The sequence below is a fragment of the Lissotriton helveticus genome, chromosome 3_1, assembly GCF_964261635.1.
Source record: "Lissotriton helveticus chromosome 3_1, aLisHel1.1, whole genome shotgun sequence".
Taxonomy (NCBI): domain Eukaryota; kingdom Metazoa; phylum Chordata; class Amphibia; order Caudata; family Salamandridae; genus Lissotriton; species Lissotriton helveticus.
This window is the reverse complement of record NC_136061.1, coordinates 1,633,353,293-1,633,425,381: the sequence shown is the minus strand read 5'-3', so window position 1 is coordinate 1,633,425,381 and position 72,089 is coordinate 1,633,353,293. Positions and strand designations below refer to the sequence as shown.

The following is a 72,089-nucleotide window of genomic DNA, read 5'->3' as shown; positions in this document are numbered from 1 at the left end:
TTGTTAGAGGAAATCCAAATGAATGGCCTAATTCTATCGCTCCATCCTACAGGTTCGCCCTACAATTTTCTGACTCAACCAAGTCCTAACTATTTGCTTTGTATCACACATAACCAGATGAACTTGCCTATTCAATAATCAGCTAATTCCTTCTGTGGTCTCGCGTCTTTCACTCTCTGACCCTAAAACCACTATACTTGATCACATTTCCCTATGTTGCTCAAACAACGGAGCTTTAATTTCTGGTATCTCCCCTCTATGTTTGAAAACTGCTGTGGTCATTTCGGAATCGAAAAATGCTTTCTTGACCCCCACAACCTCCAAATCCTCTTCTTCTCTAAAGTCCTTGTCTTTTTTTTCTTGACACCATGCTTCCAACAAAAGCTCTTCAACAAGGAAGGAGTCCTGCATTGCTATATTTCACCTTTTGCCCACCTAGAGCCACATATCCTCCACCCTCATCCTTGATTTCTCTGCCACCTTTAATACTGTTGGTCATAATGACACACAGTTGTTACTATCCATATATTAAGCTTGGTATTACTTGTGCTGCTCACTACTGACTCTTCTACCACCTGTTGGACTAATTCTACTTAGTTGCCTGGTGATCCTAAAGCTGCACTGCTATTTAACATGAGTGGTATTACCCCATTGCTATGGTATATCCACGTCTGTTCTTTCCATCCTTAACTTCTTTCAGAGATGTCATCTCAACGTTCAGGCTCTGCTACCATATCGCCATATCGTTTCTGATAAGGCCCATATCTTCTCCCCCTCCTATCAAGGTGCATTAAAAACTTGTGAGAGTGCATCATTCTAGTAAGAAGTGACTACATGTTAATTAATGCTCAAATCCATAAAACAATCTATTTTCCTTTAATCTGTGCACCCAAATTATTTCATATTGTCACTGCAACACCATACCCAAACCCCCCATTTCTGTTGGACTGCAACCTTATAATATTCAGCAGCACTATGTCACCTTCACTGCCACCAGCTCAATATCCCAGAAATCCCCAAAAATGACCCAACCTCACATTCTATTCTGCAAAGATCCTGATTAATACTCTAGTCTTCAGCCAAAAATACTGGGAAAGTCTCATCACCTACATCCCTGTTACTCCTACAAACCCCTTGAAAAGTCTTCAGATGCACCACCTTCACCCTGTACAACTTTCTTAGAAGCTCACTACCTCCTGCATAGACATCAGCAGTCTAGCAAAGGGTGTAGCACATGTTCTCGTGCAAGTTTCTAATTCCACTATTCACATCAATTCATGACTGTGCCCCACTACCACTTGTGCCATCCATCTCGCTCTACAACCCAAGCTTTTCTTTCCAATTGCAAATCTAACCTTGCCTTAACACCCTTAACTACTGCCCATTGTTTAAGATTACGTTTTTCTTCCTTCCCAGTTCCTCTCGACCTTCAAAAAGTCATTCCCTTCATTCAAGGAGTCTCATTTTCTCCAGAATTGCCATCGTTGATGTCTCTCCCACCCACTGAGTATATAATAAACATTCCCATCCAATGGCATACTTTGACATTAGACTCTCCTCTCACAAGACAGTGGCTAGACTTTTTTAAGCCTTTTTCATAAAGGTCATGTGATATACTCTATGCTGAAGCTACATGCCCTGCACTTGACCAATGCATTCCTTGGCTGTTGGTGAAATTTGTACAATGCCTTCTTCAAGGACCAGTGTCCTGAGTATATCCTCTGGCAAGGAAGGATTCAGCAGGCTGCAGGCACCTGTTTTAAGACTTCCAGTAGTCTTCAAATCTGAGTTTGTCCAAAGTGACCGCCAATTGTCAATGCTTAATGCACTATGAATGCAGCATTTACAGATACTTTTTGACAACAATCGTGGTGGGAGAACTCCCAAATCCCCTTGTAAATGTACAAATGTTACTGGTATACTGTGCTTACGAATGCACGGTTTGACTTTCCTAAATAAAATCATTAGTGTTTTTACTTTCTCAAGAGAGGCACTTTAGAAAGCTTTATTTCAAGAAGCCTAGGTACAGTTGCAAGTTAGGTCAATAGCATTGCCCTCCAGGGGGAGGTGTGTTGTCTCCAGTTTAGCCAATCTTAATCTGCGGTCTGTACAGTCAGTGTTGAACTATCACCACACACACACTTTCCACTAGCAAAGGGCTCACCGCAGAACAGTGACATAATTACAACAGGACAGCACACAAGACCAGAGGAGACAGAGCATGCGAAAACTAATGAAGGGGAATCTACGGGCCCTCCTTAAATAGTCCTTCAAATCCTCCAAGGTTTTTACCAATGTTAACATTCTAAAAAGCTTACATTGGCCATTTATCCAATCTGGAATTTTCTGTGGACCAGGGCCACCACTACCACTTCTGGCACTTTTCCAGTTTCCTGTAGTTTATTGTAGCAAGCCCAACAATAAAGGAGGTTGGCTTCAGAAGGGAGAGGAAGGGGGTGTGTGAGAGAGAGAGAAGGAGAGAGAGAGAGAGAGAGAACAGAATGAAATAAAGGAGTAGAAATAGGAAGGAAAGAGATGGAATGGATGGGTGGAAAGAGAGAAAGTGATGCGAAGAAGGAAGCAGGACCGGTTTGAACTTTTTTGTCGAAGGTGATCACGGTCTCCGGTCCGGCCCTGACCCATTGTCAACATCTTTGGCGCCCACTCATATTGCTATTGCCTTACAGAGGGCCGACCCACCCCATCCTGAATAACATCATGATTTTTAAATAATTTGCTCCCCCCACCACCCGTGTCTGTACACCCCCCGGCCCCATGGACTCCAATATATAAAACTTGACGTAGCATCTATTATATTATTTGTTAATTGTTTGTACACCATTTCACACTACCATAAGGTCACCTGAAAATAAAGAGGGGAGGCAGAAGAGATGAACTAAATAAGAAATGACATGAAAGAGGGTAGAAGGAAGACATGGAGTGGATTTCCTCAAAATGCTAATATCACATTGCACATAGCAATAGTGTTGTGCACTGCTCAGTGAAGTGCAATAGTGTTGTGCACAGTTTTCTGCCGCTAAAGCGGTGATAATTTTAACGCCGTTCTTGATTATATGCCCCCTAGTTTTCTGAAAACAAACTCTCAAAGTGCGACTCTGGAAAATAGATCAATTATGGCCCAAAGTGCAAGGTGGATTTCTCCCTGTGTGTGACAGGGCTGGACTTGGTACTGGGCATTTTGGTGGCTGGAAGGGTAGGGTCCGGATTTACTGCCGTGGGGGCCAGTTTTGTTGCTGGGGACCTGCCCGCCACGTTCCAATTTCCAGCACTCCAAAATACACTACGCTAAAACAAATGGTGTTAAACCGTACTTAAAGCATACTTTTGAAACCATTTGTCTTTGCATTGTTGATTTAGATTTAAACGCCTGGTTGCCAGTCCTGACCTGGTGTGTGCTGGCCACTCTGCTTTTTCCCTACCCATGATTGCCATACCTTATGACAGGGGCGATCGTCACTGTGGCGCCCTGCGGTGGATTAATAGCTTTACACTGGCTGAGCCAGCTGAGGCTACACCAATGTAAACTTAGCACTTCTTATACTGACTAAAAAGAATGAGGGTGGACTCGGATCACTTCAAATTTAGATGGGGGCTCATGCTCTGCAAAACTCTAAGGGCCTCATTTATTATGCCCCTTGCACTGCCGGATCAGCACTTTTTGTGACATTCCGTAGCGCAGGAGCCTGCTCCTTAGATTTACTAGGCAGCACTAAGCTACTTTTTTTGGCTTAATGCTACCTCGTAAATATTGTTCCCTTTAACGCAATTTTCTGCATTAAAGGGGTATGCAGTGTGAGTTGCTAGGGGCGTTCCCAACAACATCAATGGCTTTTTGACACTGCCCCAGATTTATGAGTAATCGTAACTCTGAGACAGCACCAAAAGTGTACGCCTCCCCAGGGGAGATGTAAGAGAGGCACAACGAGGAGAAATATCTTGATTTCTCCTTGCTTTCCTTTTTCTATGTGTACTGTATTCTCCAGCACACATAGAAAGTGGAAAAAGCCTCTTGTGATTGTTTTTGTGCAGGAAGGTTTCCCTTCCTGCACTATAACAATTATCCCGACAACGCAGGCACCCTTGCACTATGGTGCAAAGGTGCCTGTATTGGTGCACTGCAGTCCATTGTGCACCTACGCAAGGGAAAATGACAGGAATGCGCCGTATCCCATAGATAGTCCTGCCCTTTTCTTTTGAAGTAGGGCAGCACAGCAGGAAAGCTTGTGGCCTTGCCCTGCAGTCATAAATTAGGCCTATAAGGACTCTATTGTGAGACAACGTCACCCTCTTTGCTTAGCGGCTACTCCAGTCTGCAATATTTCCCTCCACAACACTCTCTCCCTTACAGAAGTAATGCCTAACCACATACAATGTAATGGAACCTCTTCAGAGTTTCTGTCACTGATACTTAGCAGATAAATAAAATATGAAATTAGGTTCAGATGAAGTTTTCCATTGAGTACATTTAAAGTGTCTCTTCATTTTTATTATTTCCAAGTGAAAAATGTTTCAAAATAGAGTTTTACCTTAATATTTAGCACCATAGTGGCCACCTACCAATTAAGCAGAGAGACAAGAGTGTGTGTGGGTGGAGTGTGTGGGTGCCGAAGAATCTTAGAAACAAGACAGGTTTTGGGATAATGCACAGTCAAAAAGTTCTCCCACGTTAAAAAAGTTCAAAACAAGTGACAGAAAAATATATATTTTGACAGCACATTGGGCCTCTGCAACTGTTCACAAATAGTTTACAGATAAAGATGATTATTCTCTTCTCACATTTTAGCATGGTCTCGAATTAGCCTGCAGCTTACACACATTCCTACAGTAATCATATTTACAATATCCAGAAACAAATGCTCTGGTTCTATTTAGCTTATATCGCACCAGTTATATACGAAATGATTGCTATTTTGATTTTGTACGGAGCTTAATCTGTCATTGACATTATGTCTGCAATAATCTACGATAAAACTCTAGATACGTTTATATTGCAAGGTTTGCTATATGTGCAAACTGATAATATTCAGATGTTCACTAAAAAGATACCTACGTATGTTAGTATGTTTGTCCTGGGAAGTCTATTTGTAGCTCACTGCTAAAGAGTAGGACAACGGAGGGTTGCACACGGTGGCGAGTACCCTACTTCAGTGGGATACAGGTAGTAAGGTTGCTCTTGTATCGTTGAAGGGAAAGCCCTAACTAAAGAAAGAATGTTCGCATTTTGCAAACAACGTGTGCCTGTGAAATAATGTTCAGTAGTACTCGTGCTGTATGGATAGGCACTACGTGGGTGAAGCACCTGGGTAGTGGGAAATCAGGGTTTTTAAACAAAGACGGTTGTCAAGTGGCACCTACTGCAGCGCTTAATTCGACCCAGTGGTTGCAGGTAGCCCCCATCAGCACTAATTTTTGGGTGGCCAGCACTTATTTTTTCCTCTAAATACTTTGACTCAGAGCAAGAGAGAGAAAAACACAGAAAGGGGAGAGAAGCAGGAAAATAGACAGAAAAACAGCGACAAAGGAATAAAGTTGGGATGAAAAAGAACCTGCAAAAATAAGAAAAAGAGGCTGAGAGCAGGGCTTTCAGTGGGCCGGGTCTCAAGGGGTCTGAGCACCGGCAGTTTTTTTAAGGGGGCTCGAAACGCACAGGCGGTCTGTTTTTTTTCCAGACTGCAGTGACAGCAGTTTGTTGTCACTGTAGTCCAGAAAAAAAGTGCCAGGGCGCAAAACAGCCCGATAGAGACCCGTTTCTAGACAGCAAGCACATCGATGTGCGCTGTCCACACTGCTCACTTCTCACTAGTGGAGAAGTTACTGCATGACATCATGCCAGGTGAGAGTTGTGTGGGAAGGGAAATCCTTTAAAGAGTAATTTTCTTTCTGGCCCAGAGTGCAAGGTGGATTTCTCCCTGTGTGTGGCAGGGCTGGACTGGCTACTAGGCATTTTGGTGGCTGGAAGGGTAGGGTCCGGTTTCACTGCCGTGGGGGCCAGTTTTGTTGCTGGGGACCTGCCCGCCACGTTCCAATTTCCAGCGCTCCTAAATACACTATGCTAAAACAAATGGTGTTAAACCGGACTTAAAGCACTCTTTTAAAACCATTTCTCTTTGCATTGTTGATTTAGATTGAAACGCCTGGTTGCCAGTCCTGACCTGGTGTGTGCTGGCCACTCTGCTTTTTCCCAACTCATGACTGCCATACCTTATGACAGGGGCGATCGTCACTGTGGCGCCCTGCGGTGGATTAAGAGCTTTACACTGGCTGAGCCAGCTGAGGCTACACAAATGTAAACTCAGCACTTCTTATACTGACTAAAAAGAATGAGGGTGGACCCGGACCACTTCAAATTTAGATGGGGGCTCGTGCTCTGCAAAACTCTAAGGGCCTCATTTATTAGGCCCCTTGCACTGCCGGATCAGCACTTTTTGTGACATTCCGTGGCGCAGGAGCCTGCTCCATAGATTTACTAGGCAGCGCTAAGCTACTTTTTTTGGCATAATGCTACCTCGTAAATATTGTTACCTTTAACGCAATTTTCTGCATTAAATGGGTATGCAGTGGGAGTTGCTAGGGGCGTTCCCAACAACATCAATGGCTTTTTGACACTGCCCCATATTTATGAGTAATCGTAACTCTGAGACAGCACCAAAAATGTACGCCTCCCCAGGGGAGATGTAAGAGAGGCACAACGAGGAGAAATATCTTGATTTCTCCTTGCTTTCCTTTTTCTATGTGTACTGCATTCTCCAGCACACATAGAAAGTGGAAAAAGCCTCTTGTGATTTTTTTGTGCAGGAAGGTTTCCCTTCCTGCACTAAAACAATCATCCCTACAACGCAGGCAACCTTGCACTATGGTGCAAAGGTGCCTGTGTTGGTGCACTGTAGTCCATTGTGTACCTACGCAGGGGAAAATGACAGGAATGCGCCGTATCCCACAGATAGTCCTGCCCTTTTCTTTTGAAGTAGGGCAGCACAGCAAGAAAGCTTGTGGCCCTGCCCTGCAGTCATAAATTAGGCCTATAAGGACTCTATTGTGAGACAACGTCACCCTCTTTGCTTAGCGGCTACTCCAGTCTGCAATATTTCCCTCCACAGCGCTCCCTCCCGTACAGAAGTAATGCCTAACCACATACAATGTAATGGAACCTCTTCAGAGTTTCTGTCACTGATTCTTAGCAAATAAATAAAATATGAAATTAGGTTCAGATGAAGTTTTCCATTGAGTACATTTAAAGTGTCTCTTCATTTTTATTATTTCCAAGTGAAATTATTTTCAAAATTGAGTTTTACCTTAATACCTAGCACAATAGTGGTCACCTGCCAATTAAGCAGAGAGACAAGAGTGTGTGTGGGTGGAGTGTGTGGGTGCCGAAGAATCTTAGAAACAAGACAGGTTTTGGGATAATACACAGTCAAAAAGTTCTCCCACGTTAAAAAAGTTCAAAACAAGCGACAGAAAATATATATTTTGACAGCACATTGGGCCTCTGCAACTGTTCACAAATAGTTGACAGATAAAGATGAATATTCTCTTCTCACATTTTAGCATGGTCTCGAATTAGCCTGCAGCTTACACACATTCCTACAGTAATTATTTTTACAATATCCAGAAACAAATGCTCTGGTTCTATTTAGCTTATATCGCACCAGTTATATACGAAATGATTGCTATTTTGATTTTGTACGGAGCTTAATCTGTCATTGACATTATGTCTGCAATAATCTACGATAAAACTCTAGATACGTTTAAATTGCAAGCTTTGCTATATGTGCAAACTGATAATATTCAGATGTTCACTAAAAAGATACCTACGTATGTTAGTATGTTTGTCCTGGGAAGTCTATTTGTAGCTCACTGCTAAAGAGTAGGACAACGGAGGGTTGCACACGGTGGCGAGTACCCTACTTCAGTGGGATACAGGTAGTAAGGTTGCTCTTGTATCGTTGAAGGGAAAGCCCTAACTAAAGAAAGAATGTTCGCATTTTGCAAACAACGTGTGCCTGTGAAATAATGTTCAGTAGTACTCGTGCTGTATGGATAGGCACTACGTGGGTGAAGCACCTGGGTAGTGGGAAATCAGGGTTTTTAAACAAAGACGGTTGTCAAGTGGCACCTACTGCAGCGCTTAATTCGACCCAGTGGTTGCAGGTAGCCCCCATCAGCACTAATTTTTGGGTGGCCAGCACTTATTTTTTCCTCTAAATACTTTGACTCAGAGCAAGAGAGAGAAAAACACAGAAAGGGGAGAGAAGCAGGAAAAGAGACAGAAAAACAGCGACAAAGGGATAAAGTTTGGGATGAAAAAGAACCTACAAAAATAAGAAAAAGAGGCTGAGAGCAGGGCTTTCAGTGGGCCGGGTCTCAAGGGGTCTGAGCACCGGCAGTTTTTTTAAGGGGGCTCGAAACGCACAGGCGGTGTGTTTTTTTCCAGACTGCAGTGACAGCAGTTTGCTGTCACTGTAGTCCAGAAAAAAAGTACCAAGGCGCAAAACAGCCCGATAGAGACCCGTTTCTAGACAGCAAGCACATCGATGTGCGCTGTCTACACTGCTCACTTCTCACTAGTGGAGAAGTTACTGCATGACGTCATGCCAGGTGAGAGTTGTGTGGGAAGGGAAATCCTTTAAAGAGTCATTTTCTTTCTGGCCCAAAGTGCAAGGTGGATTTCTCCCTGTGTGTGGCAGGGCTGGACTGGCTACTGGGCATTTTGGTGGCTGGAAGGGTAGGGTCCGGTTTCACTGCCGTGGGGGCCAGTTTTGTTGCTGGGGACCTGCCCGCCACGTTCCAATTTCCAGCGCTCCTAAATACACTATGCTAAAACAAATGGTGTTAAACCGGACTTAAAGCATACTTTTAAAACCATTTCTCTTTGCATTGTTGATTTAGATTGAAACGCCTGGTTGCCAGTCCCATGGGCGTCCGCAGACATTTTTCCAGGGGGGGGCAAAATATTAACGTCATCACCATCCTCCGACATAATGTATGCCAGGTATGGCACAAGAAACACTGGGGCGCAGAACTGGGATAGACTCAATTAAATGCCAGGAATCCAGGACATGTGACTAACCCTGCCACAGGCCCACAAACACCAGCTGTAGGAAAAATGCTAAACTTTCTGACAAGGTGCTTTATCTCTGTCTGCTAGGTGTGCAGACTTCCGGTTCCTCAATCCAACACCAATCAAGGCTGTCTTCAGCACGATTCGATTTTTATCAGAATACTTTAAAACAGCCCATGTTTAAAGCACAAGATTAAATATACTGTATGCACAGTGTATGTTAGGGATTATTTGTAGCACACATATTTACCAATATTGGCTTCTTGGTGCTAGAATTCATGATAACTTTTATCCAAAGGTAAAGCACAACGTCAAAGTTAGTAATAAATAATGCATCAATCACACACGCTAGTGATTCGCCAATGGGTGCTCCCTTTACTAGAATTCCCCGGGCATTGCTAAATTTTACACACATTCAATTAATTTATACAAAATAAAATGTATAGGTCCAAATGTTAGCTATATTTTTTAAAAGAAACTTAGAGTCCCTCTACGTGTAGTCAATGTCAAACTGACAACGTGCCCACGTTTAGGGATACAATAATGGCCAGCTCCCTTATGCGGAAGCCCCGCACCGTAAATGTGTGGCACATGCGGCGCCCGCAACGGCGGCACATCACAGGTTCACGGATGCTGAGTCTTACACAGTGGTCGAGGTGGGGGAAAAAAGTAGGGGAACAGTGGGCGGAGAATCAAAGGGCGGGAATAACCCAAGGATTGGATCTGTGGGTGGAGCCAGAGGTGTGGCCAGAATGCGCCAACATCCCAATTTTTTGTATTTGTTTGGCATTTCACTACCCAGTTTCATCAACCAATGGATACACATGATTATTTAAGGTTATAATGAGTTATTGACATTAAAATATATTTACAAAGTGGGATATGCTTCTAATCACAGAATGTACAAAATACGATAAAATGTGGAAACACAAGCCATTTGTCTCCGAGCCATGGAGTTTCTGTCATCAGCACTACTCCCTTTTTCCACAACAGCAGTTCAAACATGAATGGCAAAATATCCTAGTTTGCAAATGTTTTTTCTAAAATTATGGCTCTGCCATATTTGCCTCATAATGCAAGATCTGCTGCATGATCTGACCATTTAAACTAATACATTGTTTGTAGCTCAAACATATCAAAAGTTAATATAAAATGTGACTTGTGTTGCTGCGGAGTGGATGGCCTATTGTAAAGGTTGACTGGTCACCTTTCTCACTGCTGCGTTTGTATGTTACACTGGTACTAATAAGGCAAAATCTTTCCAGAGACTGTTAGCATGTGTACACATGTCAAAATAATAAATTATCTGAAAATATACTGAATTACGCTGCAGCCTTTTTTTTTATGCATATTTTAGTCAACACTACGGCATAATGTTGTCATCCTTTGCTGCATAATTAATTCCAGTGGCCCCACAGCAGGCAGCACATGTTAAAAGTGCTTGTGAATGAAGCCGGGTGACTGTAAGTTTGCGAACTTAGTTTGGTGTGCGTGCAAATCGTGCATTGCCAATCCCTGGTGAGTTGCAGCTACTACTGCTGAAACAAGGCCAATGGCGGTACCTATGGGTGAGGCAGAGTGGCCTCAAGGGCAGGGCCCGCCATAGCACTGGTGGTGTCCTGTGCATTAATGTTTGTTAGTGCCCCCCAATGACCACTCTGCCATGGATTCCCTCACTACCACCCTTTAACTGTGCCCCCCCCAGTTTCCATAACCACTCTCTCTCAGTTGTCTTTAATTTGATTTACAGCACCACTCATACCATTGTAGGATGTCAGGGCACTTTACATCACACACATTACGCAGAGACAATCAATATGTGTGTAAATCACTGTATAGAAAATTTAACATCAGACTAAGGACTACAAGGTGTAGGAGTCACATGACAACCATACTAGTAGCCCGTATAGTTTTATAGTGATTGGTCTGGAGAAACACAATACCCGGAATTTAAAACGTAATACCATGGTTAGGGGTTCTCCTTAATAATCAGAATTGATTTCTGTCCAAAAGAACACTTTTTGGGACATTAGGATAATCAAAGACTGGGGGTGGGCAAGAGGGGGGGGGGACATAACGCTCCAATTTATACCTTGCAGTTTGTATGCAGCTCTTAGATGTCAGTTAATAGCTCACTGTTCTAAGTTAGGATTTTTTTTTTTTTTTTTGAAAACCTTTATTTGCATCAATAGGATAGACATGCGTGGGCCCACAACCAATCCGGCCGGCCACAAGTCAAAAAATGATCAAAAGTCAAAATAAGCGACACAAGGCCAGCTGGCAGGCAGGCAAACATGTTTAAAACAGTGCTAAGGAAAAGACAAGCAACATTAACGGCCCAAAACCAGGATCAATGAGGTCCATTTTATAATAAGGGGACAAGGCTCATGGCAAACTCATAAAAATACGGGAAAAACCAATAAACAGAAATACACCCACGCCAAAATGGGAAGGGGGGGGGGAGGAGGATGTAAAGACACGAGTCGATCGTAGCACAAAACAAACGCAAATATAGTAGATAAGCATACAAGTACTACCAGCATCTCATGCCCCCCACCCAATAACACGCTAACAAAGGCAAGGGGAGCGGATAAACTGCACGATCGAAACCTACTCACCATACGAGCCTGGGGAAAAAAGGGAAGGGGAGGGAGGGAAGGGGAGGGGGGAGGGAAAGGGGGAAACATAGGGGGGAAACAGAGGGGAGGAAACCAATAAGGGCAAGAACAGGGAAAGGGGAAGAAGGAGGAACAAAGAAAAAGAAATATAAAAGGAGAAACACAATCGTGCAAGATGGGCGCCACCCCGGGCCAGGCATCCCGCGGCTAATAATACAGAAGAAAGTAGAGAGCTGGCGAGAAGAAGGGTATGGCAGTCGCGACGGAGCATCGAAACTGACAAAAGTGGCATAGCAACAGACCCCAACCCATTCATGCCAGAGAAGCGAGGACAGAAGGGCCATAGAACCAAAAAGGAAACATCTGAAAGACCCCGCCCACCCGTCCCACCCCGCACCACTGCAGAAGGCTACGGCCTACCCTCCAAACAGCGTGCCTGTCGCCCTAATCCGAAACCCGAAGTATAGTAAGGAAGAAAGTAGAATAAGGAGATAAAAGAAGGAGGAGAGGGCATATGAAACAAAAATAAGATGTGAGGGAGGAGCCAGAGGATATGAACAAACACACTCGGCTACGACCCTCCCCCGACCAGCAAATGAATAATTATCAAATCAGTACTACACCTTCACATACAGCAAAAACCCGCAGGGGGGGGGAGGGGGAAATTTTAACGTTTCACAATGTCGAGAATACAAGCATCAGTGCAACGGATAGGTAAACCAGCAGTCTATCAGTGTTGTGCAACTTACCCCCAGCCCTTCCTAACCACGAAACCAACCCAATAAAGGATAACATGTAGCGGACCACCCAGCATAGAATAATCGTAATGTTGACCAGGGTTACGGCAGTGATGTAGGTTAGGGAGAGCCACCATACTAATGGAATACAAAAAGTCAATGAAGCAAGTCAATTGTAGCAGCAACGACAGGGCAAGCAAAAGCAAGCCGGAGTCCAGTTTCGCAGTTCGACAATGCAAAGGTACCCCTCCAGGACAAAAGCTCGAATCCATCGAAGCGGGAGCAAACAGCGGTCCACCATAATTCCCAGTTGTCCGGGAAGGAGCAGATCTCCACGTCGTGTGCAAGTCCTCGAAGTCCGGGCGGTGAAAAGGCGGAGGTTCAAAAGCCACCGGCCCATCAAGCGGCCGAAGAACAACGGCAGCAACTCCTGGCGCAGCCGAAGGGGGCGAAGCAATGGAGGCATCAGGACGATAGGGGTGCATGAAAGAGCGGCGACCCAAAATGGCGGCGGGCCGCATGGGGTCGGTAGAAGCACCGGGGGCCAATACAGCGTACAAGGACATCAAGGCGTCCAGGACATCTCCGAGCGTGGGCGCTCGAGCACACGCCCAGGCCTCCGCGCAATCCGGCCAGCAAGGTTCGTCGGTGCAGAGCGGATCACCCCCCACGTTGTTGGTAGCCATTTTGTGAGTTTCGCCGCCCCGCACTCCACCGTGGGCCCCCAAACAGTTCCCAAATGTAGGACTTTACAGACCTCCGGAGGTTCCCAACAACGGCCTCACCGGCAAAGAACGGGCAAACGCTCGATGGGGGGGGGGCCCCCTCCGAACTGTGGCGGGCCCCACAAGCGAGAGCTAGGCGTGGGGTCCAGGGCTGCCGGACAGAACAAAGGCGAAGGGACCCCTTCACACAGTCAGCCCCCAACACATCTCGTCCCCCTCCAGCCGCACGGTCCACAAATCGGGGCCGGTTCAGGATCGCCGGGGCATATACACAACGGCTCCCACCAGTGGCTCACTCTCGCGGCCGGGGCCGGCAATCTCTGCACTGCCGGTCGGGTCCCACAGGCGAGGTCCCGGTCTCGAGCGCCCGGAGGCCCCAATCCTACCGAGGGCACAACCGCGGACCCACAGCACGCAGGAGCCTCCGGACCAGACAGTGAGTAAAAGTGGGTCGTTAAATTCCAAAATCTGTAGTGAAGTATCGTCGCAGTACAGGATATATTGCAGGATATTCGAGGTTGGCCGGAGGGCCGACGGAGCCGAGCTAAAAGGCGGCCATTACGCTCTCGAGCTAGGCTCCTCCCCCTAAGTTAGGATTTTAACTTATAAACTGCAAGTAACAAAAGGATCTCTCTGACAAAATCAGTAGCCCACTGACCTATTTACATTATGTGTACTTTGTGATCTGCATGGCGCATGTTCTTTGCAGCCGTTACATTAACCCTCTGAGCTACCTTTCCATGAGTCAAAACTTCCACTAGACAAAATTCTGATCTATCTCTAGGGAGAACATTAATCACCAGAGTCATCATGACATTTTTTATTGTTGCCGAAAATTGCTGGAGGCCAGGAAGGAGGCAGCAAGCGTTTTTAAAACAATAATATACTTGCAAACATGATGCCTCCTCCTAAAGTCAGCACTCGGTGCGGTAACACTTGTTGCACCGCTCTAGAGCTGGCCCTTCTCAAGGGTCCTGTGACCTCAGTGACTGTTGTTCTAGGGTGTGCTGCTTCATAGGCCTTCCCGCAAGACTGGAGGTGAACTTCAGTATGGATAGTGGTGGACAAGCCTTGAAGGTTAACCTACACTTGTCATGCTAGGGTCCACCTGCTGGTGCGAAGAAACCAGGACTTCTAAGGTGTTACGAAGCCTTCTAAGGTCTAGCATGTGATTGTGCTTTCGCAGGAGAGTGGTCTGGTGGACTGGTTATTAAGACTAAACCTGGTTCCCAATTCCAAATTCAGCAGCTCTCACCATAGTGCCATATCCTCTCCCCCACTGAACACCGTACTGCCCCACTGAGAAAAACTCCCACTGTCTTCAACTACAACCCAATTGTTGCCCGCTATAAACACCTGGATGCGGCTCAATTTAAATTACGCACTAGACAAGAGCAATATGCGGCCTACAAAAAAAAAAGTAACAACATCCTGGAAAAAGCAAACACTTATAGGGAATGCAAAATTTTGCAAACCATGGGAAATGTAAGCAGGAACAACATGGTTACCTTAATGCTTTTGCACTCACTATTCAGAAATCAGTGAGTGCTTTTGCCTGAAAAGTTAAGGACACGACTACAGGGCCCTGAATGGATCCATTTCAATGGCCATTGCTTATATCCTTACAAAACGTAAGCAGTATGGTAAAAAGACCACATCCCTGGAAGCAGAGCCGCAGCACACATTTTGTTTTCCAATCCACACATTGCAGTACCTCCAGGATTGGTGCACTAGTTCCAAGTCCAGGGAAAACAAAGACAAGAAAACAAAAATAGCGCTTCACTGGCAAACTCTGTAAAAGTGGCGCTAATGTGTTTCAGTGTGAATAAAATCAGTTTGGTCAGTTTGCTACCACTCTGTCTTACTTTATTTAGTTATTTATCTATTTTTCATATTTTTTGCCTTTTATTCCCAATACTGCACTTTGGAATTAACATTTCAGAAAAATAGGACATTTCCAGCAAAAGCGTCTTTCTTTTTTGGATCCATTTCACAGCGAACCAATAAAAGAAAGGAGAGAAAAGAGAGTGAGAACCCTGTCTTGAAGTCACGATTTATATGGGCATCCGCAGGGGGTCAAGGAGGGTCGCTCCAGGGGGGGGCAAGTGCCCCTCCTTGCCCCCCCCTGCGGACGCCCATGGCCAGTCCTGACCTGGTGTGTGCTGGCCACTCTGCTTTTTCCCTACTCATGACTGCCATACCTTATGACAGGGGCGATCGTCACTGTGGCGCCCTGCGGTGGATTAATTATTTATTTATTTATTTATGCATTTTCATATAGCGCAGACTTTACCCGAAGGTGTCAGAGCGCTTCACAAAAGGAACAGAAATGGAACATAATGAGAAACATTACAAAAGCGTACGTTACGTTACATAAAGTAAAAGTGACATTTGTGATCAAACAATATACATGAGGTATTAAAAATTGTGAGCAACCAAAAATACATGAGGTAGTAAAGGTAATAATGACAATTGTGAGCAAACTGAATACATGAGGTAGTAAAAATTGTCAGCAACCAAAAATACATGAGGTAGTAAAGGTAATAGTAACAATTGTGAGCACACAGAATACATGAGGTAGTGAGAATTGTGAGCAGCCAAAAATACATGAGGTAGTAAAAAGTGCACAGGAAGAAAAAAGTGACACGTGTGCAGTTACAAGAGAGAACAAAGTATCATTTGAGGCGTAATACTGCAAAAGGTGCTAGACACTCAGGCACACGAACAAGCGTTATGTAGGCAAGGTGGCACTTGAGCAAGTATCAAAGATAAAAACATGTGCGAGGTAGCAAACCGTGTGTTACAAGGGCAAAGTGGTGTGTGCAAGTTACACAAGAGCACCGAACACAGGTACATGGAAAATACTCCAAAGAGGCAGACACTCCAACCCCAGGAATACCCTGGGAAGGCACTTCCATGGGCATGGAAAATATCAGTAGTGGGGAGTCGTCCTCCAAATACCAAGAGGACGTGAATCACTTTTGGAGGTGTCTCTGGAGGAGGAGAACTTGGAGGTCCCTTTTGAAGGCCTGGGAGGAGGTGGTGGTCCGGAGCTGAGGCGGAAAGGAGTTCCAGATTCTCACTGCGTTGCCTGAAACGGATTGGGCCATTGTTCTCTCCTTCTTGAACGTGGGAGGTTCAAGTAGAAGATTCTCCGCATTGCGTGATGGTCTCGAGCCTCCAGAGAGTTTCAGTTTATTCGCCAGGTAGCGAGGAGAGGAGGAGTGCACGGCTTTGTGGGTGATACAAGCGGTCTTGTAGATAGCTCTAGCCTCGAAGGGGAGCCAGCGAAGGGTGGATAACATCGGTGTGATATGATCGCTTCTTTTGGCCCCATAAATGAAGCGAGCTGCTGAATGGAAAACAGACTTTAGTGGGGACAGGTGAGATTTGGGGAGGCCAGTAAGAAGAGAATTGCAGTAGTCTAATCTGGAGAGGACCAGCGATTGCACCAGGGTTATAAGGTCCTGTTCCAAGAAGAAGCGTCTGATTCCCCAAAGAAGGCGCAGTTGGTAACGAGCAGATTTTGCAATAGAATTGATGTGGGGGGTTAGATTGAGTTTTTGGTCTAGAATAACTCCAAGGGATTTTGCGCTGTCGACAATGATGGGTTTAGTGTTGAGTAGATTCAGCTGATCCATCCATGATTGAACCGGGGGGGGGGAGAGAGTGAGGAGGAGAAGAGGAGGAATTCAGTTTTGGAAGGATTCAGAATCAGTTGATGAGTTGACATCCAGTTTTGGATGGAGTCCAGAGTAGAGCTTAGGAAGGAGAGATCATGGGTGGAGGAAACCTTGAGGTCTGCATAGAGATGGTAGTGAATCCCGCATTTGCTTAGGAGGTTTCCCAGTGGTTCTAAGTAGAGATTGAACAATGTGGGTGCAAGTATAGAGCCTTGAGGAACACCCTGACCTACCACCACAGGAGAAGAAAGACTGTTCGCAATTTTGATCATTTGGGATCTGTCAGAGAGGAAGGATGCAAACCATTTAAGCACAGTGCCCTCCATGCCCATTCTCTGTTGAAGGATATTGAGGAGGGTGTTGTGATTGACAGTGTCAAAGGCTGCAGAAAGGTCCAGGAGAATTAGAAGACAGGACCCCCCCGCATCGAGTATCCTCAGCGCGTCATCAACCACTTGCAGTAGGGCTGTTTCAGTGCTGCAGTTTTGCATGAAGCCAGACTGACACTTGTCAAGAAGATCATTGTCCTTGATATGACGAGAGAGTTGTTTTGCTACACATCTTTCTGTGACCTTCGCAAGGAAGGGAATGTTAGTGATGGGGCGGAAGTTGTTGAGGTCCTTCGCATCAGCAGTAGGCTTTTTAAGCAAAGGGGTGACCTGCCCAGTTTTGAAGGGGACAGGAATGGAGCCTTGCCAGAGAGATAGGTTGATCAGAGTGGATTAAGAGCTTTACACTGGCTGAGCCAGCTGAGGCTACACAAATGTAAACTCAGCACTTCTTATACTGACTAAAAAGAATGAGGGTGGACCTGGACCACTTCAAATTTAGATGGGGGCTCGTGCTCTGCAAAACTCTAAGGGCCTCATTTATTAGGCCCCTTGCACTGCCGGATCAGCACTTTTTGTGACATTCCGTGGCGCAGGAGCCTGCTCCATAGATTTACTAGGCAGCGCTAAGCTACTTTTTTTGGCATAATGCTACCTCGTAAATATTGTTACCTTTAACGCAATTTTCTGCATTAAATGGGTATGCAGCGGGAGTTGCTAGGGGCGTTCCCAACAACATCAATGGCTTTTTGACACTGCCCCATATTTATGAGTAATCGTAACTCTGAGACAGCACCAAAAATATACGCCTCCCCAGGGGAGATGTAAGAGAGGCACAACGAGGAGAAATATCTTGATTTCTCCTTGCTTTCCTTTTTCTATGTGTACTGCATTCTCCAGCACACATAGAAAGTGGAAAAAGCCTCTTGTGATTTTTTTGTGCAGGAAGGTTTCCCTTCCTGCACTAAAACAATCATCCCTACAACGCAGGCAACCTTGCACTATGGTGCAAAGGTGCCTGTGTTGGTGCACTGTAGTCCATTGTGTACCTACGCAGAGGAAAATGACAGGAATGCGCCGTATCCCACAGATAGTCCTGCCCTTTTCTTTTGAAGTAGGGCAGCACAGCAAGAAAGCTTGTGGCCCTGCCCTGCAGTCATAAATTAGGCCTATAAGGACTCTATTGTGAGACAACGTCACCCTCTTTGCTTAGCGGCTACTCCAGTCTGCAATATTTCCCTCCACAGCGCTCTCTCCCATACAGAAGTAATGCCTCACCACATACAATGTAATGGAACCTCTTCAGAGTGTCTGTCACTGATTCTTAGCAAATAAATAAAATATGAAATTAGGTTCAGATGAAGTTTTCCATTGAGTACATTTAAAGTGTCTCTTCATTTTTATTTTTTCCAAGTGAAATTTTTTTCAAAATTGAGTTTTACCTTAATACCAAGCACAATAGTGGTCACCTGCCAATTAAGCAGAGAGACAAGAGTGTGTGTGGGTGGAGTGTGTGGGTGCCGAAGAATCTTAGAAACAAGACAGGTTTTGGGATAATACACAGTCAAAAAGTTCTCCCACGTTAAAAAAGTTCAAAACAAGCGACAGAAAAATATATATTTTGACAGCACATTGGGCCTCTGCAACTGTTCACAAATAGTTTACAGATAAAGATGAATATTCTCTTCTCACATTTTAGCATGGTCTCGAATTAGCCTGCAGCTTACACACATTCCTACAGTAATCATATTTACAATATCCAGAAACAAATGCTCTGGTTCTATTTAGCTTATATCGCACCAGTTATATACGAAATGATTGCTATTTTGATTTTGTACGGAGCTTAATCTGTCATTGACATTATGTCTGCAATAATCTACGATAAAACGCTAGATACGTTTAAATTGCAAGCTTTGCTATATGTGCAAACTGATAATATTCAGATGTTCACTAAAAAGATACCTACGTATGTTAGTATGTTTGTCCTGGGAAGTCTATTTGTAGCTCACTGCTAAAGAGTAGGACAACGGAGGGTTGCACACGGTGGCGAGTACCCTACTTCAGTGGGATACAGGTAGTAAGGTTGCTCTTGTATCGTTGAAGGGAAAGCACTAACTAAAGAAAGAATGTTCGCATTTTGCAAACAACGTGTGCCTGTGAAATAATGTTCAGTAGTACTCGTGCTGTATGGATAGGCACTACGTGGGTGAAGCACCTGGGTAGTGGGAAATCAGGGTTTTTAAACAAAGACGGTTGTCAAGTGGCACCTACTGCAGCGCTTAATTCGACCCAGTGGTTGCAGGTAGCCCCCATCAGCACTAATTTTTGGGTGGCCAGCACTTATTTTTTCCTCTAAATACTTTGACTCAGAGCAAGAGAGAGAAAAACACAGAAAGGGGAGAGAAGCAGGAAAAGAGACAGAAAAACAGCGACAAAGGGATAAAGTTGGGATGAAAAAGAACCTGCAAAAATAAGAAAAAGAGGCTGAGAGCAGGGCTTTCAGTGGGCCGGGTCTCAAGGGGTCTGAGCACCGGCAGTTTTTTTAAGGGGGCTCGAAACGCACAGGCGGTCTGTTTTTTTTCCAGACTGCAGTGACAGCAGTTTGCTGTCACTGTAGTCCAGAAAAAAAGTGCCAAGGCGCAAAACAGCCCGATAGAGACCCGTTTCTAGACAGCAAGCACATCGATGTGCGCTGTCCACACTGCTCACTTCTCACTAGTGGAGAAGTTACTGCATGACGTCATGCCAGGTGAGAGCTGTGTGGGAAGGGAAATCCTTTAACGAGTAATTTTCTTTCTGGATTTCCCTTCTCTTTCTAAAACACAAGATTGTGGTAGGGTCAGCAGGGCTTTAATTGGAAGCTTTTTCAATATTATTCACAAGTCATAGTTGCAGCTTATTTATCTTATGCAACCAATAACCAGTGACAAAGCCAATAGTCCTTACTTGTTGTAGGTATGATCTTACTTGTTGTATCACATATCTGGATGCAATGACACAGCAAAATACAAGTGGGGCGACACACTATGCTAAACACAGATTTTTTGCGTAAGTGTTTTAAAGCCACGCCCTTAATTACACTGGCTATGCCCCTTTGAGAGACCCCCCTGTTTTTTCATCCCACTTAAAGCCCTGGCTGAGAGTGTCTGCTGGTGGATGAAAGAGGCATGTGGTTGAATCAAGACCATGCAGCTTTGGTATTCAGCAACTCCTACATTGATCAGCACCAGATGGTAGTTTTTCGGAAATCTTTGGACGCTGCAACTTGTTATTTTACAATTTAAGACCTGACCTGTCGTGCACATTCGCTGAGCTCGGTACATACCAAATGCACACACTGCGAAAGAGCTCCATTGATGCTTATTGAGTGCACTCATCAAACCTCTATGGAAAACTCTCACTTCACATTCCCATTCAAGGTACATACAGCTCTGTTCATCCAGCCTCACAACAGTGTATACTGTGTACATTCCCATCAGAGTTCTTTACACACAAATTGTAGACATTCCAACAGTGTTAATTAGATATTGACTGTATCCAACCCTGTCAGAGCTCTCGGTCTGTCTGTCCTATGCACATTTGCCTAAGCTATTCAGACACCTGATGTGGAAACTTCTATTATTCACACCCCCATCTGCATTCTATAAGCATTATGTGAACACATCTCTGTCCACATTCTTCAGAACTGTGCTACATACATGACCACCACAGTCCTAGCGAACTATACCGCTGGGCATAAATCTATCGGAGCTCCCTAAATACAGACTATACACATTGGCATCGGAGCTCTGTAAACCTTTACTGTACATGTATTCTCCAAAGCTTTTTACAAGTACACTCTCGTTGGTGCCCTGTCTGCATTTATCTCACACATTCTCATCAGAGCTCTGCATACGTGTGAGGTGCACCATTCCATCAAAGCTCTACATACGTTTACTCCACTCTAACATGTGTATTTGTAAAGCGTGGGCATCTTGACGCTGAATAAAAGATGTATATTATCGACCTCAGATGGATGAAATGTTGAGTGGACCCGCTGGTATTTGAACCTGTGACCATGAGGTCCAATACAGACCATACAGTGGATGCCTTAGTCCACTAATCCACCAGACCCAGCTGGTGTGTACATCATCCTGAGACCAATATAGTTTATTGCACACATTCATAAATTCTCACGGCTCTCTAGGGCGGTCTGTGTACATCCTCACCAGGGTTCTGTCTAAACTGACTGTAAATACCATCCGAGCTCTGAATAGGATTACAGTACAAATGCTAACCTGATCTCTGTGCGCAATTCCTGAATACAATCTTTGAGTCCTTTAGAACTTGACCGTGCACAATCTCATCAGTGCTCCGTACACATTAACTTGGACACTTTCAGAGCTCTCTAAACATCAAGTTTATGCATTTAGTGATGTTTGTCTATTTCATCCACATGTCCGCATCAGAATTATGTGCCCACGTACTGTGCACGTTGACCTCAGAGATCTGCACACACTACCAGTTGCACTGTATGTGTACAGATATAGCACACGTTCACAGCACTGTCCTAGGCACATACTACATGAAGGACCATATTTACTAAGGGCTTGCCATGCAGTCGCTCAAGGGTATTTCATTTCCAGTGCAAAGGTTATTTTTTCCTCGAATGTTGCCCTTTCCTCATCACAAAAACAATGTATGCTGCTTTTGATTGCTTTTTGCATAGGGGAAGGTACTGGTGCGTTACAATTCCTGATCTGCACTTATAGGTTTTAACACAAATCCTAATCTAGTTGGCCTGATGGCTAGGGCGGTCGACCTCAAATCTGGGGAACCGGGTTCGAGTCTTGCAAGGATGCGCAACATTTTGTGATTCTGGGCAAGTCACTTAATCTCCCAGTGCCTAACAAAAAATGAATGTGTCCTCAGGAATGCAAGTGTTGCTCATGTAAAGCGGTCTGATACCCGATACCTTCGGGTCAAGTTCGCGCGATACAAAACTCCGTAATTTTTATTTTTTTAATGTGACACAGCCGGACCAAGTTTTGCAGCGAAAAATAACACCTAATTGAAGCAGGAACTAACAAAGAAAAATGTATTAATTTCTCCAAAAAACTGCTGTATTGCTGAAGTGCACAGTACACATCAGTGAGTGGGATCCTATGTTTACGTAGGCATTGTAGTTTTCACTGGCAGTACAAATCCTAAACTAGACAGTTACATGGTACGAGGCTGTGCATCGCACAAGACAGCCTAATTAGAGCTCCAGCCCTGTGGATGACACCAGCAGCAGTCCGAACTTAATAAAGGTGGCTATGAACTGTTTCCCCCTTGCTCGACATGCCACAGCAAATTTGGTTGCAAGGCTGTGTGAAAAGGGGAGCGGGTGTGGCATAACGGTCAGAGCTGTGACATTGGACCTGGGAAACCAGATCGAGTCTGGGTGTCAGGTCAACATTCTGCGATTCTGGGTAAATCACTTAATCTCCCCATGCCTACCAAAAATGAATGTGGCCTTGTGTAACCTAACTGGTGCTTATGTAAAGCACTTCAATACCTTCAGGTCGAGTTCGTGCTATATAAAACTGCAAAACAAAAAAAGTGCTACAGTTTTAGTTTTCTTTGGATCGCTACTCCACAAATTCTCAACAGACCTTCATATAAATCCAATTACAATTCAATATAGCTCTGTCAGTGGCTTAATGAAAAATAATGCCCCCCCCCCTCCCACCTCCATATGTGAAGGGTCCCCGAGTCTCGCATATCGCACAGCTATTCATTGGCATTGGGCTGAGTGTAGTCGAGCCCCCTCCAGCGTTGAGAGCCCTCTGAAGGGTCGGGAGGGGGGGGGGGGGGGGGGGGGGCTGGGAGGGGAGCTGCGCAGGAGGGGCTTCTGTTACACCCCTGAACTCTGTACTTTATCATTCCTATTGGAGCTAGAGTTCTTTGCCGGATCTAAAGAACTGGATTGAAACAGAGTTCTGCACGGGGGTTCCAGTGACTGCCGGCTGGAAAAAGCGAAAACAAAACCCCAGTTACTTCTGCTGAACGCTGGGGATTATCAAGCAAGTAAATCGAAGCTGCAGTAAAAATTGCTTCTGAAGAAAGCAGAGGGGTTCAGCCACTGGACAACGGTTACACGAGCATGCTCTCTCAAAACGCAACATTCAAAGTCCGTTCTGTTATTACGCATATCTGCGAGGTATTGCTTCCATACACAAGTACAGCTCACCGCCTTTGCATACATCGTTATGATTTGCATCTACTACCAGGCAGGATCAGGAAATCGTTCACTTATACCTGAAAGGTTACCCAGTGTACACAGATGTTTAGGTTAGGTATGGCAATCCGACACAGCATCCACCTGTGATGTGTGTTGCACTTGCAACGCATTTTTTATAGGTTGCAGGAGTAATTTTATTAAACATTATTATATGAGTTTTAGAGTGAGCAGCGCTAGGATGCCAAAGGGCATCTAGGCGCTGTACAAATTGGCTACAGTAAAACATTCCAGCATCATTGCTAAAAATGTTGTACAAACAGAGTAACACAGTAGCAACACATACAACTCAAATATTAGAACGTCTGTTGCCTACCACAACAGTAACAAGACAAATATAGGGGTCGGTAGCATTGGTGCAACAGGTGTAGTGGCACCGGGACTTATAGCTGTCTCATGGCTTCTTTTACTTGCTTGCATCAGAGCTCATGGCAACCTTGCTACATCAGGGTACGAATAACAGTTTTTATTTATGTGGAATTGGAAGTGGATGTCCAGGATGTACCACAACAATTTTATTTAAAGTGCTGTGGATAGCATCCATCAGCCCAAGTGCCCACATCCCACTTCCCCTTACCTGCACTATTTCAGGTAGAGGCATGACTGCATTTCTCCTGCGTCCCCCAATCCGGAACTTGGCGGCCTTGTAGATTTTCCAGTACACAAAGAGCACCACACACAGCGGAAGGTAAAAGGCCCCAAAGGTGGAGAAGATTGTGTAGGAGGGCTCCTGGCTGACGTGGCAGTTCTCCTGATCCGGGATGTAAACCTCCCCCCAGCCAAAGAGTGGGGAGAAAGAGATAATGCCGGAGAGCGCCCAGGTGAGAGCAATCATGATGTTGGAGATGCGCTTGCGGGTTTTCAAGGTGTACTCTAGGTGTCTTGTGATGGACCAGTAGCGGTCCAGCGCAATGGCTGTTACGTTCCATATGCTGGCGGTGCAACACAGTACGTCAAAAGAGATCCAAATGTGGCACAGGTGGTGGCCGAGTCGCCACCGCCGGCCAGAGAGCTCGTTCACCAGGCTCAGTGGCATGACCAGTGCCGCCACCATCACATCTGACACAGCCGTAGATGCCACCAGATTGTGGGGCACACGGTGGAAGGTCTTCACCCGCAGGATGGTGACCAAGATGAGCAGGTTCCACAGGAAGGTGGCGATGATGAGGATGACTAGCAGGGTGAGAATGAGAATACTGAAGATAGAGAAGTTGCCCCTCTTCAGGACGTTGCCCTCAGAGCTGTGGTTAACCCCGACCACGGACACATTGATACTGTCCACAGCTGTGGCCATAGCTTTGAACACATTCGTCCTATCCAGTTCAGCTGATTGGTGGGGATGTCACCCAGGCGGTTGCTGTCATGGTTACATTTCTTTTATTCCCCATGACAACACAAAGCTGTGTAGTAGCATTGCTTATCCACCCCTTATAATCAGGACAAGCACACACCATAAGGCGAAAGTATCTGAACAGTCTGAGTTTTTGGTGTTCTTCATTTCAACATACACTTCAGTCCTTCTGAAGACAGTCTTTCCACAGATACAAGCTCTCATAATAACATTTGAGGTGCAGAGTTCTTTGACATTTGTATGTCCCCACATTAATGGCACACAAATTAGAGTGTCCTTCCATGCATGTGCGTATCCCCACAGTACTAGGATTGCTTACAACGGAAATAAACTAGAACATTGTTCCCTAAGAGCTGGTCCTGGAGTGACAGTTAAACTTCACTCTTGAGTGTACTTCCCCTTAGGCCTGTCTGCATATTAAACCTTCCAACCTCACTTGAAGATAAATTAGACCATCCTCCCTGGTAAGTGACCCCAAAAGAGTAGTCAAGTTAGAGTGTTTTCCCCAGTTGTTTGCCCAGCAGATGAGTCAAGCTAGAATGCCCTTACTGGGGATTTGGTCCAGTAACTTTGATAAAACTCAAATGTCCTGCCTTTGACTTTTGCTATCACGTCATTTAGTCTAAAGTAGAATATACCAAGTGGAAGGCCTAGCATGTGCTTGTCCTCATATGTCGTTCAAGCAAGAGTGTCATCCATAGAACTTGTCCCCACCAAGGCTGCTCAAATGGGCTTCATTCTTGCATGTTCAGTGTCTCTTTGGTAAATACTGGTCCAACTTGACAGCTGAGAAGGTGGTCAGAGAACCCTTTCTCTTGCGCTAATTTCACGCTGGAGTTAAGCTACAGATTTCTTCCCTGAAGACATCTCTGTCAATACAGGAACATTATTGTTGTACTGTTGTTCACGGCACTGGCCTCAAAATTGGAGCCAAGCTAAGGATCTATTCTTTCTAGCCTGGTAGCTTAAATTGTGATCTCTGCTTAGGATTCCTTCTTCAAGAACCACTAGTGCAACGTACAAACTAAGCTACATTTCCTTCTGTGCGTGCTCTTCCAAGTCTGGCATTAAATTAATCTTACAAGTTTCAATTATTTCTTGTCACATCAATGGAGTGAATGTAACACTTTACTGACATTGCTCAATTCCATGTTGTGTTCAGTGCAAGACTGTTCTTCCCCAGATGTAGACTTAAACTGCGGTCACCTTTCAACTTGTTCCCCATTAAAATCGTCTTACCAAGTCCTGGTTGTGTCTGGGCAGTAGCACTGTAGGTTCATTTGCCGTAGTTATTATCATGCATCATTCTACTCGTCCACTGGAGTGACTCCTACACCTCGGAGGTCACGCCCCAGTCTGTCGGATCCCAAAGTATAGTCTGCTGGAGGTTCCTTCACATCCAAGCAAGAGCATCTCTATTGAATGCAGATTCACACTGCCTTCTTTGCATTACGTTGGTCCCTCAGTGGCAGTCAAGTTAAAGTTCCCAACTTTTCTAGGTCCAAGATCACACAATGAAGCTGAGATGAAGTTTATTTCTTCCACAAATCCTGGTCTGCGCAATGGGCGTTGCGCGCCTGGTGGTGTTCCAAGCCGTGCAGCCAACTTCAAGATGTCCTCTTTCTCAGCTGAAGTTCTGTTCGGTGCTGTACAGCCAGTATCTGCTCTCTCTTTTCTGCAGGGTAATGGTCCCCCTTCACAGAGTAGTTCTGCCTCCGCACTCAACAGGTACTTTTCATCTGAGTGCAGCAAAGTTCAGGCGTTGCCTTTTAAGGGCAGTGTTGCGTGGTGCGCCGACGTCCAGGCACCCCCTGCGCAGGTGCTGCGCCACGCAGCCCTTCCAAAAGCAGGCTCTCCTTTTCCTCAAGTGCTGTTTCACGCTGCGCAGCCGAATGCAGCTTTCTCACTTCCCTTGGCGCTGAAACTTCCCCGCCGAGCTGCGAAGTTCAACCTTCCTCGTCATGCTCCGTGCTTCGCAGTGAAGAGAACTTCTGTCTGCCATCCTCCGCAGGGGGCGCACGCACCTGTTCTTGGGTATCCAAGTGCGCCCTGCCCTGTCAGTCAGGCGCGCGCGGGTCCTCTCAGAGCAGCCAGGCTCCGCTTCCCTCAGGTGTCTCACCTAACCGCACTGCTCCTGCTCAGCCAGTTCACCCCGCTCCCTCCTCAGGTGCGCGCCGGTCCTCTCAGAGCAGGCAGGCTCCGGCTACCCTCTGCCTCAGGTGTCGTACTTAACTTCGCTGTTGCGCCAGTTCCACCCGCTCCCTCCTCAGGCGCGCGCGGGTCCTCTCAGGGTCTCCAAGTTACGGCTCCTCCCGTCCTCCCCGGCGCCGCTCCTCGCTGTGCTGTGTTCATAGTCCGTGGGCGTTCGGCGCCTGAAATGCAGGCAGGCGAGGGCTCTGGGAGTCCCGCATTTCCATTTCAAAGCTTTGGGGAGAAAGGGAGCCCGTGTCGGATGAGCGTGCTGACTGCCATCCATCGTCTTTATGGAAATGCTGCTCAAGTGGTCAACGGTGTGATGGATCAGGGGCTCTGCTGAGGAGCCGTGCGGGGAGCAGACACCTCCCGCGGCTGCTGCCGACGCACCCTCCCCTCCCTCGAACCAGAGAGCAGCGCAGACAGGCGAATGGGAGGCGCAGCCGGGCATGGGTGTCTCCCCCACAGCACCACCCGTCACCGAGCAAGGGGAACCCTGCACGACGAGTAAGAACCCCTGGCACCCAAAGAAATTATCTAGATGTAATTTTGTAAATTACCGCTTTAGAGATCTAGTTCTCGTTCACCATCAATATTGTATCCATTAAAAAAAAAAGGGACTGTTAAAAAAAACGGGCTTTCACGTGTTCAAAAGAGTTACATAGTAGATACCCCAATATGTTCAAGACACGAAAACGTCCTCTTGCAGTTCTGCCTTTGTGTAGAGAAAAGCAAAAGGAAGACACCAGCGCGCAGAGAAAAACCGCAGGGCTGAACACATACCAAAGTCCAAACGGAGATCTCTACCTTCAATGAAACATCGACACATTATATTTTGTCGAATGCACATTTTCGCTTCAGATAGCTTCTAAGACATCAAATTCGACACCGGTGATTTATTAAATGAAGATAACTGGCAAACAGCCCCTTGTGTGACACCTGTGTTTTTAGTGAATTCGCTTGTTTTTACTCCCATAATAAGCAGGGGCACTGAAATGATGTGATTCTCTGGCTGCAGCGATGTCAGTACATTTTCCACATAATCCACCAACTGTTGCATAATTTGCAAATTTAACACAAAAAAATCTGGCGCAAGAGGATGCAAGTTAAGTCAATCAGTGGGAAATCCACTGTTGTACATTATGAAACCTCTATTAGTTAATGAACTACAGAGGTCTGTGTCTGTAACCAGAGAGCCACAGAAATGAATCCTGGTTAAAGAACGTAGAATACTGGCTTGTGTATGCTTCGTGCTACGAGGTGCAAATCTGTTACATAATGCACTGTGAAAATGTAAGTAATTATTTTAAATTTGCATTACACACAGTATAAGACAGGCTGTTATAAAATACGCAAAAAAGGTATACGATAAAATAGTGCTTTCAAGATTTTAGGAAATCCGAGATTGAACATAGTGCATTTTTTGATAATTGTTCATTAAAAGCACGCACTTCACAGCTCAGCTGGTAACTCTCTTGCAATACCACTCAAAAATAATAAGTCTGTGTCATCAGGAAGTTTCAAGTGCCAGCATCGATTAAAGCAGCCTTTACATTTTCAGCTTGACCAGTTAGGCACATTTATGTTTCTTTCAGGCAATCAGGCACCAGTGCCCATCATGATATGGCACACAATAAAAAAATGCATGCAGTGTGCCATTGGTTGAAGAGTTTTGGACTTGGGAAAGGTGTAACACATGAAAAAGGGCCACTTTCCGTGTACAAATGCCCTTATCACAAACAACATTTCTGAAGCAGTCACAAGTTTTCCCACAACTTTCACAGTCTATGGCGATGCACAGGCATTTGTGGCCCAGTTGAGCAGGCTGACCTTAAAAAATATTCTAAGAGAGAATGCTAATATGCCAAATAAATTGATGATTAAGGAATTGGCATGATTGCATTGAGCCTCCCTTGTTTTTGCCTCCTTCTTTGGTAGGACACATCTCTTGCTGTCTCCCTTGCATAGGTTATCATGGTTGTCACTTAGCTGAATGTCTTCAGGATACCAGATACAGAAGTCACTCAATGGAGTGAAATATGTGAAGATGGTGCACTGTGCTGCATGAATCGGAAAGATTAGAACAGAACAAACACAAGGAGATGATAGACAGAGCGCTGAAACTTTTCAGTCACTCTCCCCATTCACAGATCTGGGTTGAATCCATCATCATCATTCTTTAGCTCACTTCACCCCAGTTTAGAGCCAGCTATATGCAAATCAGTCTTGACCCTGTGCCTCATGGGAACAGTGCAGCCCAAAAAGACAAGCCAGGTCTTCCTTGGACCAGAAACAACCATCCTGGGACCGGTTTCAAGGTAACACCCCTTATCAGCCAGACTAGGTTGAATCCAGTGTCAAAGTGAGCAAGGGACCCACATTTGGGCTTACCCTGCTAACTTAGGGCAAATAAACCAAACAAAAGGAGATGATGTACGGAGCGCTGAAACTTTTCAATCACTCACCCCCAGTCACAGATCTGGGTTGAATCCATCGTTATTTAGCTCACTTCGCCACCCCAGTTCAGAGCCAGCTATATGCAAATCTCCCTCCCCAGTCACAAATCTGGGTTGAATCCATCATTCTTTAGCTCAGTTCGCTACCCCAGTTCAGAGCCAGCTATATGCAAATCTGTCTTGACCCTGGGCTTCACGGGAACAGTTCGATACCAAAGGGGATGATGGAGGGAGCGTTGGAGCAAATCAAACACTCACCCCCAATCAACTGATCTGGGTTTAATCCATCATCATTCTTTAGCTCACTCTCCCTCCCCAGTTCAGACATGGCCATATGCAAATCAGTCTGACCCGGTGCCTCATGGGAACAGTCCAGCCCGAACTGCCAAGCCATGTCTTCCCTGGACCGGAAACAAGCATCCTGGGTTTGGTTTCTGGCTAATCAGTCGTCATCAGCCAGGCTAGATTAAATCCAGTGGCAAAGTGAGCAGGGGACCCACTTCTGAGCATACCCTGCCAACTTAGGACGAACAAAGCAATACCAAAGGGGATGATGGATGGAGCTTTTGAGCAAATTAAACACTCACCCCCAGTCAACTGATCTGGGTTTAATCCATCATCATTCTTTAGCTCACTCCACCACCCCAGTTCAGACATGGCCATATGCAAATCAGTCTGACCCTGTGCCTCATGGGAACAGTTCAGCCTGAACTGCCAAGCCATGTCTTCCCTGGATCAGAAACAAGCATCCTGGGTCTGGTTATTGGCAAATCAGCCGTCATCAGCCAGGCTAGCTTGAATCCAGTGGCAAATTGAGCAAGGGTCTCATTTCTGGGCATACCCTGCCAACTTAGGGCGAACAAAGCAATACCAAAAGGGATGATGGACGGAGCATTTGAGCAAATCAAACACTCACCCCAAGTCAACTGATCTGGGTTGAATCCATCATCCTTCTTTAGCTCACTCCACCACCCCAGTTCAGGCATGGCCAAATGCAAATCAGTCTTGACCCTGTGCCTCATGGGAACAGTCCAGCCCGAACTGCCAAGCCAGTTCTTCCCTGGACTGGAATTAAGCAGCCTGTGACCGGTTTCAGGTTTATAACCCTCATCAGCCAGGCTATCTTGAATCCAGTGGCAGAGTGAGGAAGGGACCCACGTCTGGGCATAACCTGCTAACTTAGGGCGTCCGTTCCAGGGAATACCTGGCTTGGCAGTTTGGACTGGACTGTTCCCTTGAGGCATAGGTTCAAGAATGATTTGCATATGTCTGGGTCTGAACTGGGGTGGCGTAGTGAGATAAAGAACGATGATCGATTCAACCCAGATCTGTGACTGGGGGTGAGTATCTGAAAAGTTTCAGCACTCCGTTTATCATCTCCTTGTATTTGCTCAAATTCCCTCTATTTTTAGCTTCCACAGTGTCTAGTTTCCAGATTCTACCATTGAGCAGTTTATCTAGTCTAAGTGTTTCCTTTTTATTCTGGTACCTGTAGTCATGCATTGGTGTACAGTGGAGGTTTATAAAGTGCAATGTACACATGCCGAGGCAGCATTTTGGCACAGAGTGAGAGTGAAACAAGGACACAGAAACTTTGGCCAGGCAAAGACATGGAGTGCATTTTGATGGTTGGACCTAAAGGTGCATCGATGGAATAGGGATGTTTTCAGCTTGTGGCTAAACATCTCCCTCATGCTTTGTGGGAGGGAGTTCCAAAGGGTGGCTGCACAGACTGAAAAAGATTGCCCACCACATTTCTAATCTTTGTTCTTAGGAATGAACAGAATAGATGTTATGGCCAGCAATGTCTTGTAAATCTAATTCCCCAGTTGCCACATAATCTTTTTGACCACAACAAAGTTTATGTTTTATGCTTTTAGCAACATGGATCCAGTGTAATAACCTGTGTGATCAGTAATGTAGGCAGGGCAGAGTGCCCAGCATTCCTTTGTGCAGGCATTGTAGTTTACGCAGTATATCTTTTCTTGTTAGTGCTCATATTGGCAGTATTGACTACATTTAGGGAAGACATTACAACCAACAAGATAGTTTGACTCTCTGTGCAAAGTGAAGTTTTTTTCAAGATCTTTTCCCAGGAGATGCAGATGATGAATGCTGCAATCATAACTTAGGAGTTAGGTTTAATTTTGAGGAGATCAGAGTCCAACCAGATCCCAGTACTGTTGACTATCCTTGTTGGAGCCAGACAACGTTCCTAGGCAATTACCTTCCTTTGGAGAATTAGTGGGGGTAAGAAGGGGCTGGCTTGTATCAGCATTATCTCAGGTTTGCTGAGGCTAAGCTTCAACTGATTCAATCACACCCAGTGTTTAATTTCGAGTATGCAAGCATCATTTTAAATGTAAGTCTACAAGTGCTGGAATGATACGTACAATCCTGGGCTGACACACTTACATATGAGCTCTGGAAACTTGAGAGCTCTGCCTCCAAGTGATGTAAGCTCCTGTCAGAAATAACAACACAGAATAACTTTCTTGTGGTCAGAGTAGGCCAGGATTCATTACAGGAGTCAATGAAGGTAGAGGGACATAGTCATTAGGTACACTTATTGTTTCTTACATTTAGACATTCATAACATTTAGAGCTTGAATATTGATTTAATGTATTTAATATTGATTGCGGATATAAGAACGTTGTATATTTTATTATGGACGCTATTGAACTAAGGTTATTTTACATCTGTAGAGTGGCAATCTCACATTCTATCTAAAGACTTTGAATCACGTTCTTGATTTGGTTTTTTGAACGTATTGTAAACTGCATTCAATAATATTCAAGTTAGCAGTCGAGATAGCTAAGAAAGTGGGCTATGAGTTCTAAAGGATGTTAGTCTGTGACAAGTAATACATCTGTACCCTTGCTTTACTGTGAACCATCAACTCTGTTCTAGCACTTGGCTCTGTCAGGGCAGCAGGGCAGAGCAGTCCAAGGCCAACCTCGGGGGGGGGGGGGCTAGTACCCCAATTAGCTGGAACACAACAAACAACAATCAATAAATCATTGTCCAGTCAGTGCTTTTTCTTCTGAAAAGAAAATGTACTTTATTTGCACACACTACTGAATAGTTTGCACTAATTTACAAATATCAGCAAGTGAGCAGATGAAAATATTACGGTGACACCTTCAGAACAGTTCTCATTCTTAGCAAGCCCAGAATCCTAAGACCACGGTACCCCCATCTATACTAAACTAATATAAGGGAGTGTGGCTGTCAAAACACACACCTACTGGCAATGTCAGGGCTCACCACATCAAAAAAGTAGAAATAGATCATACAAAATGATTGCAACACAATTGAATTCACAACGGATGGTACTAATTTCCAATAACATTATTTGAAATATACAACATTTAGATGTCAATACTATCATTGTCCGTAAAGTAAAATACTGTAGCTTTGGTGAGAGTCTTTTTTGTGGTCGAAACCTACCAGTCAGAGCAGCTGACTGGTTTGCCAAAGACATCTTGGGGACATTTGGAAAGCTTCTCTAGGAATGCGTTCCACCCATTGCTTACCATTGGCTTTGTGCTTTGTAACTCACATTTGCTTGGTTTCTACTTTCTGACTTTATTTGTTTTAGGCTGTCCAGATTGAGATTGTCTCCCCCGTAAAGTTTTACTTGTTTATTAGATCCTTCCACAAGTTTGATGTTTGTAAAAAGGACTTTAAATCTTGTTCTTATCTTGTTACATTTACTGTGCATTCAAAGACAGTGGTCAAATGTCAGGCTCTGTCTTCGGAGGGAGTGTGGTGTTCACCTTTCTTTCTCTGACTTCAAAGTGAGATAATTTATGTCACAATCATGCTGACTAATGCGGGTGTGTTGGTGGAAGGCTGTAGAACGTTTTTTCTAGCACACAACAACATATAAATGCCTGTAAAGGAACTGAGCAGATATTAAAAAAATATATCAGAATTAGGAAAGCACACAAAAGCTAATTTTTTTGTAATTCTGAAGGTTGAGAAACAAATATTTTAATACAATCAAAGCAAATCAATACACTAGGTGATGACATTTCCACACATTATAGTTTGTGTATACTTTTATGAGTAAAGCTGTATGCCTGTGCAAATGTAATGGTAATTTCAACTGAAGAATGGCAATGTGCTACTGCACCATGCATACTCAAATTTACGCTACTCCACTCTAATCTGTACCACTCCATGCCACTACATCTACTCTAAACCATTCCACTCTACACCCACCACTCCCCCCTATGCCACCCCAGGTATCTCTACTCTACGCCTCACTACACTACTTTGCACTGCTTTACTTTATGCCAATGCACTCTACTCCACCCAACTATACTCTGCACCACTGCACTCTTCACTCCTGCACTCTACACCACTCCAGTCTAGGCCACTGTACTCTACTCAGCACCACTCTACTCTTTGCCACTCCACTCTGCAACACTACACTCTTTGCTGCTGTATTCTAGCCTGCACCATTCAGTTTTCTGCACTTCACTGTACTCTGAAACAATCTACTCTATGCCACTGCACTCTACACCACTCTGTGCCACTCTACTCTATGCCACTGCACTCTATGCTGCACAACTGCACTTTCTGCCGTTCTTCACCACTCTACACTATGCAACTCCACTCTACTATAACCAATGCACTCTACACCCCTGCCCTCTATGCCAATGCACTCTACACCACTTCACTAAAAACCAATGCAGTCTGTGTCATTTTGCTCTATGCTAATATACTCTGCACCACTGCACTCCACACAACTCAATTTTACTCTGCACCACTGTACTCTATGCCACTACTCTCTAAGCAACTCTATTCTACACCTCTCTACTCTGTGCCAACGCACTCTATGCCAATGCACTGAATGCAGTGCAATCAATGCCACTCTACTATACACCACTGCACTCTATGACACTGCACTCTATTGTGCACCACTCTACACCACTGCACTCTATGGCACTACATTGTACGCCACTCTAAATTACACTGTACCACTGCACTTTGTGACACTAAACTCTACACCATTCTATACTACAACACGGCACTCTACACCACTCTACTCTATGCCACTGCACTCTACCCTGCACCACTCCACTCTAAGCTACTTCACTCTACTCTGAAGCAGTCTACTTTATGCCACTGCAGTCATAGCCACTCTACTCTTTGCCACTCAAATCTACCCTGTGCCACTCCAATCTACCCTGCACCACTCCAATGTACCCTATCTCACTGCAATCTACGTCACTCTCCTGCACTCTGCACTATTTTACTCTACACAACGGCACTTTACTCTGCAACACTCTATGCTACTGCTCTCCACGCCAGTCCAGGGCCGGCCCTAGGCATGTGCAAAGTGTGCACCTGCACAGGGCCGCCAAACCCCAGGGGCCGCAACGATGAGGATCGGACCGGAAGGATCTGATACATCGTGGCACTGGCGGCCCCCTGGCAGGATTTGGCGGCCTCTGGCTCCGAGGGGCCCCTCCGCAGCCGTGGAGCAGCTAGAAAGGCCAAAAGTGTAAAGGGGGTTCATTTTTGCGCAAAACCTAGGGACACACACAGGCACTATGAGGAGAGACAAAGTGCCATGAAGTTCGGATTGCAACTGGGGAGGGGAGGCACGGCATGGGGAGGAGCTGCGTGTTACAACTTGGCCGTGGCGCCGGAAAGGGGGAGTGGGGACGTAAGGTCACGTCCTGCTGCCAGGGTTTTGAGGGAACCAACTGGGAGGTAGACTAGAGGCTGGCTGCAGAGCTCACTGGTTTGCAGGCAGCAGTGCCACCGGAATCATGGTGCTCGGCTGGCTGGCAGCACTACAGATCGGATTGCACCTTCTGCCGGGCCGCCTGTTGCAGTGAGGCTAAAATATCTATGGCTGCCCCCTGCCAGCCAGTAAATAATTATTTCCGAGCTGGAGGGCCGGCCGAGGGAGAGTGCTGGAGCCTGTGTCTGACTGTGACGAGAGCGGGAGGTACAGGCAGAGTGAGGCTGCTTCTCATCGCAGCTGTACAGGGCTCCGCAGTAATAATGGGCCCTATTTTCTGTCATGTATACAGATGAGCATTAAAAAAATTGAGTAAAGTCGAGACAACACTGACCCTGACCCTCAGAGAAGCAAAGAGCAGGACCACTAATGTCAGTCATGCACATTTGCAGCGCAACAATTAAAAGTGCGCAATAAGGCGTGACCAGTAAAAAAAAGACCGGAGCAGGTGCCTTGCTCTGTGGAAGGAAGGTAGGCCCAAGAGAAGCGGCTAGTACAGAGTGTTGCTGGGATTTTTGGAGCAGCAACTTAGACTGCACAAGGTAAGGCTGAGTGAGAGCAGATGCCTAGCTGTTTGCCAAAAATGTTTTCATTTTTCTTGACGGATATGGCCTCCATCGAGAACACATGACTCAAAATTAATATTTTCATATCAAAACAAACAGTGCAGCCTGGTGCGAGAGGGGGAGAGCGAGGGATAATGACAGAGAGGAGAGGGGTAGAGATTGAGCGCGTGAGAGAGGAGAGGGATACAAAGAGACAGAGAGGGGAGAGGGATAAAAGGCTAGAGAGGATAGAGAGGAGAGGGATAAAAGGATAGAGAGGAGAGGGATAGAGAGAGAGCGTGCGAGAGGGGAGAGAGGGATAAAAAGAGACAGATAGGGAGCGAGCGCATGAGAGAGAGGGAGAAGAATAAAAAGAGACAGAGAGGAGAGGGATAAAAAGAGACAGGAGAGGGATAAAAGGATAGAGAGAAAGCGTGCAAGAGGGGGGAGGGGTAAAGACAGAGAGGAGAGGGCTAGAGAGCAAGCGTGTGAGAGAGGAGAGTGATAAAAAGAGACAGAGAGGGGAGAGGGATAAAAGGATAGAGAGGAGAGAGAGAGAGCGTGCGAGAGGGGGAGAGGGATACAAAGAGACAGAGAGGAGAGGGATAAAAGGTTAGAGAGGAGAGGGATAGAGAGAGAGTGCGTGCGAGAGGGGGAGAGGGATAATAACAGAGGAGAGGGATAGAGAGCGAGCGCGTGAGAGAGAGTAGAGTGATAAAAAGAGACAGAGGGGAGAGGGATAAAAAGAGACAGGAGAGGGATAGAGAGAGCGAAAGCGTCGTGGTCACACACAGAGGAAAGCTTGCATTGTGAGATATAGTTGCCGTAGTAGTTTATTCAAAAGACTGACGTGTTTCGATTTGAACGCTCTTTGTGGTGTTATTTCTGATATTTACATGTGTTGATAGTCTTCATTGCTTAATTTTGCCCGCAAGAAAGTGTCCCTCATAGTCATTGAAATGTCACTCATAATTACACTGAAATTATGAAAATGTCACGCATGGCAATCTGAAACCTTGGCAACTATGAGGACGAGATGGGTGAGTCTTCCCCCGCCCCATCTCCACTCACAGGGCTACCAGCAGCATGTGTGCTGACCTCATTGTACCCCCTGTAGTTGTAGATATGATTATTTTTTTAATGAACATGCCTATTTGTTTAACAATAACCCCCTCCCATTGCAGGCTCAGGCCTCCTGCATTTTCAAGCATGTGCTACTGTGGAGCTTCTCCTATTAGGGGTCGGATTTCAAGGCGTCTTGTTTCTTCCACTATTCAAAAGGTTGTGCTGCTGTGGATGGGTGTTTTTTGGAGGGGGCACATGCCAGCCATGTGTTTAAAGAGCTTGGAAAGACCTCGTCTTGGCAATAAATAGGGTTATAAATAAAAAAGTATGTATTCATTTGTAATGTGACTTTTCTGTCTTTATTCCCTTTAATTATCAGTCATGGATCTCATCATTCAGGCAGCCCTAGAACGCAATTAAAGTGCATTCTATTTGTATTTGCTGATCAAAGTATGCACAGATAAGTGCTGAAAATACAGCTTTAAGTAGCTGCTTATTTTGTTGGTGGGGCAAAGTGGTAGGTGGTGGGCCGGGCCACTGGGGGGGGGGGCTCATTGTGCTTTCTAGGGAGGCCCCCTCAACTTTCGTTACGCCACTGAGGATAGAGTGATCTACGGCAGCGCGCAGACTCAACCTAACCTGCTGCTTGACTCGCCCGCGTGCGTAACTAACTTGTGGGACTGGTGGCATATGACTCTCTCTGCACAGCACAGCCATTTAGTGGTCGTCGACGTCGGAGTCGGACAAAAGCTTAGCGGCCCCTGAGCTCAGACTGAGAATAAAGTGAAGAAGTGTGAACGCACCTGCCGGGTAAGGGCAGAATAGATCCATTCTCTCAGATGATTGATAATGATATTTCTGCACACTGTTTGTGGCACTGACTGACTATCGCGACGCTTCATGGCAACCAAGCGAGTCATATGAAGATAGTTAGCTGGGCGTGAGTGTAGCTGTTAATGCTTGAGGTCGGAGGGGCGAGTTTACTGTAGCCGGGAGTTTTGCCGCATCGAGGTAGGCCGCCCGCTGTCTGTCTTCCAGTGGCAGCGCCGCCAGCCACGGATTTCCTTTAGGCCCCTCTCCGCCTGAGCCTGCAGGGCCTATAATAAAGGTGGAGTCGGGGGCTGTACTGTTTTGCATTAAATTAAGCGGCAGTTTATGGCTCCCAGCCAGTGAGCGGAAGGCCTAATCATTGCCAAGTATTACATTTCGGAATCACTGACACTTTCTCCGAGGGGGGCCCGCCGCATTCAATTTGCCGGTACCGCATCCATCGACTCGTAGGCCGCTGTCTGTCTTCCAGTCAGTGGCAGTGGGCGCGGCCTCCATGTAAACTGGTGGTGATTGATTTCTTTAGGCCCCCTGCTCCGCCTGTGCCAATAAAGGTGGAGAGAAAGGGTATTTCTGCACTATTAGGCAGCAGACAGTTGAAATATGGCTCCAAGTCCCAGCGACTCCTGGGGGCCCCTAGAGCTCGGGGGGCAGGGGAGCGACCGGGCCAACCCGAGCACTTTCAGTTTCACACAGCCAGGCGCGGGCCCCGGTAGAGCGCGGAGAGCACCTATGGTTACTCCAGGGGAAGGAACTCGCTGCTATCTCTCTCTCTAGCAGTCCTGCTGTCCGTTACTGGGACTCACCCAGCTCTGCCAGAGCACCTCACTCCTCAGCTGGGGCGTCCCGTAGACACATGTGAGCAAATTTCGACAAAAGTTAAACGCTTGTTGTGTCACGAGGTGGCTTTGCAGTGTCTGCAACGGACATGGCCATCCGCCAAGCGTAAGACACCATATTCGATATGGCATCGATATTACTATTTCCGGGCAAAGAGCCACCGATTATTTCTCTGTGGGGGGTTGTGGGGGTCCGGTGCCCCTGTCATGGCCCTGGCACAGCAGCTGTCTGTGCGCCCAGTCGCTCATGTCGTGTGTCACAATGCCCTCCTCCTCCTAAATTGTATCGTTCTGAGACGAATTCGGAAGGGTAGGAGCAGCCGCAGGTACTGGTCATCTAACGACTTTTCTGGACGTATTATTAAAACACCTTCCTGAGCTCCGCCCCGTCCGGACCCCCTCTTCCGGGGCCACCACCTACGCTCCCTGCACAGGGCCACCATGAGCCTAGAGCCGGCCCTGGCCAGTCCTTCGCACCATAGCACTCTACACCACTATACTCTACTCTGGAACACTCTACTCTATGCCACTGCACTTTTCACCACTTTATTCTACTCTGCATCAATGCTTGCTATGCCACTCGACACCACTACAATCTATGACCCTCTACTCAGTAACACTGCACTCTCCGCCACTCTACTCTGCACCTTTAAACTCTACTCCACTGTATGGCAATCTACTCCAACCTATGCCATTCTACGACACTATACTCCACTCTGCAATGCTCTATTCAACTCCCTCTATATCATTCCAAGCCACTTTACCACACTCTATTCTATGACACACTGCTCCACTTGATTCCATGCCACTCCACTCTATGCCACTCCATCACAGTCTATGCCACTCCACTCTATGATACTCAACTGCAATCTATGCCACTTCACTCTACTTCATACTATGCCATTACACTCTACTATACTTCTCCTCTCTATGCCACCCAACTCTACAACAATCTAGTCCACTGAATGCTATTCTACGACACTCTACTCCACTCTGTGCAACTGTCTCAATGCCAATCCATTTTCCTTTATGCCTCCCCACTCTACAACACTCTATGCCATTCCACTCTGCAACTCTCTACTCCACTCTAAACCCTTCCACTCTACAATACTCTGCTTCCTCCATGACACTCCACGCCATGCAGATCTATAACACTTTATAACACTCTACACCATGCCACTTCATGCCATGCCACTCTAGGACAAGCCACACCACGCCATTCTACAATACTATACACCATGCCACTGTACGCCATGCTACTGTATGCCATGCCACTCTCCTTTATGTCATTAACTTTTAGCCATGCTGAAGAATAGCCACACTGGTGTGCAACGTGGCTAGAACACATTGGCAAAGCCAATAGCTCTTGTATAGGCGAAACCTATTGGTTTTCACCCAATGCTTGCTCTGCTATGAATATGCTACCATTGCAGCTATAGGGCCAACCAACTGGAGTTCCCACACTACAGAACCTATGTGCAAATGCACAAGCTACAGGAAAGCATGGGAATGTTAGAGCTGAAGCTTGGGGGAATCAATGTAAACTCCAGGGAGAACTAGGGCAACCTTTCTGGGCACAATTTCTGACCGTGCGGTTGCAACTTTGGCTGCTACCCAAACGCTCTCTAAAAACATTGGCTGTGCCCTACCCTTTCCGGGCACCACAAAGTACATTATGGTGATTTTAGTGCTCTCTTGAGTGGAGCTTTTGGGGCGTTCCAGTGCCTGAGGCGATGTATATACAATGAGCATTCTCGTAGCTTTCCAGGCAGTTTTTTATGTTTTTAAATAGTGGCCTTGTGCTGCGCTTTCCAACATTTAGAGTACCAGGTGTCTATGCTTCACAATTCCTAAAATTAAATGCTGTTTTTGTGTATTTCCGTATTTGTGGTTCTTGATTGAAATTAAAGCAAACATGAATACAAGTCCCATCTAGAAATGAAAAAACCTTGCATAGGAATGTATTTTTTTATGGAGAAACAACTATCAACATATTAGTCAGACTTAACTCTCAACTCTAGTGTTGTTGAGATTTTGTTTCCTTTTAAAGACATATTATTATAAATAAATATTGTACGCTTAAGGTGTACATCTTTATTAAGGAGTATTTATTCATTAAGTGTCACATGTTTTATATAAAAATAATTATAACATGATATTTGCTAAAAAGGTAAGCTTCAAGCGAAAGTTTGCTATGATCCCGTCCAGTATTATGTTTACATATTTCTCCAAGCGGAAGAAATTGGGTACTCAAGGTATCTATGTGCCTATTTGAGAGAACATATGATTTATTTGAAAATGTGCACTTTATTTGAAATTCTTTTTTTCAGAAAATGCAATATTTTTTGATTAGGTGGCTTATTTTTGATGTAATTTACGGCTGTATTTATAAACATTTCTTTTTAATTCATTTAATGTATTTCAATTTTTGCATAAGCAAATATATATGCACAAAAAGAAGCAGAGAACCCTGGTTAATTCTCAAGTTTAGGTGGAAAGCAGCTCCTGTATAGAGCACTCCCAACACCAGCGACACTCTAGGGGGCCATATGTTTGAACACATTTTCCCATAGACACAGAATGGGTAAAACCCTTAGATACATCTGGCCCTATAGCAGCGCACCTAAGCATATATATATATATATATATATATATATATATATATATATATATATATATATATATATATATATATATATATATATATATATGTATATATATATATATATGTATATATATATATATATTCACTGAAAAAACCATAGGTTATAGACCATATATAGTTAGGAATTAGCATTTAGAAAACCTTATTTTACTCACACAAAACCATTGAAATTCCATATATAGTTAGTTGCACTAACTATATATCGCGCACCTGCAATCCACTGCTGATGATGTCACATATTACATCATTCATGACATGGTCAGTGACATCACTGATGACATCACTGATGACATCTCAAATGACATCACTGATGACATCACTGATGACATCTCATTTGACATTACTGATCACATCACTGATGACATCATTCATGTGATGATACAATGAACCTCTTCAGACTCTAATATAACCTTAGATACACTCAGTGTAAACAGACACTCACAGACTGTCACTCATCCATGGAGTTACTCACACACCTAGTCAGTCTTGCAAAGAATCAATCACACCTCGATTTCCTCAACTATATAGTTATACACACCTTACTTATTGGAACATATAATAACACATATTTACTCTGTTATACAATCCCTGATACAAGTTCACAATAATCCATACAGCCACTCACACATTCACTGGCTCTTATGCACAGTTATTTATATATGTCAACTATCACATGTACTGTGTTTTACATATGTACTTACTTTGACATGTAGCACTGAGATATCCATTCACTCACCAATACACTCATGCACACAGTCAACCGCCCATACAGATGTTTCCACATGCACTTTTGAACCCATACATCTAGTGAATCAACTGCTCACACATCTATGCACAGAGTCATACACCTCCCAGACACCCACACACACACTCAGTCTCCCATACAAATACTTGGGCAACTAATCAATAACCCATATAGTTAGTCATATAGCTAATGATCAACACATGCATCAGATTACAAAACAACAGACACAATGATGCACAATTTAAAACAGTTTAGTCACTAACCCATGCACTCAGTGAGACACATTTAATCACTCACTTATACAGTCAGTCATGCACCTACTAAATCCTTCATCCAGACACTTATACATCCACTCATTCTTCAATATGTAAGACATATTTTAACTTTACAGAAGCATACAGTCACTGGATGTTGTCATCAGTGATGTCATCAGTGATGTCATTTGAGATGTCATCAGTGATGTCATCAGTGATGTCACTGACCATGTCATGAATGATGTAATATGTGACATCATCAGCAGTGGATTGCAGGTGCGCGATATATAGTTAGTGCAACTAACTATATATGGAATTTCAATGGTTTTGTGTGAGTAAAATAAGGTTTTCTAAATGCTAATTCCTAACTATATATGGTCTATAACCTATGGTTTTTTCAGTGAATTTTCAAGGTTTTGTAAATGCTAATTCCTAACTATATATGGTCTATAACCTATGGTTTTTTCTGTGAATTTCATTGGTTTTTTAACAGCTAATATCTGTAGCTGTAAAATGTATTCTTCTTTAAATCCAAAAATATATTTTATATGTTTATGAATAATTTTTTTTTAAAATATTTTTTTTTCTTCGTTCCCGCTTCGCGAATCGGGAAGCTTCCCGTTAGCTGACCTTGATGCCGCGAAATAGACCGCGAGCCGGTAAACGTTTCTTTACCGCAAGTGCCGCGTTAGAAAACAACATCGTGACGCCTCCCGTCCGCATGACGTTCCACGTTGTCGCGTGATACGTCATATGACGTGCTACGTTAGCGAACTGGTACGCGAAGCGAGTGCCAAAGCGCAGGTTTCTGGAAGCAAACCGGGAGGCCCTGCAAAGCGCTTAACGTAAACACAGCAAGTCATGTGACTTGGTAATAACACTTTTCATTGGTTCATTTCACTTTTGGTTTCCTAATGATGTAAGACTAGGTCATATAATCTAAAATGAACACTTTTGATTGGTTGAGAACTCTTGTTTTTCCCAAATGATGAAAATCCCTCCTTCTTTCCTCACTCTGACTTTCATCATTGTGAGAGAAAGACCCTTTGTGATCACTGAGCAATGGCTTCTTTAGTAGCTTCAGCTGGTGCTTCCCCACCACCTCCACCACATCCAAGGAAGAGTGGACCACCTGCTCAAGTTGTAATTCAACAAGAAGAAGAAGAAGAGGAACAGGAGGACGAGCACGAAGAGAGGCAGTTTTTGCCTGAGCAGCCCAAGACGTCTCACCGGAAAGAAAACTTCATTTGGCAATTTTTTAAAATTCCCAAAGGTCAGAAAAAAGTAAATGCAAGATACGTAACTTGCCTTATATGTCAAGATAGACTGTCCAGAGGGACCGACAAAAAATACAGTTTCGGAAACTACACAATGCATCGCCATATGACTAGGTGGCATCCTAACAACTACAGTGCTGCACAGTTTCGGAACGACCTAGATAATCTCCCTATTATGGCCAGAAGATCTGTTGTACCGGAAGTAACGGGACCAGAGGGCAGGGAGATGGTGCCAAATATACAAATGAGATTTGGTGAAGTAAAACACACCTGCGTATTTTGCGATGGATTCATTTCCTACGGAGAAAGAAGCATCACTCTGATCAACAGAGCTATTGACTATCATATGCAAGTTTGTCCGAAACGCCCAAAATAATAAATACTTCTTTTTTTTGTTTTGTTGCTCCTGTTGAGCCCTTTACAATGAATCGTTTTCATTGCCCCCTCCAAGAAAAACCCCAAAAAATATAAAACTGTTCCGAAAAATTCAAAAACAGTAAAAAAATGTTCAGAAAAATAAAAAAAAAAGTTCTTTTCAGAACTACCTCCCCGTTATTAAAAAATTGGTACAATATTTGGAACTGTGCCAACCTCTATTTCTCTTAGTTCGCTTCCTAGTTCGCTCGCTGGTACGCGAACTGGAAGCGAACCAAAAACAGTAAGTATAAGGGAAGGAAACACACACTTATGTTAAAAGAAAGACAGCTATAGGGGAGTAAACTAGAGATACTATTACCCATAATCCACTACTGATGATGTCACATATTACATCATTCATGACATGCTCAGTGACATCATCAGCAGAGGATTGCGGGTTTTTTGGCAACATGCCTTATCCACGGTTTAATAACGCTGCCTTTTGCTTTATATAAGTTTTCAAATTGTATGAAATATATACCAATAGGTCTTTATGAACCTTTAGGTAGTGCTTTTGTTCATGAGGTCTGGTCGCTTCCATACACATACAGATGTTTCAAAGATGATCAAGAAGTTTATCTGAATGGAGAGGAATGCACTGAGACGCCAGATCATTCACTAATGTGTAGGCACATACAGTTACACGATTCATGCAACAAACACCGACCAAATATGGCTTGCGTGTTGCAAGGCACGCCAGTTCCTGCTATCATCCCCACGTTCAAGTTGTTGGAAAATGGTAGTTATTTGATGCTCAATAATGAAGATTGTTCTGAGTTAATTAAAAGTATTCCTTTTATCGTAACAGTAAGTGAACGGGTTATTTGCTGCAGAAATGTTCTATTTCCTCCCACACATGAACATAGGGAGTTTTCAATCTGGCCACAAATACCAACCTTGGGACACGTTTCAACGGCATGACAAGAATAAGAGCTCTTTTGTCTCAGAGAGAGGTGGCCTTGAGTTCGGCCCGTGAAACTTTCGTACTTCACATAGCGAACACCCGTACACAGGTTTGCCTTTCAATTTCAGCAACATGTTTCCGACTATCTTTAACGCATCCTCCACAAAATCCCTGGCACACTTTTTTAAAGTTGTTACCAGTGGTCTCGTGACTTCATTTGAGAAAATCTTTGGAGTCATCCCTGCTCCCTTTCATTGTATTTTCTGCACTCTGGTTCGTGGATTGGCATTTTTACTTGCATTACCAGCGGACGCTCTTGTGCTTTTTTACATTTTTAAATATGGATGTCCCTCCTATGCAACCTCCGACCCTGCAGCTGCTGACACTGTTCCGCAATCGCATGCTAGAATATTATGGCACAATGCCGTTGGCGATATTAAGCACGGCATATGGATTATCTTTTCGGTTCTCCTACTTCACCTGTGTCCAGCCTGTATTTCACTGCCTGACCTGTGATTTCGATTGGGCCATTGATTTGTGTCTCTGCGGACCGGTTTCTCCTGACGTCGACTTTAATCAGCTGATGACTCCTATCATTACTCACGAGTTGATTTGTCCTGGCGAAAGGATTATGGCTGTGGCATTGATGCATGGACTACTTGGTCCCTGGAATTTACTGGCGGCAGCACAGTCTTTCTTGGAACACAGCTTTCTTGAAAACCCACCGAGCTGTCCTCTGATGGTGATAGAGGATCCGGTGCTGGGAGAGCACGTATGTTCTTTTCCGCTTTTAAATTGGATGGCTGAACTGTTTTCGGATGAAGACGGTGACTTCCTATTGGAGGCTGTTGCAGCTTATTTTGCATACACAGTTATGTCATAGACCTTTTTCATGTTTGATATGCTGAGTACTAGCATTTCATTGACAATTCATTGACTTATTTGTCAAGTTTTTATTATTTACCTTGCCTATTGGCTTAAGACTCGATAAAGTACTTGGCTGTTTTATTTTTCTTTAGCATTGAATTTTCCTAGTTTTTAATGCTTTACCTTGCGGACCGTCCACATATAAACTTGCAATCTGCTCTCATGAGATGGCACTTCTATTATCTTATTCAGTTCGTTTCCGGATCATGAGGAGGTGTCATCTAGGTCCTGGATATCTTTACACCGTGTTAAGTTAGCATGGGCTCATTACCGGTTTAAACGCCATTTTTCCTTTTTTGCAACTTCTGCACACGACACTTAGTTGTTGCTTTAGCTTTCCACCTAGTAGTTCATCGTGGTTTACATGAGAATAATATGTTATTGGTCTACTATCTGCTTTACTTGTTAAACTATATCTGTACAGCGAGTGCTAAAGTTTCAAGAACAACACGATACAGAATTGTTATGAGGTCTGATCTCCACGACTTCATACTCATAACATAAGTGCAACTTCTGCCAATTCTGGGCATGAGGCGGGTTTTATATTGCTTTGCCGAACACACATACACAACAGTTGATGCGGTTCACATGAAGAGAGAGCTGGTGTATGCTGATGTGATTCCTTCAAATCTAAGACACTAAAGTATGGACACGCCCTAAACCAACACAAAGAGACCTTCTTAGCAAATAATATAATATGTGTATTAGGGAGGGTGAGATATAAGCAGCCGCGGGCCGTGGAGGGAGTTACGATGGGGCAGGGAGGCGGGGAGGGGGAGAAGCAGGGTGGAGCCCTCTCTACCTTGCCCCTCCCCCTCCCCGCCTCCCTGCCCCACCGTAACTCCCTCCACGGCCCGCGGCTGCTTATAAGTGTTGCTAACTCTTATTCATTTACAGCATGTTAACATACTGTCACCATTCGCTTTTTATGTACTAGTAACTATGCTGGTAATTTTGCTACTGATAATATGTGTACTTGTATTCTCCACCCTGCTTCTCCCCCTCCCCGCCTCCCTGCCTCACCGTAACTCCCTCCACGGCCCGCGGCTGCTTATAAGTGTTGCTAACTCTTATTCATTTACAGCATGTTAACATACTATCACCATTCACTTTTTATGTACTAGTAACTATGCTGGTAATTTTGCTACTGATAATATGTGTACTTTTATTATCTAAGGTACTACGCCTGAGAAGACGGCATTAGTAAATAAACATTTCAAATACACATGTGTTCTTCTTAACTCCATGTTCTGGTTTCTAAGAAATATATAACGACCGACTGTTCATGAGTTCCACGTATCCTGAGGTACTATAAGTTCATATTCTGGATTGTCTAAACATTGAGAGTTTGTTATATCCAATGTGACACTGTACCTAGCTTGCTAAATAGTTTTTGATTACTAACGTGAGTTTTGGGACACCCTAATTCGCCGAGGTTCCAATCCTCTGTCCACAGTTCTGTGTGAGAACAGAAACCCTGCGACAGGGGCACCCCCGACCCTTGCTGGAGCTTCATCACACTTGCGATACAACTCCAGCAATGCGCCACCTTTACGGCACAGATACATCACGCATCTGTGCTGTTTTTGCCCCATGATGCGCCGCATTGTAAATGCAGCACACCATAGGTGACGGAACAGCGGCACAGAATGACTAACACATCCCTGGTGATGCGCCAGTCATCATAAATCTATCCCTATGCTTCTTATCTTGTTAGAGATGAACCGCCATATGTATCATCAAAGTTATTTGCATTTCCTAAATAGCAAACTTTAAGGAATAAATAGCGATTCTTTACCATTCCTAGTTTGCGATGAGCTATTTGCTAATTAGCCGAATGTAGCCCAATGAAGCCCAATGTAGCCCAATGTAGCCCAAAGATGGCCGCCAGACACACAAAAAAACAAATGTAGCCCAAATATCAGCCAGATGTAGCCCAACTATAGCCCAGTGACAGAATGACCAATCAGCTTCGCAAACCTCCGTTACGCGAAGCGGAGCGCTGTTACAGATATATATCTTTTTTTGAACGTTAATTTCTCAAAATCCACTGGAGCACATATATTGAGACCTAGCAAAGGCACATCGGGCTACCAGTCCCTAATATTTTGCCAAGTTTCGTGCAAATCCATTCAGCCGTTCAATTATTATTTTTATTATTTTTTTTTGCCCCGCGGGGCCCTTTTAAAACCTCCACATCAAACCTAGGGGGTCAGCGAGGATCTACTATGCCCCCTTATAGTTATTTCCCCCTTTGTTTTGACCTCCTCTTGTCTCTCGATCCTACCGAGAGACAAGATGGCGGCCGCTACGGACTGTTTGGAATGTTGACAGACGCCGGAGAACCAATCAGCTTCGCTTCACAAAGCTCCGTTGCGCGAAAAGTCTGCGAACCAGAGCGCTAACCGGTCCGCTGTTACAGATATATATCTTTTTTTAAACGTTAATTTCTCAAAATCCACTGGAGCACATATATTGAGACCTACAAAAGGCACATCGGGCTACCAGTCCCTACAATTTTGCCAAGTTTCGTGCAAATCCATTCAGCCGTTCGGGCTAAAAGTGAGGCCAACCGCCCTATGGAAAACTCAATTTTAAAAACACGTTTTGGGACCCCCCTTTTTTCTCGGCCCCCACTGGACGAACCCCCCCCAAATTTTCAAGGGCTGCTCAGAAACAAAATGTGCCATTTTCCTGAAAATTTCAGCCAATTCCGTCCACAAACGCCAAAGTTATTAGACATAGAATTTTCAAAAAACCCATAGAGAAAAAATCCTAACTATATATACCTATTGAACGGCTGAATGGATTTGCACGAAACTTGGCAAAATATTAGGGACTGGTAGCCCGATGTGCCTTTGCTAGGTCTCAATATATGTGCTCCAGTGGATTTTGAGAAATTAACGTTCAAAAAAAGATATATATCTGTAACAGCGCTCCGCTTCGCGTAACGGAGGTTTGCGAAGCTGATTGGTCATTCTGTCACTGGGCTATAGTTGGGCTACATCTGGCTGATATTTGGGCTACATTTGTTTTTTTGTGTGTCTGGCGGCCATCTTTGGGCTACATTGGGCTACATTGGGCTTCATTGGGCTACATTCGGCTAATTAGCAAATAGCTCATCGCAAACTAGGAATGGTAAAGAATCGCTATTTATTCCTTAAAGTTCGCTATTTAGGAAATGCAAATAACTTTGATGATACATATGGCGGTTCATCTCTAACAAGATAAGAAGCATAGGGATAGATTTATGATGACTGGCGCATCACCAGGGATGTGTTAGTCATTCTGTGCCGCTGTTCCGTCACCTATGGTGTGCTGCATTTACAATGCGGCGCATCATGGGGCAAAAACAGCACAGATGCGTGATGTATCTGTGCCGTAAAGGTGGCGCATTGCTGGAGTTGTATCGCAAGTGTGATGAAGCTCCAGCAAGGGTCGGGGGTGCCCCTGTCGCAGGGTTTCTGTTCTCACACAGAACTGTGGACAGAGGATTGGAACCTCGGCGAATTAGGGTGTCCCAAAACTCACGTTAGTAATCAAAAACTATTTAGCAAGCTAGGTACAGTGTCACATTGGATATAACAAACTCTCAATGTTTAGACAATCCAGAATATGAACTTATAGTACCTCAGGATACGTGGAACTCATGAACAGTCGGTCGTTATATATTTCTTAGAAACCAGAACATGGAGTTAAGAAGAACACATGTGTATTTGAAATGTTTATTTACTAATGCCGTCTTCTCAGGCGTAGTACCTTAGATAATAAAAGTACACATATTATCAGTAGCAAAATTACCAGCATAGTTACTAGTACATAAAAAGTGAATGGTGATAGTATGTTAACATGCTGTAAATGAATAAGAGTTAGCAACACTTATAAGCAGCCGCGGGCCGTGGAGGGAGTTACGGTGAGGCAGGGAGGCGGGGAGGGGGAGAAGCAGGGTGGAGAATACAAGTACACATATTATCAGTAGCAAAATTACCAGCATAGTTACTAGTACATAAAAAGCGAATGGTGACAGTATGTTAACATGCTGTAAATGAATAAGAGTTAGCAACACTTATAAGCAGCCGCGGGCCGTGGAGGGAGTTACGGTGGGGCAGGGAGGCGGGGAGGGGGAGGGGCAAGGTAGAGAGGGCTCCACCCTGCTTCTCCCCCTCCCCGCCTCCCTGCCCCATCGTAACTCCCTCCACGGCCCGCGGCTGCTTATATCTCACCCTCCCTAATACACATATTATATTATTTGCTAAGAAGGTCTCTTTGTGTTGGTTTAGGGCGTGTCCATACTTTAGTGTCTTAGATTTGAAGGAATCACATCAGCATACACCAGCTCTCTCTTCATGTGAACCGCATCAACTGTTGTGTATGTGTGTTCGGCAAAGCAATATAAAACCCGCCTCATGCCCAGAATTGGCAGAAGTTGCACTTATGTTATGAGTATGAAGTCGTGGAGATCAGACCTCATAACAATTCTGTATCGTGTTGTTCTTGAAACTTTAGCACTCGCTGTACAGATATAGTTTAACAAGTAAAGCAGATAGTAGACCAATAACATATTATTCTCATGTAAACCACGATGAACTACTAGGTGGAAAGCTAAAGCAACAACTAAGTGTCGTGTGCAGAAGTTGCAAAAAAGGAAAAATGGCGTTTAAACCGGTAATGAGCCCATGCTAACTTAACACGGTGTAAAGATATCCAGGACCTAGATGACACCTCCTCATGATCCGGAAACGAACTGAATAAGATAATAGAAGTGCCATCTCATGAGAGCAGATTGCAAGTTTATATGTGGACGGTCCGCAAGGTAAAGCATTAAAAACTAGGAAAATTCAATGCTAAAGAAAAATAAAACAGCCAAGTACTTTATCGAGTCTTAAGCCAATAGGCAAGGTAAATAATACAAACTTGACAAATAAGTCAATGAATTGTCAATGAAATGCTAGTACTCAGCATATCAAACATGAAAAAGGTCTATGACATAACTGTGTATGCAAAATAAGCTGCAACAGCCTCCAATAGGAAGTCACCGTCTTCATCCGAAAACAGTTCAGCCATCCAATTTAAAAGCGGAAAAGAACATACGTGCTCTCCCAGCACCGGATCCTCTATCACCATCAGAGGACAGCTCGGTGGGTTTTCAAGAAAGCTGTGTTCCAAGAAAGACTGTGCTGCCGCCAGTAAATTCCAGGGACCAAGTAGTCCATGCATCAATGCCACAGCCATAATCCTTTCGCCAGGACAAATCAACTCGTGAGTAATGATAGGAGTCATCAGCTGATTAAAGTCGACGTCAGGAGAAACCGGTCCGCAGAGACACAAATCAATGGCCCAATCGAAATCATAGGTCAGGCAGTGAAATACAGGCTGGACACAGGTGAAGTAGGAGAACCGAAAAGATAATCCATATGCCGTGCTTAATATCGCCAACGGCATTGTGCCATAATATTCTAGCATGCGATTGCGGAACAGTGTCAGCAGCTGCAGGGTCGGAGGTTGCATAGGAGGGACATCCATATTTAAAAATGTAAAAAAGCACAAGAGCGTCCGCTGGTAATGCAAGTAAAAATGCCAATCCACGAACCAGAGTGCAGAAAATACAATGAAAGGGAGCAGGGATGACTCCAAAGATTTTCTCAAATGAAGTCACGAGACCACTGGTAACAACTTTAAAAAAGTGTGCCAGGGATTTTGTGGAGGATGCGTTAAAGATAGTCGGAAACATGTTGCTGAAATTGAAAGGCAAACCTGTGTACGGGTGTTCGCTATGTGAAGTACGAAGGTTTCACGGGCCGAACTCAAGGCCACCTCTCTCTGAGACAAAAGAGCTCTTATTCTTGTCATGCCGTTGAAACGTGTCCCAAGGTTGGTATTTGTGGCCAGATTGAAAACTCCCTATGTTCATGTGTGGGAGGAAATAGAACATTTCTGCAGCAAATAACCCGTTCACTTACTGTTACGATAAAAGGAATACTTTTAATTAACTCAGAACAATCTTCATTATTGAGCATCAAATAACTACCATTTTCCAACAACTTGAACGTGGGGATGATAGCAGGAACTGGCGTGCCTTGCAACACGCAAGCCATATTTGGTCGGTGTTTGTTGCATGAATCGTGTAACTGTATGTGCCTACACATTAGTGAATGATCTGGCGTCTCAGTGCATTCCTCTCCATTCAGATAAACTTCTTGATCATCTTTGAAACATCTGTATGTGTATGGAAGCGACCAGACCTCATGAACAAAAGCACTACCTAAAGGTTCATAAAGACCTATTGGTATATATTTCATACAATTTGAAAACTTATATAAAGCAAAAGGCAGCGTTATTAAACCGTGGATAAGGCATGTTGCCAAAAAACCCGCAATCCTCTGCTGATGATGTCACTGAGCATGTCATGAATGATGTAATATGTGACATCATCAGTAGTGGATTATGGGTAATAGTATCTCTAGTTTACTCCCCTATAGCTGTCTTTCTTTTAACATAAGTGTGTGTTTCCTTCCCTTATACTTACTGTTTTTGGTTCGCTTCCAGTTCGCGTACCAGCGAGCGAACTAGGAAGCGAACTAAGAGAAATAGAGGTTGGCACAGTTCCAAATATTGTACCAATTTTTTAATAACGGGGAGGTAGTTCTGAAAAGAACTTTTTTTTTTATTTTTCTGAAATTTTTTTTACTGTTTTTGAATTTTTCGGAACAGTTTTATATTTTTTGGGGTTTTTCTTGGAGGGGGCAATGAAAACGATTCATTGTAAAGGGCTCAACAGGAGCAACAAAACAAAAAAAAGAAGTATTTATTATTTTGGGCGTTTCGGACAAACTTGCATATGATAGTCAATAGCTCTGTTGATCAGAGTGATGCTTCTTTCTCCGTAGGAAATGAATCCATCGCAAAATACGCAGGTGTGTTTTACTTCACCAAATCTCATTTGTATATTTGGCACCATCTCCCTGCCCTCTGGTCCCGTTACTTCCGGTACAACAGATCTTCTGGCCATAATAGGGAGATTATCTAGGTCGTTCCGAAACTGTGCAGCACTGTAGTTGTTAGGATGCCACCTAGTCATATGGCGATGCATTGTGTAGTTTCCGAAACTGTATTTTTTGTCGGTCCCTCTGGACAGTCTATCTTGACATATAAGGCAAGTTACGTATCTTGCATTTACTTTTTTCTGACCTTTGGGAATTTTAAAAAATTGCCAAATGAAGTTTTCTTTCCGGTGAGACGTCTTGGGCTGCTCAGGCAAAAACTGCCTCTCTTCGTGCTCGTCCTCCTGTTCCTCTTCTTCTTCTTCTTGTTGAATTACAACTTGAGCAGGTGGTCCACTCTTCCTTGGATGTGGTGGAGGTGGTGGGGAAGCACCAGCTGAAGCTACTAAAGAAGCCATTGCTCAGTGATCACAAAGGGTCTTTCTCTCACAATGATGAAAGTCAGAGTGAGGAAAGAAGGAGGGATTTTCATCATTTGGGAAAAACAAGAGTTCTCAACCAATCAAAAGTGTTCATTTTAGATTATATGACCTAGTCTTACATCATTAGGAAACCAAAAGTGAAATGAACCAATGAAAAGTGTTATTACCAAGTCACATGACTTGCTGTGTTTACGTTAAGCGCTTTGCAGGGCCTCCCGGTTTGCTTCCAGAAACCTGCGCTTTGGCACTCGCTTCGCGTACCAGTTCGCTAACGTAGCACGTCATATGACGTATCACGCGACAACGTGGAACGTCATGCGGACGGGAGGCGTCACGATGTTGTTTTCTAACGCGGCACTTGCGGTAAAGAAACGTTTACCGGCTCGCGGTCTATTTCGCGGCATCAAGGTCAGCTAACGGGAAGCTTCCCGATTCGCGAAGCGGGAACGAAGAAAAAAAAATATTTAAAAAAAAATTTATTCATAAACATATAAAATATATTTTTGGATTTAAAGAAGAATACATTTTACAGCTACAGATATTAGCTGTTAAAAAACCAATGAAATTCACAGAAAAAACCATAGGTTATAGACCATATATAGTTAGGAATTAGCATTTACAAAACCTTGAAAATTCACTGAAAAAACCATAGGTTATAGACCATATATAGTTAGGAATTAGCATTTAGAAAACCTTATTTTACTCACACAAAACCATTGAAATTCCATATATAGTTAGTTGCACTAACTATATATCGCGCACCTGCAATCCACTGCTGATGATGTCACATATTACATCATTCATGACATGGTCAGTGACATCACTGATGACATCACTGATGACATCTCAAATGACATCACTGATGACATCACTGATGACAACATCCAGTGACTGTATGCTTCTGTAAAGTTAAAATATGTCTTACATATTGAAGAATGAGTGGATGTATAAGTGTCTGGATGAAGGATTTAGTAGGTGCATGACTGACTGTATAAGTGAGTGATTAAATGTGTCTCACTGAGTGCATGGGTTAGTGACTAAACTGTTTTAAATTGTGCATCATTGTGTCTGTTGTTTTGTAATCTGATGCATGTGTTGATCATTAGCTATATGACTAACTATATGGGTTATTGATTAGTTGCCCAAGTATTTGTATGGGAGACTGAGTGTGTGTGTGGGTGTCTGGGAGGTGTATGACTCTGTGCATAGATGTGTGAGCAGTTGATTCACTAGATGTATGGGTTCAAAAGTGCATGTGGAAACATCTGTATGGGCGGTTGACTGTGTGCATGAGTGTATTGGTGAGTGAATGGATATCTCAGTGCTACATGTCAAAGTAAGTACATATGTAAAACACAGTACATGTGATAGTTGACATATATAAATAACTGTGCATAAGAGCCAGTGAATGTGTGAGTGGCTGTATGGATTATTGTGAACTTGTATCAGGGATTGTATAACAGAGTAAATATGTGTTATTATATGTTCCAATAAGTAAGGTGTGTATAACTATATAGTTGAGGAAATCGAGGTGTGATTGATTCTTTGCAAGACTGACTAGGTGTGTGAGTAACTCCATGGATGAGTGACAGTCTGTGAGTGTCTGTTTACACTGAGTGTATCTAAGGTTATATTAGAGTCTGAAGAGGTTCATTGTATCATCACATGAATGATGTCATCAGTGATGTGATCAGTAATGTCAAATGAGATGTCATCAGTGATGTCATCAGTGATGTCATTTGAGATGTCATCAGTGATGTCATCAGTGATGTCACTGACCATGTCATGAATGATGTAATATGTGACATCATCAGCAGTGGATTGCAGGTGCGCGATATATAGTTAGTGCAACTAACTATATATGGAATTTCAATGGTTTTGTGTGAGTAAAATAAGGTTTTCTAAATGCTAATTCCTAACTATATATGGTCTATAACCTATGGTTTTTTCAGTGAATTTTCAAGGTTTTGTAAATGCTAATTCCTAACTATATATGGTCTATAACCTATGGTTTTTTCTGTGAATATATATATATATATATATATATATATATATATATATATATATATATACTACTATTATAAAGAGAGAACTTGCACCTTTTGGCCAGGTAAACTCTGGAACCACAGCGCCAATCCACACACCCAATACATTGTTGGAATCTTCAGGGTGTGTAGATGGACATAAGCGACATTAAATAAAAAAAAAAAGTAAATTAAAAAATTAAATTTTGTAAACAAAGTAGTCCCCTAAAACAAGCGCCGGCCGCGACGTAGCGCTGACCGCGACCTAGACGTAATGACGATATGCGGGGAGGAGCGGTGACGTGCGGCAAGGAGTGGCGGTGGAGTCCGGAGTGGGCGGCGGCTCAGGTAAGGCAAAGAGCGGCGAGGAGTGGCGGTGAAGTCCGTTGCTAGGTAAGGTAAGGCAAAGGCAGGCTGGAGGCGGGCGGCGGGAGGCGGGCGGGAGGATCGAGGCGGGAGGCGGGAGGCGGGGGGCAGGCTGGTCAATGTCGGGGCTGGAGGCAGGAGGCGGGCTGGGCAATGTCGGGTCAGGCGGCGGGGGGCGGAGGCGAGGCGGGAGGCGGGAGGGATGCGGTCTGGGCAATGTCGGTGCGGGCGGGAGTGCACAGAGCCTTAAAATGCTGCTCCCAGCCCCCTTCTGCCCCGGGCAACGCTGGGGCGGGCTGCTAGTATATATATATATATATATATATTACCTACTGGCGGTCGCCAGTAGGTATATATAGTTAGGATTTTTTCCCTATGGGATTTTTGAAAATTCTATGTCTAATAACTTTGGTGTTTGTGGACGGAATTGGCTGAAATTTTCTGGAAAATGGAACATTTTGTTTCTGAGCAGCCCTTGAAAATTTGGGGAGGTTTCGTCAAGGGGGGGCCGAGAAAAAAGGGGGGTCCCAAAACGTGTTTTTAACATTGAGTTTTCCATAGGGCGGTTGGCCTCACTTTTAGCCCGAACGGCTGAATGGATTTGCACGAAACTTGGCAAAATTGTAGGGACTGGTAGCCCGATGTGCCTTTTGTAGGTCTCAATATATGTGCTCCAGTGGATTTTGAGAAATTAACGTTTAAAAAAAGATATATATCTGTAAGCGCGCTCCGGTCCGCGCCCCGGTTCGCGGACCGGGGCGCGTACCGGAACTTCGCGTAGCGAAGCTGATTGGCTCTCCGGTGTCTGTCAACATTCTAAACAGTCCGTAGCGGCCGCCATCTTGTCTCTCGGTAGGATTGAGAGACAAGAGGAGGCCAAAACAAAGGGGGAAATGACCATAAGGGGGCATAGTAGATCCTCCCTGACCCCCTAGGTTTAATGTGGAGGCTTTAAAAGGGCCCCGCGGGGCAAAAAAAAAATATATTTTTTTTGTTTTTTTTGCGTGGGTAGCGCCCGGTACGCGAACCGGGAAGCGTTCTGGGCAGCGTACTGCAATGAAAAATGAATGATAGACTTTTCAAATGCTGTATGTTAATTGATTGTTGTTTTTGTTGATTATTTTTTATTTTTTTTATTTTTTAAGCATTTTTTTTATTGTGATTGTGTTTCATAATTTATTAAACTTTCTAACATTTCATTGTCAGAAATTTCATAATTATCATGGAATATACATTGTAGTCTCTGAGGGTGTAAAATGTCCTCATTTGCAAGGAGGTTATCTACTGCTTGTACACATTGCAGTAGTTCATTGTCCCAAGTTTCATCGAAAAATTCAATGTCAATTTGATCAATTGTATCAATCAATTCTTGGCTGCTCTCTTGCAGGTCCATTTCAAAAGAAACTTGGTTTTCGCCTTCCATTTTGCCTGAAATTTAGATTAAAAAATATATATTAGTAGAGATAGGGCACTGTTGGGATTAATTTTAGATAGGCAGTTTTTAACAGTGAATTTATCTTTGGGCAGTGTATAGTATCAGAGTGGAAGTAGGAATATAAAAAAGTGTATGTGATTTAACGTAAGTAAATTCATAATTATACAAGAGAAGCCTAACTCCATCCATAACTATAACAGAGAAGTCTCTCTAAATCTATAACTACTACAGAGGGATAGTATATATCTATCAGAAAAAGTTTACCATATTAACTTATAGTGCACAATATACTTCAGTTTTAAAAATAAAAACTTACCTTTAGAAAGAAGTTGAAGGAATTAGTGAAAATACTATTGAAATGTACAGCAAGAAGTAGTAGTCAAAATGGCTGTGTTTTCTTCTCTTCCTTTATATATATTCAGGTATATAACCAATGAAATGTCAGGTAAAAAAAGTAGAAAATGAAAGTAACATTTTCATTGGTTGTCAATTCCAACACTTCAGATGTGTTTTGTGAAGTAATTTACCTCAGGGTATTTAGAGAGGTCTACAGGCTAAATGACTAAATGGAATTCCAATCAAATTTGTGAAAATGGTAGGGATTGGTATGTAGTATGAGCTAATCTATATTTGGTGAAATTGTCTCCAGTGGCTTTTCTGTGAACTACTTTCCCACCTTTTTTGATGGTGCGCTTCCCAGGGAGCGACCCGGTACGCGTACCCTTGAGCGCCCCGGTTCGCGAACCTTAAGCGTTCCGGGAGTCCACCATTTTGTGTTTCGGTCGAATTAAGATACAAGATGGAGGGCAAATAATGTTCAGAATGGGTAGAAGGGGGCACGGTAGAGTTATCTTGACCCCCTAGGTTTTCTGAGGGTGGCTGAGGAGGCTTATATGTGCGAAAAAAAGAACATTTAAAAAAAAAATTTCGCGAGGTTAGCTCCCGGTTCGCGTACCGGGTAGCGCCCCAGGGAGCGTACTTTGTTGGAAATTAGTGAAAAATGTTAGAGTAAAATAATAATTGTGAGTGATCAGATGTAGGGTAGCTCTGAGAAGAGCTTTTGGGTTTATGGTACATTTAGGTACTTATAAGTAGGTACCAATGCACATTCTTAAATTCAGAGTGAAAACTCTGTTGCCCTCATCTGAGAAGTGAACTCCATCTCCTCTGTAGATATCTTGCATGTAGTAACGCAAGTTATTGTTGCACAGGGAGCCCATTCCATGGTCTCTCATGTAAGCTGAAACAGATTTGTTTACATGCTTCCTCGACTTCTCAATTTGTGGACAAAATTGGTTTGACCACCTCCATTTCTGTCTTTGGCATATATTTGAATATACCAAGGCAGTCTGAGGAAAAAGTGCCATTAATTGCTCAAAGGTGTCCTTTAAAAGCATTTCCAGACCTACACCAGTCAAAGTGCCCAAGTCATTACCTCCACAGTGCACAATTAACAGGTCAGGTTTGGGCAAATGCATAAAGGTTTTCACCAATGGTATCAATTGGTGACATTTTAATCCTCTGTGGCCAAACCACTTAATTTCCACATCTTGTAAATTGAGGTTAGGTAATTTCCTGTTTTCAACGTACCTTTGAGCCCAGTGAATATAACTATGTCCAACAATCCAGACAGAAAACATGGTGAGAGAAGGTTCTCCTGCAGTCAGATGAAGTGTGGCAATGAAATGGCAGTTGAAAAAATGAGAGTTTAAAATGAAAAAAAATGTGGAGTTTCTGTGTTCATGAAGCAGTAACAGTGATTGGTGGATTTTGATTGCTGAAAACAGAAAGTTAGGGTGCACGGATGTGTTCTTTGAAAGATGTATTTTGAATGGTCAATAAAAAATCATTAAATGAAAGAATGCACTGGATATGCAGGTGCACTGAGAGTTCAGAGTTCAATTGCAACAAAGTTGTGTGAACTTGCAAACACCAGAAGTCTTCCAAGAGGTGGTTGCCATGCAGAAAAGGCATGAAATGGCAGAGGGGGGAAGGGTTTTCATTTGAAAAAAAGTGAGGGAAGAGTTTTGATTGGGTGACATGAGAGATATGTGTGAATAATTACAGCATTTCTGTGCTTTTGATAGCTGCAGACTCTGGAGTGCATACCTTTTGCTCTGCTGAAGACAAATTGGTGTGTTTCTGAGACTGTTTTCAAACTCAAAGTATTTGCTAAGGTGAGAAAATATTTCTTTAATTTAGATAGAGAATAGTGTGCTTTTAGGAGAAAATTATGAATTATGTGGCGCAAATTGCTTGTAAATATGCTCCCACATGTGCATGGAAAATTTAGATTTTGAATGTTTGTGTTACATAGCCATGTTAAAAGTGATACAAACATGCTGCAAAGGCAATCAAAAAACGCTTTTATGTGTTTTAAGGACATTTTAAGTAATTTTCCCATGTGCAGTGTTTTGAAATTATGATTTGAAAATCGTTTTTGGGGAAAAGGAATTGTTTTTAAATTTATGACAAGGACATAATGGTGTATGCTTCTTTATACGGCAATTGACTGTCCCTGATGTTATTTTTCCCATTTTAATGTAAGACCTTTCTCTGTGGCGCAAGTTGCTTGTAAATATGCTCCGACCTGTGCATGGGAAATTTAGATTTTAAATGTTTGTGTTACATAGCCATGTTAAAAGTGACCCAACCATGCTGGAAAGGCAATAAAAAAACACTTTCATGTGTCTTAAGGACATTTTAAGTAATTTCCCTGTGGGTAGTGTTTTCAAATTATGAATTGAAAATCGTTTTTGAGGTAAAGGAATGTTGTTAAAATTTATGTGCGCCATATGTCCACAAATTTCGTTTTCAGGGGTGCAGCAGGGTGTTCTTGAGACACCCCTGCACCTTTGGAAAAATTCCTAATTTGCGATGAGCTAATTGCTAATCGCAAATTGCACCTTCATTCTTATGGGCCTCCTGCTCCATGGAAATGAATGGGTAATTTGCAATTAGCAATTTGCTCATCGCAAATTAGGAATGGTAAAGAATCGCTATTTATTCCTTAAAATTCGCTATTTTGGAAATGCAAAATAGTTATATGATACATATGGCGGTTGATGTCTAACAAGATAAGAAGCTTAGGGATACATTTATGATGACTGGCGCAATGAAGTGGACATTACTTACTTCATTGGTAGAGCTTTACATGTATTATGTCCTCTGTATTCTTCATCAAGCGTAACTTTAATCTGCAACCCTGAGTACGCCTCACCTTAAACAAACCTCTGGATAGGCCACACCTTATCGTCATCCTGAATTAATCATTTAAAATGCTAGGGACAGATTTATGATAGGTGTATGCCTCTTTTGCGCCACTTACAAAACACTGTCCATGGGGAAATGACTTAAAATGTCCTTAAGACACATGAATGTGTTTTTTTAAAGCGTTTGCAATTTTTTGGGGTGACTTTTAACATGGCTATGTGACTCAAACAGTCAAAATCTAAATTCACCATGCACAGGTGGGAGCATATTTACAAGGAATGTGCTCCATGGGGAAAGGTCTTATAATGTAATATGGGAAAAATGACATCAGAGACACTGAAATGCCTTATAGAGAAGCATACACCATTATGTCCTTGTCATAAATTTGCAAACCATTACTTTTCCCCAAAAACGATTTTCAAATCATAATTTGAAAACACTGCACATGTGGAAATTACTTAAAATGTCCTTAATTCAAAATGTGCTATTCCTTATTTTGCGATTGCACTGAAGGATTTGCAAATTTTGCGATTCCTTAAATGCAATGTATCAAACAAAAAATATGTAAAAAATGATATTAAGGATTTGGAAACTACCACCAACTTCTAGTTTGTGGTAATTTGCGAATTCTTTTCAAAAAGCATTTTTTTCCAAAAAACAAAAGGTGCCATATGACGCCTATACATGTCCTTAGGACATGTATGTTTGCCATATGCCCCCAAATTTCTTTTTCAGGGGTGTAGCAGGGTGTTCTTGAGATACCCCTGCACGCTTGAAAAAATTCCTATTTTGTGATGAGCTAATTGCTAATCGCAAATTGCAACCTTCATTCCTATGAGCCTCCTAGCCCATGGAAGTGAATGGGTAATTTGCAATTAGCAATTTGCTCATTGCAAATTAGGAATGGTAAAGAATTGCTATTTATTCCTTAAAATTTGCTATTTAGGAAATGCAAAATAGTTTGATGGTACATATGGTGGTTCATCTGTAACAAGATAAGAAGCTTAGGGATACATTTATGATGACTGGCGCAATAAAGTGGATATTACTTTCTTCATTGGTAGGCCTTTACATGTATTATCTCCTCTGTATTCTTCATCAAGCGTAACTTTAATCTGCAATCCTGAGTAGGCCTCACCTTAAACAAACCTTTGGATAGGCCACACCTTATTGTCATCCTGGATTAATCATTTAAAATGCTAGGGACAGATTTATGATAGGTGTATGCCTCTTTTGTGCCACTGTGCGTCACTTTTATGATGCAGCGGCGGTGCTAATTTGCAATTAGCAATTTGCTCATTGCAAATTAGGAATGGTAAAGAATTGCTATTTATTCCTTAAAATTTGCTATTTAGGAAATGCAAAATAGTTTGATGGTACATATGGTGGTTCATCTGTAACAAGATAAGAAGCTTAGGGATACATTTATGATGACTGGCGCAATAAAGTGGACATTACTTACTTCATTGGTAGGCCTTTACATGTATTATCTCCTCTGTATTCTTCATCAAGCGTAACTTTAATCTGCAATCCTGAGTAGGCCTCACCTTAAACAAACCTCTGGATAGGCCACACTTTATCGTCATCCTGGATTAATCATTTAAAATGCTAGGGACAGATTTATGATAGGTGTATGCCTCTTTTGTGCCACTGTGCGTCACTTTTATGATGCAGCGGCGGTGCAAAAGATTTGCTATGAGGCGACAACATTACAAATTGATGCATTTAGGCAGATATGTCATGGTGTAAAAAAAACGTACCACATGAAACCGATGCAGCAGTGATGCAAAAGATGCACCATGTCGCAAGACAGGCCTCACTTGGGGCCATATGTATCAAGCTAATTAGCATTCGCAAAGATCAAAATTCTACGAATTTTGGCCTTTGCGAATGTTAATTAGACAAATGGTATGTATCAAACAAGTTTGATGCAAAATAAGGAGTAGCAAAATTTGCTATTCCTTATTTTGCAATTGCACTGAAGGATTTGCAAATTTTGTGACTACTTAAATGAAATGTATCAAACAAAAAATATGTAAAAAATGACATTAAGGATTTGGAAACTATTGTGGTAAATTGGTGGTAATTTGTGAATTCTTTTCAAAAAGCTTTTTTTCAAAAAAACAAAAGGTGCCATATGACGCCAACACATGCCCTTAGGGCATGTATGTGTGCCATATGCCCCCAAATTTCTTTTTCAGGGGTGCAGCAGGGTGTTCTTGAGACACCCCTGCACCCTTGGAAAAATTCCTAATTTGTGATGAGCAAATTGCTAATCGCAAATTAAACCTTCATTCCTATGAGCCTCCTAGCCCATGGAAATGAATGGGTAACTTGCAATTAGCAATTTGCTCATTGCAAATTAGGAATGGTAAAGAATTGCTATTTATTCCTTAAAATTCGCTATTTAGGAAATGCAAAATAGTTTCATGCTACATATGGCGGTTCATCTGTAACAAGATAAGAAGCTTAGGGATAGATTTATGATGACTGGTGCATCACCAGGGATGTGTCAGTCATCCTGCGCCGCTGTTCCGCCACCCATGGTGTGCTGCATTTAGAATACGGGGCATCATGGGGCAAAAATGGCACAGATGCGTGACGTATCTGTGCTGTAAAGGTAGTGATTGCTGGAGTTGTATCGCAAGTGCGATGCAGCTCAAGCAAGGCTCAGGGGTGCCCCATCTCCACAATGTTGTGTCAAGACCTATGCCTGCTTAAAGCAGGCGCAGGGTTTTGACGAAGCTTTCTCCTATCTGATTGTAAATACGGCACACCATGGGTGGCAGAGTAGTGGTGCACGTTAACTGGTGCATGCCTGGGGATGTGCCATTTAACATAAATCTGCCCCTTTACATTTAAGTATGTGCAGGACACACAGAGTCGGTGAGGCTTATCCAAGGTTAAGAAGAGATGAGTCCTGTTCACTGAAAATTTAGACATAGTCTTCACCTGCTCAGCATTGCTGGACATGGCTAAATAATAGCTGCAAAATATTACTCTTGTTAAACAATTTTACTATTATAATCTCTGAGATTTGTCTCTTACTCTGCAACATCTCATTGTTGTTATCTTTCTTTAAAGATAAAGACAACCTCAACATGAGCGACAATCTGCAATCAGTTGATTTTGACCTCATCATTGAACTTGTAATTGAAACATCAGTGGATGTTGATCCCTTGGATGATTTAAATCCTGAGGATGAAGAAGAGCGTGATGAGGATGCAGATTTGTCCGAATTATATGACATAGGATGGGAAGCTGACCTGCTTGAGCCTATGGAAATATAAACATTTATTTTTAAAATTTATAATTAATAAAAAGTAAAAAGGTAAACCGTTTAATTTAAAAATAAAGACACCTTCAAAAGCAGGTTATGTGTAGTGTCTTCAATAAAATATTAAAATATGCTCATAAAATTAGATCAGATTCACATATAAAATAGCACAGGTAACATAAATATAAATGTCATTTCTTTTCTGCTATTTCTGTATTGTAAATTTGCAAGGACTAAAAAATCTTCTATTTAAAATGTCAAGTAGTGTGTTAAGTTTTTGATCACTGTTATTGTTTTACTGTTTGGTAATAATGGTTAATAACATTTTTTATTATATTTTACCACAGATTCAACTGCAGATCATTTCAAGATTTCACCATGCCAACAATAGAAAGACAGAGAAAGGCTGCAAAACGTCAAAGACAGCAGGTGAAAGAAAATAAGCAGCAGTCCTCTGATTTGTCAAGTCACGAAGAAAGCACCGGGTAAGAGCACAAAATATTTCATAAGAAATATGTGTAGTAAAAAAAATATTACTACAGAAAATGTTTCAGTCCATGAAACGAGAAGGAATTCAAATGGAAAGGAAAGGCCAATCAAAAATGTTACTGCTAGAGCAAGAGATAACTCTGTGCATGATAGTAGAAGGAAACAACAGTTTAGGGAGATTCGTAAACGAATGTTCCGCAACAGGATAATTGGCAATTTGTTAAAAAATATTAAGAAAGGTCAACAGAAACTGGTTTTTTATAAGAGAAAAAAAAAAGTTGAGAAAGTTATTGATCAGGCATTTGAAATTAAACGTAAGTTATTTATTTTGATAATCAATAGAATTAGGAAGCTAAACAAGGTAATTTATGATTTCAAAAGAAATAGTAGATGGAAGAGAATAGTTAATCGTAGTAATTTTTGTGAAGTTTTTTCTAGAGAATGGATGCATAGTTCAAGCTGTGAGGCATTTTTTAATGAGGAGAGTTATTTCCAGGATAATGATTTGGTGCATGCAGTTGACACCAGTGGTCGTGCTTTATGAAGTGAAAGATGGTTGTCCAGTTGAAAAAGAAAAACTTGTGACAACAGAGGCAGAAGAGGTGTTAGGTAATGAGGTTTTAGGAAGACGTGCTAAGGGTCCTGTGTACACCTGGAAGTGTAATAGTATTTGCAGTGTGCGACAGGATTCCATCAATTTGCTTTGTGATTTTGTACGGTCATTTAATAAGAAAAGTTTGAAGCAGAAAATAAGGTTGTTGCAAGAATTAGGTCCTTGCAGAGTAAGAGAAGTGACAGGTTTGCATGGTCATTCACTGGCTTGTCTTTCCAGGAGAGTATGCCAGAGTGTTTTTCATCATTTCAGGATGCTAGCAGTGCATCATAATAAAGTGAGGAAATTAGTTAGAATGTTGTATTATGCTAAGAGTCCAGCAATTATGCTTAAACAATTATGCGCTGCTCTTTTGCATGGTTCTGAAATAGATGTGAAGAATATATGTGAAGAAATTGAGTTCTGTTACTTTGGAAGTAAAGAGGAGAATGTTGAAATTGAGCAAGAAGAAGAGGGTCATGTGGAAGATAGTGTACAGGTTTCCAGTACAGATAATTTCCAGAGGGAAATTGCGACGTTTGAGGTGAAATCAAGTGAGAGGCCTAATTTCACTTGTGTGTGTTGTCGCCGCACTTATTATAAGAATCAGACTAAGTTAGTGGATTTATATGCAAAAAGTGAAAGGGAAGATAATAGTGAATGGAAGGATTTCGCAACATACTTGATGGTAGAAAATTGTTTTGATTTGGGATTGGATCAACGTGTGTGTACTTATTGTTGTTGCAAATTAAATCAAAACCAGATGCCTGCTAGAGCAGTTCATAATAATCTGGAATTGGTTGAGATTCCTTCTGAATTGAAGGATTTAAATACTTATGAATCTATTTTGATTCAAAGTATCCATCCCTTTCAGGCTATTGTAAGAATGGAGCCAAAGACAGGGAAATTGCCTCCATCAGATTTACAGAGAGGATTAAAGGGAAGAGTTGTTTATTTGCCTCTAGATTTGAAGAAAAACATTAACACAATTGGAGTAGAAAAAGTGGAAGAGGAACCTCTGGTTATCTTAGTTAATGGGGTTCCGACAAAGAATAAGAAAATATGGCAAGATTTAGTAGATGTTAGGAAAGTTAAAAAGGCAACATTGTATTTGAAAAAAAATAATAAATACTATAAGAATGTATATGTTGCAGAAGAGGAAGTAAGTGAGGAAGAGGATAGCGATTTGTGTGCTGGTCAAATTGAGAAAGTAGAACCCTCTACTAGTGAAGAAATATATGAACATTATAGTGTTCATCCTTTGCATTCCAAGGAAGTCATGGGGAATGCTATTGAGTTGTTTCAAATGAAACAAGCCAAAGGGAGTCCCATTAGTGTTTGGGAGGAAAATTTGGAAGCTCGGTGTTTCCCACAGCTTTTTCCAACAGGTCAGGGAGGAAGATATGATGAGCGACCTCATCAAATTCCTGCTTCTGAATACCGGACTTTGCGATTGTATGCAGGAGATGCTAGGTTTCGACAATGCATTCCCTATTTGTTTCATCTCCTGTTTGAAAGCGATCTGTCTGGACTGTCATATGCAGTGAACCACATCTTGAAAAGTGGTATACACATGCAAAACATCTCGGCAAGTGACTTTATGGATAAAGTCAATGTCCAAGACAGTATTTTGGATTCTCACCTGATTAATCTCATGGCGTGTCAGCGTGGTACTAATGAGTACTGGTACCGTCGTCATGGTGATTTAAAATGTATGCTGAGGAACTTAGGTACTCCCACATGGTTCCTCACTCTGAGCTGTGCCGAGTATGGCTGGGAAGACTTACTTGAATTTCTACGAGAGGCAAATGCTAACGTAGATAACATCGAATTCAAGACACCCGGAGAACTGTGCTCTTTGGATCCAGTCAATGTATGTAGGTACTTCAATCATAGATTTGAAGCTATGATGTCTTTCATCATGAATAAGAAGAATCCACCTCTTGGAGAGGTGTTGGATTTCTTCTGGAGAAAGGAGTACCAAGCAAGAGGTGCTCCTCATATACATATGTTGCTGTGGATCAAGGATGCACCTAAATTTGGAACGGATCCAGAAGACTCAGTGATGAGTTTCATCCAACAGTATTCTACGTGTGCTGTTCCAAACGCAAAGGAGAAGAAAAGCCTAAGAGAAAAAGTTCTGCGTTTCCAAAGCCATCGATGTGGAAAGTACTGCCGTCGTAAATTCCGAAACAAGGACAAGTTCTACACCAAATGTCGTTTCGGTTTTCCACGACCGGTGATTTCTAAAGGAAGAGTAAACAGTTTGATGTCTTCGCTGCGACATAATGTCATGAAGAAATCACCTAAAAACACATACAATTTGAAGAGGAACGAAGAGTCCAAGTACATCAACGACTACAACCCGGTGATTTTGTCCATGTGGAATGCTAACATGGATATACAGTTTGTGGCTGATAACTGTATGGCTGTGGCTCGGTATGTGACGTCTTACATCACCAAAAAAGAGAAGACAGAATTGAAGGATATGTGGGAGGACATTTCCCATGAAAAGAGCCTCAGCAAGAAGTTGTACAGTTTCAGTCTGAAGATGTTGTCGCATCGAGAAATCGGAGCTTACGAATGCTCTGACCGGTTGTCTTCAGCAAGTCTCTATGCCAAGTCCAGGAATATCGTTTGGGCGAGTCTTGGTCTTGCTGCAACGCGTAATCGAGTTCTGAAACCTGTGCGGGAAATTGAGTATTTGGCGGAAAAGGAGCCAAACAGTACCGACATTTTGAAGACCAACATGTTGGATACATATTATCCAAATAGAAGCAGTCACCTCGACAATGTTTGTCTGTATGAGGTTCTTCAAAATTACATATTCAAGAGGAACATCAAAGAAGATACTGAGAAAGGAGTGTATGCTGTAATAGGAAGTGAGGGATGTCTGGTCAAGCAAAGAAAATGCCACTTGGTAAACCATCGAAAATTGAGTGGCGAATCTCCTGAAAAAAAGGAGTTTTTCTATTTAGCACTTTTGCAACTTTTCAAGCCTTGGCGTGCAGAAGAGGAACTGCTTGGAGATTTCCTCTGTTACGAAGACTCTTTCAATGCCGCCAAGGAGACCATAGAATGTCCTGCTTTTCCCAAATATGTAGAAATGTTGAATGCGGAAATTGAGCAGGAAGCAACGATTGCAGCCGAGATTGCCAGAGACAGTTCTCAGGACAGTCAGAGTTCTGCTTCATTGAGTCAGGATCCACTAGGAGGACCTGTTATCGAAAATGAAGCTGCCACTGCCATGAATGAAGTGGAAAGAGCCATGGCACATGCTCAGGAGGATGCGGTTAACTTAGAAGAGTTGGAAAGACAACTCAACGTTGAGCAGAGGAAAATATATGACGAAGTTACCATGCAAATTGATCATGGATTAAGTCATGACAAGAAAGAGTACTCATGTACGTCGTTGAAGCCTGTCCGACTGTACGTGAGTGGAGAAGCGGGAACTGGAAAAAGTTTCCTCATTAAAGCAATTTCATGCTATTTGCAGGAAAGGACAGAGTCATCGCTGTCTTGTGTTGTCACCGCTCCAACTGGACTGGCAGCACATAACATTAAAGGGATTACTTTACATCGTTTACTGATGCTGCCAGTGGAGCATGACAACAAATTACAATATCACAAGCTATCTGGAGATGCTTGTTTTGAAGTTTCAAGAATCTTGAGGAAAATGAAACTTCTTATCATTGACGAAGTAAGCATGGTTTCCAATGTCATGCTTGCCTTTGTGCATTTGAGGATGCAAGAAGTTCTCAAAACAGAGTATGATGTGTTATTTGGTGGCAAACACATCATTGTTTTCGGAGATCTTCTGCAGCTGACACCAGTGAAAGGGCAACCTGTGTTCAAAATGCTCACGCATGAAGATACCAGGAAGTGCCTAGGCAGCATTGGCAACGTCAATATATGGTTAAACTTCAATTATGCTGAACTGCATGAAAATATGCGTCAGGCGAAGGATGAAGTTTACAAGACTATTCTACAAGATGTTAGAATTGGAAAAGTGACCGAGCATGGGAAAGAAGCTTTACATGCACGATTACTGTCAAATTTATATCCAGAACAAGATGTTGTGCCTGAGAATATTTTTCAGAAAATTACTGATAAGAAATCTGGAATATGTTTGATGCCAACTCTTGCAGAATGTGCCAAATTCAACAACAACATGTTGCATTTAGAAAAGCAAGAGATTGTGAAACTGGAAGCTATTGACAGAGTAGAGCATATGGGATCAACAATTATTTTGTCTGAGAATCTGAAAACAAAATTGGATTCATTAGAGAAGAGTATATCTAAAACTGCAGGTTTTGAAAAGACTCTGAATGTGTGCTTGAACTGCCGTATAATTTTAAGAAGGAATTTACATGTTGAAAGAGGTCTGGTAAATGGATCAATGGGTAATGTTGTTGATTTTGTAAAATACAGAAATAGAGATGGAATTGAATTTTTAAAAATTAAATTTGATGGCATTGAGGAAGTACAGCTAATTGGTCGTTGCTCTGCTAGATTTTTGCTTGTAAAAGACTTATATGTTCGCCGTAAGCAGTTTCCTGTTTGCTTGGCATATGCGGTGACAATCCATAAATCGCAAGGTTTAAGTGTAGACAGTGCATTGGTGAATATTGGCAGTTCTGTGTTCAAGGAGGGTATGGCATATGTGGCATTGTCACGAGTTAGAACTTTATCGGGATTGTACTTGATTGAGTGTGATGTCACAAACATTTGTGCTGATCTAGATTGTGTTAAGGAATACAATAGGTTAAGAAGAGAGTATGCGCCACATTTGCCTCAGTATCCTTTGTTTGAGAAACGTGTGGTAGGCCGGAAACGAAGAAATGTGACCAATACTGGGGAGGTTGTAGCAAAAAGACGAAAAGTCGATGAACCTAAAATTACAAGCAGAAACAAAAAGGATTCTGTTGAAGATGTTGTTGGTTTTCAATTTGAAAACAGTTCTGGTGTCAACTGCTATGCTAATGTAGTGGTTAATGTTTTGTTTTCTCTAGAAAATGTAAAAGAAGAGATTGTGGTCAATTCTGATCAAAGATTTTGCAGTTTGTTAAATTCTGTGTTAGAGAAATGTAGCACTGATAGAAGAAACATAGAAAGTGTGTCTGAAATTCGAAATCTGTTAGACAGATGTTCAGGCCAAACACAATTCTCTCAAAATATTCAGCAAGATTGTCAGGAATTTTTAATGTATATGCTTGATGTATTACATGCTGAAGGTGTAGATGTAGATCAGCTGTTTGGGCTTTCTTATCAATGGCAGCATGACTGCGAGAACTGTATGGTATCAAGTACTACTAGTGTAGACTCAGAAAGATTTATATATTTAACTTTGCCAGACAGTAAATCAGTCTCCTTTAATAAGCTAGTAAAAGCAGCTGATCACAACATGGAGTGTAGCCAATGTAAATCTGAAATGATGTCCACATTATTTATACGAACATATGGTCAGTATGTCATTTTAATGTTCCAACGATGTAGGCCTGATGGAACAAAATTGACAACTTTAATTAAAATTTTTGTAGCTTCGCAGTTGTCAATATCAGGAAGGACTTTTGTAACTGCAGCAATTATATATCATGACGGCCCTTCAATAACATCAGGACATTACACAGCTTATTTAAAGTCTAGAAATGGCTGGTCATTCTGCAATGATTCTGTTTTAATTTAAAAAAAATAATTGCCGTATGACCTTAAAAACTCTTACCTGGTGTTTTTAAAACCAACATTTTAGGGAAATAATCTCGGGATGTGCTCTGTGGAATTTCAAGAAGTTCTAATGGCTCCTACACAATTTGGCCTTGAGGATAAGTGTAGTTCAGAGACATAACTTCTAACCATAGGACTGGACATCATGGAGAAATACGTGCACTTTGAATGAGTTCAGAAAAACTGTTTCTTTTTATAAGCTAATTGAAGCAGCCAATCAAAACATGGAGTAGAGGGAATGTAAGTCTGCAATGCTGTCTACTGTTTTACATTGCTTTGTGATTAAAAGTGATGTAGAGAATTAAATAATTGTAGTAGTCATAGAGGTAGTGTAAGTCTGCTTCATAGTAAGCAGTATCAGTGTCATAGGAAATGTAGAACATGACTGAGCAAGAAGGGGAAGATATTACTATTCCAGGATTGTGAAAATGATCTTCAACATTTTAATTCTGAAAGTTGCGGAAATGCCAAATGACGGGATTGGCTTACAAGAAATCCAAGAGTTATAAATGGCTCTGACCAGATTTGGCCTTGTGGAAACTTGTGGTAGAGAGCAAGAAGTCATTTATTGCATGTAACGTGTTTTTAAAAACGATGGAGATTTTCTTTCAGAAAGTGGCGGGCTGAAAGTAATAACAGCACAAAAGAGTGTAAGCTGTTCATAGGACATCCTTGGACGTCATGGAAAGTAAGTTAACTTTAAGGAGTTCTGAATTTTCATTTCTTATGTTGTATGGGTTTTTTAAACACAATCATTTTGATTGTGTTTTTTTTTTCCCCGCTGTTATATGATGAATACCTTCAAGTCACTGTTTTTAGTGAATTTTGATACATTCTGAGAACAGCAAAAATAAACCATTTAACATGTATAATTAATTCTGTACTATTTGCATTTATGATGTATATGTAGAACTGTGTAGGAGGCATGGAGAAGGTGAGGCTTCTGTAAGTGTCAAAGTTGTTGCATGCAGTGCTGCACTTCTGCGTATTCTTTCATATGCTGGACTACATCTGCACAATGAGATACCTAAGCAAAGGAAACACAAGTGATGTGATTGTGAAATGAGCAAAATAAATTGCACGTATTTCATTTACATCACCTGTGTTTCCTATCATTACGAATCACATTGTGCAGATCAAGTTTAGGTCTGTCCAGGGAAACATAGGAGGTTTGAACTTTGTTGAAGAGTGCAGTGGACATGACTCACTTCATTGGTAGACCTTCACATGTATTATCTCCTCTGTACTCTTCAACAAGTGTAAATCTCATCTGCAACCCTGAGTAGGCCTCACCTGAACACAAACCTCTGGATAGTAGACATCTTATTGGCATCCTGAAGCAATTATTTAAAATTTTAGTGTCTTGCGACACTTTTCTGAAACAACAGCAATGCAAAAGATGCACCATGTTTTAAGATAGGCCTCACTTCATCTGCATCAAGATACTGTTAGTTTAAAATGTATATCTTTAGGACTGTGTAGGGGGCCTGGAGAAGCAGAAGCTTCTGTAAGTGTCAAAGTTGTTGAAAAACTGTTTGTCCTTCAATCTTTTCCCTTGTCTTTTCTAATTTTTAAATAAATTTTTTAATATTTTTCAAATGTTTGTTCTCTCTTTCACAGATTGAAAGTATAAAAACAAAAAGTGAGTAATTTAACGACAATTATAAGGTAAATATTTTGTACTGTTTTCGTTACATTTCTATCACATTTAACTACTATTAGTTCCACTGCTTCATTTCTTTAACCCTCAGTTTCCTGCCTTTGCTACTTCCCTCATTCCTTTCTCTATTACCTACTTACTCAATTCCTTCCACTCTTTTTCTCAGTCCCTCTCTTCTCATAGTTCCTCACTCTTGTTCACTCACTGCGTCTCTATTACTCT

The 72,089-nt window shown here is 42.9% G+C and overlaps 1 protein-coding gene across 1 annotated transcript; it reads right to left on the bottom strand.

Annotated features, from left to right (window-relative positions):
- Positions 1-23,092: 23,092 nt before the first annotated feature.
- On the bottom strand, positions 23,093-26,726 carry LOC144824287 (5-hydroxytryptamine receptor 5A-like). The gene is made up of 2 exons (XM_078683414.1): positions 24,014-26,726; positions 23,093-23,164 (listed from the first exon to the last, which is right to left on the bottom strand). The coding sequence occupies exons 1-2, from the start codon at positions 24,728-24,730 to the stop codon at positions 23,093-23,095; spliced, it is 789 nt and encodes a 262-aa protein (XP_078539540.1). The 5' UTR covers positions 24,731-26,726.
- Positions 26,727-72,089: the final 45,363 nt, after the last annotated feature.

What these genes read in the sequence shown, in the direction of transcription:
- LOC144824287 (XM_078683414.1), bottom strand. Translation starts at nt 24,730, where the DNA reads ATGGCCACAGCTGTGGACAGTATCAATGTGTCCGTGGTCGGGGTTAAC. An exon ending in CTCTACCTGAAATAGTGCAG is followed by an intron (nt 23,165 to 24,013) that starts GTAAGGGGAAGT and finishes CGCTTTTTCCAG; the next exon opens with CCGGCAGTCACTGGAACCCC.